Source organism: Amborella trichopoda, chromosome 2 (genome assembly GCF_054954075.1).
Source record: "Amborella trichopoda isolate Santa Cruz 75 chromosome 2, AtrichopodaSantaCruz75HAP2 v2.0, whole genome shotgun sequence".
Taxonomy (NCBI): domain Eukaryota; kingdom Viridiplantae; phylum Streptophyta; class Magnoliopsida; order Amborellales; family Amborellaceae; genus Amborella; species Amborella trichopoda.
The window spans coordinates 68,287,653-68,359,741 of NC_142337.1; the positions used below are offsets into that span (position 1 = coordinate 68,287,653).

The 72,089-nt window shown below is 36.1% G+C and overlaps 4 protein-coding genes, 1 long non-coding RNA gene and 2 pseudogenes across 15 annotated transcripts; 3 read left to right on the forward strand and 4 right to left on the reverse strand.

Annotated features, from left to right (window-relative positions):
- Positions 1-10,256: 10,256 nt before the first annotated feature.
- On the reverse strand, positions 10,257-18,556 carry LOC110006910 (uncharacterized). 5 transcript variants are annotated; one of them, XR_016050321.1, is made up of 4 exons: positions 18,420-18,522; positions 18,189-18,266; positions 11,209-11,344; positions 10,257-10,673 (listed from the first exon to the last, which is right to left on the reverse strand). It is a non-coding gene; the product is annotated as an uncharacterized LOC110006910 (long non-coding RNA). The 5 variants fall into 5 exon arrangements; XR_016050323.1 differs by lacking the exon at positions 11,209-11,344 and having other exon boundaries at positions 10,257-10,560; XR_016050322.1 differs by lacking the exon at positions 11,209-11,344.
- Positions 18,557-19,676: 1,120 nt separating this feature from the next.
- On the forward strand, positions 19,677-22,990 carry LOC18430080 (putative receptor-like protein kinase At4g39110). The gene has a single exon (XM_006840243.4). It carries the CDS (start codon positions 20,051-20,053, stop codon positions 22,622-22,624), a length of 2,574 nt encoding a protein of 857 aa, XP_006840306.3. The 5' UTR covers positions 19,677-20,050; the 3' UTR covers positions 22,625-22,990.
- Positions 22,991-24,374: 1,384 nt separating this feature from the next.
- Positions 24,375-25,331, reverse strand: LOC18430079 (chlorophyll a-b binding protein of LHCII type 1). The gene has a single exon (XM_006840242.4). It carries the CDS (start codon positions 24,938-24,940, stop codon positions 24,458-24,460), a length of 483 nt encoding a protein of 160 aa, XP_006840305.2. The 5' UTR covers positions 24,941-25,331; the 3' UTR covers positions 24,375-24,457.
- A 6,926-nt stretch (positions 25,332-32,257) lies between these two features.
- LOC18430078 (chlorophyll a-b binding protein 21, chloroplastic) lies at positions 32,258-33,298 on the reverse strand. The gene has a single exon (XM_006840241.4). The coding sequence runs from the start codon at positions 33,239-33,241 to the stop codon at positions 32,441-32,443; it is 801 nt and encodes a 266-aa protein (XP_006840304.2). The 5' UTR covers positions 33,242-33,298; the 3' UTR covers positions 32,258-32,440.
- Positions 33,299-37,556: 4,258 nt separating this feature from the next.
- Positions 37,557-38,537, forward strand: LOC18430077 (chlorophyll a-b binding protein of LHCII type I, chloroplastic-like; annotated as a pseudogene).
- A 2,720-nt stretch (positions 38,538-41,257) lies between these two features.
- LOC18430076 (chlorophyll a-b binding protein 40, chloroplastic-like) lies at positions 41,258-42,267 on the forward strand (annotated as a pseudogene).
- Positions 42,268-43,477: 1,210 nt separating this feature from the next.
- LOC18430075 (Transducin family protein / WD-40 repeat family protein) lies at positions 43,478-57,891 on the reverse strand. 7 transcript variants are annotated; one of them, XR_016050324.1, is made up of 22 exons: positions 57,720-57,891; positions 56,589-56,893; positions 56,325-56,466; positions 56,078-56,160; positions 55,145-55,365; positions 54,842-54,977; positions 53,785-53,867; positions 53,381-53,599; positions 50,945-51,304; positions 50,663-50,855; positions 50,085-50,276; positions 49,499-49,720; positions 49,300-49,392; positions 47,718-47,914; positions 46,246-46,797; positions 46,062-46,142; positions 45,728-45,924; positions 44,706-45,341; positions 44,506-44,610; positions 44,204-44,357; positions 44,015-44,105; positions 43,478-43,845 (listed from the first exon to the last, which is right to left on the reverse strand). XR_016050324.1 is itself a non-coding variant. In XM_020664850.2 (22 exons), exons 1-21 carry the CDS (start codon positions 57,823-57,825, stop codon positions 44,018-44,020), a joined length of 4,254 nt encoding a protein of 1,417 aa, XP_020520509.1. In that variant the 5' UTR covers positions 57,826-57,890; the 3' UTR covers positions 43,478-43,845; positions 44,015-44,017. The 7 variants fall into 7 exon arrangements, 5 of the variants coding, with proteins under 5 accessions (XP_020520509.1, XP_020520510.1, XP_088715878.1 ...); XM_020664850.2 differs by having other exon boundaries at positions 45,839-45,924; positions 57,720-57,890; XM_020664851.2 differs by having other exon boundaries at positions 43,478-43,866; positions 45,839-45,924; positions 57,720-57,890.
- Positions 57,892-72,089: the final 14,198 nt, after the last annotated feature.

The window sequence follows — 72,089 nt, forward strand, 5'->3', positions numbered from 1 at the left end:
GTATGATTATTTAAATAATATTTAATATAAGAATTTTAATAATACTTAATTAATATTTAAATAAATATAGCTATATATTTTTAATTATAATATTTAAATAATACATATACATATTTAACATAATACTTATATATATATATATATATATATATATATATATATATATATATATATATATATATATATATATATATATATATATATATGGTTTAGGTTTAATTAGGTCCGGGTTGGGGTCTGGTTAGACCTGGACCAGCCCGACCTGACCCTTTGCCACCCCTAATTGTAATTGTTAATACATTAACCAATCAAGCCCAAGCCCGAATCCCCTTGCTGTAACAATTGTAGCCACTTAACTTTCACAATTTCCTCACTTTAGGGCAGTGCCACCCAGACACTATATTTTCTTTGGTACTTCCTGTCGACACATATTGACATTTGGATATGTGTCAACAAGCTTAGACGTGTGATTGACACATTGTCTATATGTATTGCCTAGTTATCATTACGTGTCATTGTTTTAGATACGCAGTGTCCTATAGGACAAATGTGAGACGAGCTTTGCTTTATGGGGTAGAATATTAGGCCCTCAAGAAGCATCATACCCATAGAATGATTGTAGCTGAGATAAGAATGTTGAGATGAATGAGTGGCAGGCTAAGAAGGAATATAATTTGAAATACATTCGGGAGAATTTAGATATAGCACCAATAGACAATAAGATGAAAGAAAGTAGACTTAAGTGGACTCACTATATGCATCGTAGATCCAATTTAACACTTGTAAAGAGGTACGAGTTAGTTTAAGTGGAAGGCTTAAAAAGGACAAGGAGTAGGCCCAAAAGGAAATGGTTAGAAGTAGTGAGACCGATATAAGGACTTATGACTTCACTATGGTATGGCCATTAGTAGAGTAGAATGACGGACCAGGATTTATGTAGCTGACCCTAATTTATTGAAAAAAGGTTGTGATGATGATGATTGAAAGTACATTTGTGGGACTTGAACCCCCGACCATTTAAGATGGCATTAAAACTAATAACTACTTGTCATCATGTAGAAATGATGCACCTCTTAAAAATCTAATTTTGAGATAGATTTTTGGACTTAATTTTAAAGGACATGTAATCTCTAACATGAAGATCATGAATATGACAAAATACATAAATTTTGAAAACTAGAAATAATAATTTTATTAAGAAAACATTTGGATCGTTAGTTTCAATTGTCCGTTAGTTTCAATTGTTTTGAGATGGATCACCCATTTACATCCATCTTCAAGATGTGGATGCTTTATATCTCCAGATTGCATATTAGAAATGCGGTCAAGCCCACATGAAATAATGTTTTTGTAAAGTATATATGATTATAGAATATTTATTATGGGAAAGGTTTCTATGCTTCCCCTATAGCATAGAAGTTCTATCCTCCTCTTGCCATCCAGCCGTCCAATTTTGATCAAGAGAGGCACTGACAGTTTGATCTTAGATCCGACGTTTCAAAGTATGTTATTTTTAGTTTTTTTTATACAAATTGTATGAATATGAAATTTGGTATGTGTCATATTCTCATTGAGGCACACCGATAAAAAAATATTTAAAATAATTTTTCGATAAAATATAGTATTTTGGTTATTTTATTTCATTGAAATATTTTTTATATATTTTTTGCTAGTGCGAGTTTAATAAAGGAATGAACATACAAAATTTTGTATCAACATAGTTTATAGAAAAAATATTAAAAATAAAATAGTGTAGAGACATGACATTATGATTGGGGCAATCTTAGCCCTCCATTCAGAATGGACGGTTGGATAAGGGGGAGGATAGAACTTCCATATTATAGGGGAAGCATAAAAAGCTTGTCCATATATTATTTATAGGGTTATGTTAGGGTGCTCACGCCATGGAGTTATTTATCATTATACTCAACAAATTTTGGGCACTTCTATACTATTGTTTTGTATGTTGATCTTTTTTTAATAAGGGTATTTTTGGTCATTAGAAGTGGTGTGACGTCATCCACATCGGGTGTGACATCACCCACATGAGTACATTATCATATACATATCCTTATGAATATTTTTTTAATATATTACTATAATTATCATATATATATCCTTATGAATACAATTTATTGCCATAGTTTATATAAGTTCATATGGATTAATTTATTAATTAAAAATGTGATTTATAATCCAAAATATAAATTACTCTATATGCAATTTGAACTCGCAAACTTCTCATTTGAAATTAAATATTCATTCAAAAAAATTGGAATTATTTGATGGGGAATGATTTCATGCAACGGTTGTATAGTAATGTAATGCAACCACACTTCTAAAGAATCATGTTTGTAGCATTTATATCACCCCATAAATTGCACATACCCTCTCTTCATCCCAATAGTCAATTTCTCAAAAGCAAAATTGAACTTGCATCATAGATATGGTAAAAATGAGTCCCCACCAACAATGAATCTAGACCATCTACTCGGTCAATTTTAAGATTTAGGTCTGTACGAACTCAAAACCATTTTTTTTCTTTTTCAATATTGTTTATCAAATGATAACAAAGCTTTTTAAAAATTTTGAAAAGAGAAAAATCCTTCTAAATCGTAGATCTATGCACATTAACAAAATGGACGGTTTATATTGATTGGGCTAAAATAACACTTTTTAGGATATATTTTCAAATTTGGTTTTTTGTGATTGTTAACAAAATAAAAATAATTTATATTTAAAAATTAGGATCGAACAAATGACACTAACATGAATTTTGAAAACTATCGCATTATATTACTATACAGCCGTTGCATCCTTCCTCTTATTTGATGTACTTACGAGAGCCTAAAAGATGCTGTATGTGCGCATACGAGGGCGTGTGTAACAAAATGTACGGGCATATGGATGCCGTACTGTGTTTTTCGGCTGGTGAACAATAACTTTATATACTCGTATAGATACAACACGACTGCTTTAGGATTAAGGTATGTTTGATAAAATGGTATTTGAAAATTTAAATTTTTAAAAATTTGAATAAAAGCATTGCCTTCCTTTCTTTATAGGATGGGGATTCAATGAGTCAGCTGACTCATAATACGCGACCCCCACTTAAAACTATCTTAAAAATAGATTTTTAGTCCAAAATTTTAGGAATTTATGACTTAGGTTAATACAAACATAAATATAAAAATAAAATAAAAATTTCAATATTTTAAATTTCATTTTTTTGAGAAAAAATTCTACACTATCTAAATTCATTTTAGCCTTATGGGTTTTATTTTCAACGTCTATCTTGTATGCAGGCTCTTGTACCTACAGACTCACTCGCGAATGACTTTTCCTTATGCATATTTAGGTTTTATATGGGGATTGTTTATAAAGACACCATTGATCTTTTGTACATGGAGGTCACAATCATTTCAATTCCTTAGATATTAAATTGAATGGTAAGGTGAGCCATGAAGTCCGAAAATTATCTTTTGGAACTTTACATCTATTTAATGATACTATTACAACTACCTATTTTGAAATTTAAATGAACACGATTGATTGTTTCTATATACAAAAGATAAATAATCTCTTTGTAGACAATCCTCACAAGGAAAAGGTTTATATAGAGCCGAGGCTCTAACAATCAAATTAGAGTCCATCTCAAAAATTTCACTAAAAAATGTTATTTTGATGCTCAAATATCGTCAAATTAATCATCCTAACATCAAGATGCATGGACTCAGAAAAACATAAATTTCAAGTTTTGAAAATAGTGCATCTTGTAATGCATTTTTGGACCATCAATTTTTAAGATTTTCATAGATTTGCTCGATCTACACTAGCTTTAAATTTATAATTAAAGATAAAATATATTTTAAGGCTATCATAAAAAAATTTCAATATTGAAACCACATTTATGGATGCTACGCGTTTTGCTTTGACCTGGGCTCTATATAAACTACACCCACCCCTTTATATCATTATGCTATATGTCTTCCTGTCCACTGCATACGGGATGTCATGACTTGCGACCATCTCATAGTGCTACAAGCTCATACCCAATTGGTCATTATTAGCATAGCATGTGATCAGCAAATTCTATGAGGATTCATTTCTCATGGGCATGGCATCGACGAGTGAGAACGCCTCTTCGACATGGCCATGATTTATGTATGTATGTTGACAACATATTCGCATGCGATTGACGAGGCGACCAACATCATAGGGTTTGCCATTGTTAGAGTATACAAATGTCATATAATTTCATGTAAATGTGTTTTTATTGGTCATTTTTCCAAGGGAGAAGTTTATATAGAGCCTAGGCTAGGCTCTAAACAATCCAATTGGAGCCTACCTCAAAACTTTTACTAGGTTGTTTTGATGCTCCAATATCTTCAAATTGATCATCTTGAAATCAATATACATGGACTTGAGAATAAAATGGATTTCAAGTTTTAGGAACAGTGCATCTTGTAGTGCATTTTTAGACTGTCAATTTTTAAGTTATTCAAGTTTTTATAGATTTGCTCGATCTACAATATTTTTTAAGGTTTAAATTTTATAATTAAAAATAAAAATATATTTTAAGACTAATCAAAGATTTCCGGTATTGAAATCGTATTTCTCGATACTATTTGAAAGTAGGCTGTTTAGAGCATCGGCTCTATACAAAATGCACCATTTTTTCAAAATATGACCTAAAAGAAACCCTTGTACAAAATTTGCAACAAAATAAACCCAAACAGAGCAAAAACCTCTGATTGAACCCAAATTATTAATGGAGAAAAGTCCTAAATCAATAACAATGTGAAGCCTTAAAATCAACATACAAGAATAAATCTATAACACAGAAAGCCCTAAATCAACATACAAGAAGACCCTAAATCTATAACACAGAAAGCCCTTAATCAACAACACCCTAAATCTATAACACAGAGAGCCCTAAATCAACAACTAAGAGAGCAGGTATACACTGAGAAAGAACGAGACTGAGCTTTTAGATTGAGAGAGAGAGTGAGGACTAAGCTTTGAGATTGAAAGAGGGCGGCATGAGAGAGAGATATCGAGCGAGTGTGATTGCACGATACAGGATACTATTTTTAGTCTCCCAAAACCTTCAAGAGAAACTAACCTTTACCCCTCCCCAAAACTTCTGTCAGTTCACCAAAATCCCTTGTCCCCCTTCAAATTTAAAATTATAAGATATTTAACCCCCCTTCAAATTCAAAATTATGAGATAGTTAACTTCATAATTGTGTGTTTTTTTTTTTTGTTCATTTTACCAATTGGATCTTTTTATTTTACAAAATGCTCCATTCGCTTTCTCTTTCATTACCTAAAACCAATCTTACCTCCATAGATCCCACTCCATAAATTTCAATACGAAAAGAAAATGAATTTTTTTTTAATATTATGACTTATTTTACAATTACATCAATATTTTTTGAACATGAAAGATGATTAATCAAGATATTTGTTACTATTGTTAATAGATTATTATTATTTATTTATTATTTTATTAAATTTTTTATCAAAATACTTGTAAGAGATGAAATATTTAACAATTCATATATTATTGTTATTATTATAATTAATAATAATAATTATAATAATAATAATAATAATAATAATAATTATTATTATTATTATCACCAATAAACTATGCATATTAAATCGCAAAAAAAATATGGATGACTAAATGATTGTAACATCCATGTACAAAATAAATGTTCTTTTAGTAAACAATCCATAAAGAAATACAAGTTCATCCCATAAATAAATACAAGTTATCATGAAATTATTACACTTTGAATCAATATCATAATAAAAAAAGACAAAAATGATTATGATCTATGTATAAAATAAATAGCCTCTTCATAGACAATCTCATAAATAAATACAAGTTCATCTCATAAATAAATACAACTTATCATGAAATTATTACACTTTGAATCAATATCTCAGTAAAAAATTAATAATAGGAAATAACAAACAATATTGACTTGAAGTCAATATGGTCTATAACTAAAATGATTTTATTTATAATGTTAAGCCTGGATTGTAATAAAAATGATGGATATTAAAAAAAGATTAACACCCTCATAATTTAATAACAACATTATAATTTAATAACAACATTTAAAGATTATAGAATAGAAAATGTAGTTTTTGTGATGGACATCAAAAAAAGTTTTAACACTTTTATAATTTCATACAAAACAAATGGCAAGGTTGTAGAATAGAAAATGTAGTTTTTGGGTTAAAATTCATGCAACTTATTTTGGTTTATAATTTACTCATTTCCAATGCCACTTTAGATTCTAAAGTTTTTAAGTTTTTCCAATTAAGTCTATCTCCCCAATCCACATCATGGATTCTCCATCTTTTTAATCAAGTCTCTTTACTCCATTCTCATCGATAAAGTAATAAATAGACTTTATATCATGTTACCCAATAGACTCTATGTCATGTTACCCATTAGACTCTATATGATGAGTAATGATGAATATCAACTTAAAATGATCGATTCTATATCATTTTACCCACTGATCCCACTAAGATGAGTGATGATGAATATCAACCTAAAATATACACAAATATAATTTTAAAATCCGATGCACACCAATAATACGAGTTACTCGTTGATCCCTCTACCAAAATTTTAGAGGTCGATATACGAGTTATACATATTATATCCAAATAATTACACTTAATTTGCAGAACTATTAAGGTTATGAGAAATAAGTCCCTTAAATAGTTTTGCTTAGGTCTATAAAGGCCTCGCACACCTGGCTATTTTAGAGATAAAGATAAATGAGTATGCGCATAAATTTCAATAAAAAAGTACGAGTTTACTCCCTTGGATGAAACCTTCCAAGTATTTTTAGGACTCAAAATTTCGAGAATGTGACCTTCTCAACCTAGCTACTAACAACCTAAACAAAAATTCACAAGTATTCTAACTCTCTTAAAAAAATGTTCTTCGAAATGGAATGAGATAATCCAACTTTAGAACAACAGATCTAAGTATTTCTTATATTTATTTATTTATTTATTTAACACTCATATGATAAAATAGTTCCAAAACTTTAGATAAAATAAAAAGAAATCCTGTTAAATAAATCTTTTACCATAGGGAGCAAGTGTATAGTGTGCTCTTGCAAGAGTATGCTACATCTGGACTTCCAAATATGTCAAAACTGTAAGCATGTTATTCCTACCAAAATTCACAGTAAATGCAATTTGAAATGGTAGAAATTGAAGGTAGTGTAGACTGTATTATATGTGATATCCACCGCTCATTCAAAGAAATAAGGAACCCTAGAAAAAAATCCCCACTAAATTGTAAAACTAAAAAAAAAAATGTACCAACAAATGAAGAAAAACACCCAAAGGAGGACGAAGAAACCGAAAATAAGACAATAAAATGAAACCCATCGTTTAAAAAAAAAAGTAAATGAAACCTAAAGTACATTGTAGAGATGAAACAACTAGAACTCCAAGAATCGTCTTTTAGGAGAACCAGGAATTAAGAGAAAAATATCTCCTTTGAGAATGTAAGATAAAGAGAGAGAAACATCATAAAAATACAAGAATGACAATAAAAACAAACTCTGGGATTACAGTAAATGCTTTAACAGAGTTCAACAAAACCTCATATGAAAAAGACGATATTGCAACATACCTTTGGCACAAAAAGCTGGTTTTGAATCATTGAAACAATGTCACGATTTCTTAATCTCTTGCTCTCAATTATGGGGCACCATGGAGCCATTGCAAAAAGCAAACACATGTTAAAATGTCTAAGAAACTTGAGATCGAACCTCTTGCCATCAGAACCGAACCATTTGGAGAAAAAGGGAAAACAGAAAAAAGGAAATACAATTGGAGAGAGTATGGAAGGAGAAAGAAGGGAAAGATGAGGGAGACCGAAAAGTAGAGAATAAGGGAGCAGAGAGAAATGAAGGTGAAGAGAGACAGAGAGGTTTGGACAGGGAAGGGAGATGCAAAATGGAGAGAGTATGGTACGTGAGAGAAAAGGACACGGGACAGGAAGAGAGTAGGGAAGGAGGGAGAAGGAGATGGGGGTGGGGCGAAAGAGGAGAAAGCATGGTGACCGAGGACAACTGGGTCTTCCAGTCCCTGGTTGTCCTTGGTCTTCATGGACGGCGCAGATCAAAGGGAACTCAATGCTACAAGTGCGTCCCCTGACGCACCAAAATCGGATCGATACAAGAAAGTCCATAACATCCAACCAGACCTTTCGAAACAAAGGCAACCTCCCACCAGCACTGCAACAATCTGGCTAGATTGTTTTTTCACGGTTACTGATAAAACAGAGCATGAATATTCTGAACTCTAAAGCAATTTTAAAGTTAAAAAAAATAAAAAAATCTGAGGTAATTTCCAAAACTTATCTGTTTTTATGGGAAAACTTAAATCTGAGTAATTTTCCGAAACTTATCTGCTTTTTATGGGAAATTTGGTAAGCACTTCACATTCCAAAACTTTGTGAAACTTCTAAGTTATTTGCAGTAATTTGGTGACAACGAACCAAGTTAGATTCCTAGAAATAACAAAAAAAAAGATAGCAATTGGGAGGATCTTCAACTAATTTGGTGAGTGACATTGAATCAAATTAGAAAGAAGAGTACGTATATTACTCAAACATAGAATCATCCACAACTGTATAAACACATCATAAGTAAAACACACAAACACAAAATCCAACAGTTATGAACCAATACAAATTCAGATAGAAAGCTATATAAGGGTTGATTATTCAGAAGAATACCAACTTCCTATCATCCATCCAATTGAGATAAACAAAAGGAAGACGTGAGGACATATATAGCTAGAGTGAAAGACCATGGCAGGTGGTAACACACTAGCCCAGGACTCGCAACTAAATAGAAAGAAAAAAGAACGGCTAAAATGAGCTTAAAGAAAACTTTCATTCAAAGATAAAAGATGGGGCACACAAAAGCATTATAATCTTGACACCCAAGATTAGCCTTAATACATGTGATCCAATTTTTCCCATAATCCACATCTCTTTAAATAGAGGACCTTACAACCATATTTATTACAATAATTCCCCACTCATAACAATAACTACTAACTTACATCACTCATAATAAAATAAAATAAAATAAAGACTAACATATTTTATAGAAAATACACTTTAACAATCTAAACACCTCATCTTAAAGTGATTTTCTAGATAGGAGATCATGACTGGCTCTTAAGTGTGATGTGATCATTTCTATTACTACCTGAAATAAAAAATCAGGCCATTTGACGAGTCATCAAGGACATTCTCAAATTCCACCAAAGATGGGCTGCATAACCCACCCTTGAATATAGGTAATATTGAGAATATACTCTCTCTTTAACCAACGACTGATGCACCGCTTCATTTGTGCTGCTGAAATAGGTTCTTTAAGAACAACATGAGATCTCCAAATAGAGATTCTTGATCTTTGAGAAGAATATGCAAATAGAAATATTGCCTTGAGTTGAGTTCCTTGCTCAACGCTAAAACTATTCGACCTTCCACTCGGATCCATCTTAAAAAAAGACAATGGATCTTCTTCACCAAGGGAATCAAGACACATCACCACCACCTCTTGTGGCTCTGAGACCATGTAGAAAAAGAAGGATGCCAAAAACCGGAACAATCCGCTTCTCAATTAATATAACAATGTCACAATAGCCTATGACTCGCAACCAAATAGAAAGAAGAAAAACAACCAAGATGAGATGGAAGAAAAACATTTACTGAAAAAAAACATGGGGTATACAAAGGCATTACAATCTTGACACCCAAGGTTAACCTTAATACATGAGACCAAATTTTTCCCACAATACACTTCTCTTTAAATAGAGGACTTTACAACCATATTTACTACAATAACTCCCCACTCACAACAATAGCTACTAACTTACAACAATAAATACTAACCACCTAGTAGTTCCATAATTTCTTTTTACATAAAATTACAAATTACAACATCACTACATCACTCATAATAAAACAAAATAAAAACTATCATAATTTCTAGAAAATATGCTTTAGCAATCTTAACACATAAGGCATGTGAGCTTAAAAAAGTAAACACAGGGAAAACACTTTGAAGTTTCAAACAGGAAGATATGGACCTTAAGCATGCAAAGGAAGCATGTGAAATTTGAAGTTCTAGACAGGTAAACATAGAACAAAAGGAACGCACAGGCACTCTGTAAATCACCTCACTCTTAAATTTTTTTAAGAAATTTAACTTGTATTGATTTTAATGAATTACAAAACTGTGCCCCCCAAGGGGGGTGCATTGTATAACAAATCAAAGTAGCCCACCAAACAAAAAATATGGGCTGGTGACATTGACGGCCATGTGTGTACACAAAAATTTACAAAAAGAGTACTGCATCCAAATTACTATAGTGGAGGAGATTCGCCAGACTAGGGGGGCTCTTTATGGGTTTAGAGCAGCTCCTGATCTTGCAAGATTGTTGGCTTCGGAGTTGGCTTCCCTCCATATGTGATTCCAAGAGACATTGGGATTGCTGCAGAGATGGCGGATTTAAACAATGATGTGGAGGAGCCTCCACGAACATGCTGAAGAGTTTGTCGCCCATGAAATAACATTTTTCGAGTCTCCTTTTGTAACAATCCAAAACTTAAAAAAAAATTTAAAAAAAAAAAAAAAATTAGACAATTTTTTATAGTGTGATGGTCCCTAAGGATGTCACACCACAAGTGTTAAAATACTAGAATCCTTGAGATGTGATAGTCGATTCTTAACAAAACAAATTCGTAAACTTCACCACTTATTGCACTAAAACAATTTTCCATTTTTAAGAGTCTGTACCAAGTCTACTCATAACTAATATTAACATGAAGGTTATTGTCACACCACAAGTTTTAAAATACTAGAATTCTTAAGATGTAACAATCGATTCATAACTAAACAAATTCTTAAACTTCAGCACTTATGGCGTTAAAATAATTTTCCATTTCAATGAGTCTGTACCAATGTTCTGCTTCACCTTTTAAAATAACCACTGCCAAGGTGACCTTCTTATTATCAGGACATTCTATTACTTCAAATATTTTCTCCAATTGCATAATCTATCCCTCGGCTTCTAGTGGGTCTGCATCACCTTTAAAAGAAGGTGGGTTTAATTTCTGAAATTGTTCGATATTACACCAACCATTTCTCGTAGCTGACTGCATAGGTGGATTGTTGTTCTCCATCTAATGTTGCATAAGGGCAACCATATTTTTTAAGGCTGTATGAATTCCCTCCATATTAGCTTCAGCCATTTGGGATCTTGACCTCGTACTAGTCTGTACATACAATAAATACGACTTAGAGTACATTCTTTTCAAATTTTCTAAAAATCCTAAACATATTGCTCTGTTACCATATAGATAATGCCTCCAAATTTTTATAGCAAATATTATTGCAATCAGCTCCAAGTCATGAATTGGATATTTCTTCTCATTTTCTTTCAACAGTCTAGATGTATATGCTATTACCTTCCCATGTTGCATAAATACACAACCCAAGCCTTTATATGAAGCATCACTATAAATCACAAATCCTTCACCCCCCTCAGGAATAGCTAAAATAGGTGTTAAAGTCAATCGAGCTTTTAGTTCTTGAAAATTTTTCTCACACAATGCTCTCAGACGGGCTTCCCCCGACTCTTAGGATCGACTAACCCATGCGCAACAAGGACATTCATTTGGTCCGTGTATTGTGATAGTACCATTCGAGAGAAAAGTCGACTTGGGAACGAGAAGACGAAATCAAAGAAAAATACTCCTAGCTTTTTCAGCAATCAGGTACACAAATTTAGAGGACTAAATTTTTTTAAGGGGGGGAAATTGTAACAATCCTATTTTTTTTTTTTAAAGAAAAAAAAAAATAAACAATTGTTTAAAGTGTGATGGTCCATATGAGCATTATGGTCCTTAGGGACCATCACCACTTTTGTTCCTTTTAATAATAAGGAAATGGAAAGACATTACGCAAGATTACGTGAGATTTCCCAAAAATCACGAAATTCATTACGCACAGTGAAGGGTGAAAAATCTATTACGAGGTTGACGGGTAATCTTTGGAAATATTTCACGTACATCTCTCTGCCCTATCCCTGCTTAAAAAAACATTTTCCTCTCTCAAGTATCGCTCTATTGTACAATTATTAAGGTACGTAGAAAGTGAAAGTAGGTGATATGAAAAGGAGAATCTAAATTGATTTGAACAGATATAAGGACCATTTTCTACTCCAATCCTAATAAAAAATTTATACAACCCTCTCTACCCAATTTAGTTGTAGCTCTCATCTAACTCTCTTATAAAAACAAAATTTTTTAATAATTGGTAGGTGAAATTAAGGAGAAATCTAAATTGATTTGAACAGTTGTAGAACTTGATGAGAGACAATTTTCTACTGTAATCATAATAAAAAAAAAATTCTACATCTCTCTCTCCCCAATTTGGGTTGTAGCCAGCCATCAGCTGTTGTATAAAAACAAAAATAATAAAAATAATAACTGGTAATCGATGAGAAATTATACAACACAATTATAATAAAAAATTTCACACAACATAATCCTCATAAGATATTAGTAAAAGCTCAATTGAAATAAGATACCTCTTTAGTCTCCTCCAATGCTTCAAAATTATCATAATAAATTCATATTATTGCAATCATATTATTCTAATGACTTATCATGGTTAAACCAAAGTCTAATTATATTAACCAAATATAGCCATATTTTTCATATGTGGATGGTAATGCATTTCTCATATTTTTTCCATACATAGCCAAACAGTAGCAATGTATTTCCCAAGTTGCACCTAAATACTACCCAAACAGTGACAATCCATTTGCAAGTAATGTATTATGCCCATAATATATTTCATAGACAATATAGTTCCAGGTATCCAAACGGCCCCTTAGTTGACATGGGCCTTAAATATTTCATGTATAATAATATTATTTCACCTCATGTATGAGGTGGAGGTTAATAAAATAGTATAATAATGTGTCTTAAGAATTTAAATAGGAGAGGTGAGGAATCTCACCCTACATAACTTTTGTATAAGCTCTCCCTCTGACCAGCACAGTGAGTCCTTTCTCTCTCTAGTCGAAACATAGTAAGCCCTTTCTCTCTCTAGCCGAATTTTATTGAAAGTTCCCTCTCAAATATTATCGGTAAGTGACCTCATTGTCTTGAAAAATAATCTTTTTAGTAAAATTGTGATATTTTATCTGTTGTTGGGAATTTTAAATGGTGTAAATTCTTAGAAATAAATTTATTTTTCCTGTCTAGTGTTGAGAATTTTAGATACTGTAAATTATTAGAATAAATGTGATATTTCCGCTTTTAGTAAAATTGTGAGATATCCTTATACTATTTTGAATATTTAGACATTGTAAAATTTATGTGCAAATGATTGCTTCATTATTTGAAAAACTGATATTTATGCACTTGATTGTAGTATTGCATATGAAATGATTATTTGCTAATTGGCAATTCTATAAAGTGTGATAATTCTATATTTAATTTTGGATTCTCATAAGGCTATTGATACTAGATTATTATCATGTTAGATTTAAAGAATGTCCTTTAGAACTGCTACCTTTAAGAAATTATTGTCAAAATGTTTGACTGGTTACTTACAGTTATTTCAATGAAAGTGATTCCTTAAATTGCTTCAAGTGAACTCCTGTTAATGATTTCAATGATCTTTTGCGTACATAATGTTGATGCTTTCTGATGTTAAAAGAGTTTCATAGATAATTTAGGTAAAAGTGGACCTATCCGGTTATACCGGTAGGGATTATTTCGACGCATCTGGTACGCTGGTGAGTTATGATCGGACCTACAGGGATTGTTAGGACCTATCCGGTTATGTCGGTAGGGATTATTTAGACTTATCCGGGATGTCGATGAGGTACGATCGAACCTACAAGGATTGTTATGACCTATCCGGTTATGCCTGTAGGGACTATTTGGACTCATCCGGGACGCCGGTGAGGTATGTTTGGACCTGCAGAGATTGTTTAGACCTATCTGGTTAGACCGGTAGGGACTATTTGGACTCATATGGTATGCCGGTGAGGTATGTTTGGATCCGTATGGATTGTTTGGACCCATCTAGGACACTAGTGGGGTATATAGGTGACCTACTTGGGATGCCAGTAAGGTAGTTTATGAAATCCTTTTAGTTATATATTTCTGTTAAAATGTTTATATGCATTTCAATAATTTGGATTATGTTTAATTGTGCATTTCTGAAAGTGAAATTGTTATCCATAAATATTTTTGCTCGCTTTGTTTTTAATAAACCTCCATTTTGATAGTTTTTATATCTTGCAACCATGATTATTTTTGAAGACGATGATGATCACTTACTGAGTAGCCAAACTCACCAAATTATAGTAATTTTTCAGGGTAATTGCAGTCTCATAGTTTGAAAGCAGTAGGACCATACTTGAAGAAATTGTAGTCATGATTAAATTCCCTTCGTAACTTTTGGCTCAAATTCGCCATTGTAATTTTTGTTCTTTATTGTGAGTAGTCTTTGCATAGATTAAAAAAAATGAAAAAATTTGTTTTGATGCAATATACAAGTAGGAATTTGCATTTGTCCTATATATATATATATATATATATATATATATATATATATATATATATATATATATATATATATATATAGTTTGTCGCATTTCAAAAGTGTTAGTGAACTTGGGGCGTGACACCTTTGATGACCAAATTTGGTCCCCAGTCGATGTTAAACAGCTTGGGGCCCTCTAGGAGAGCAAGAGATTCAGCTGTGGTGGAGTTGGCTAAGCCGATCGGGGAAGAATAGGAGGGCACCTAAATAATTCCTAAAGAATAGGAGGACAGAGGTACGCTAATTGGGGAAGAATAGGAGACCAAGAGATTCAGTCTGACAAATTTTCAAACTAAAACCTAACCACATTTAAGAACACGGTTCACTGTATGTTTAATGGCATTCTCTTTTGGAAGATGAACTTCTGATCATTTAAAGAATTCGGTGATTGTAACGTAGGCTGTGGCACGGTGGTAGAAAAGTAGATCTTGAGGAAGGCCTAGGGTTCAAAACCCTGTTTATGCAAAATCAAACCATGCAAACTTACCCCATTTTTGTATCTTTTAGTGATTTGCTTCACATGGGTTTAGAAAATGTAATCAAATGCAAAAGGAAGAAGTCAAACATTAGTGTTATTTCCATTCCTAGCAATTTAATGTGAACAACACTTGATTATAATAGTTGAAGTCAAATGAATAACACTTGATTAGACATACCACTAATGTCTGTCATCTTCCATTTGCATTTGATTACATTAATCAACTATTCTAATCAAGTGTTGTTCATATTAAATTCTTCCATTGACTTCAACCGTTGCTAGGAATGCAGAAACCAATAATGCTGATACTAACGAATAACTGTCATTGAAATTCTGAATACTGTCTTAAAAACATCTTAAATCACTTCCCATTTTCTTCCCGTATTTCAGCCATGGGTTGTAAGTCGGGACCATCAATAAATCGGCTCACCATAAAATCAGAAACAAATTGTTTTTTTTTTTTTTTTTTAAATCAGATGAAAAAATCAGATAAAAAATACGGATCAGCAAACATACTTCACATAAAGATATCACTAATATATCGGATTAAGCTTAAAAAAGCGTAATTAAAATAACGGAAAAATTTATAATATTATAAATTTTGGAATTCTAAAAAATAAAAATTATGTCCAAGCCATCAATTACTAATTCATCTATAAAAACTTTACTAGTCTAATATAATTAAGTCAATTAATTTAGATGTCTCGTAACTCTTATCTAATCATCCAATATTAAATATATAATTAATTAGTATATACCAAAAAAAGTACCATATAAATCTACCCATTAAATACTTTAAGAAAGATCACATCTACTTATTACATACAAAAACAAATATACTATATAAATGTATCCATTAAAATACTTTAAATATGGTATGGTGACAAATAGACTATAAATTTATTCATTAAATACTTAAACATAACTCCTACTAAGCAGGTACCAAAAAGTAAATACACGATTTTTTTTTTCTCATTAAAATTATTTAATTATAGTATGGTGACTATGGTCACTCCATAATTATGTTTAAAATTTTATAAATTTCTTTAGTTGAAAAGAAATTCCTAAAAATTTGGGTTTTACATCTGCCTTTACTATGTAGAGAGAGAAGAAGGAAGAATGACTAAGGAAGAAGAGAAGAAGGGAGAAGAGAGAAGAGAGAAGAGAGAAGAGAGAAGACCGAAGAGAAGAAAATAGGCTCGGCTCATAGCCATTAGGGTTTATAGAGAGAAGAAGGAAGAAGAAAATGGTTTTCACAAAGGGGCCTAACTGATTTTTAGAGAGAGAGAAAGAAGAACCCTAATGGAATAGGCCCTAACTGATTTTTAGAGAGAGAAAAAGAAGATGGGATGCTGATTTGGGATAGTTTGAAGAGGTTTTTTCTCTCTGATTTGGTACAGTTTGAAGAGAGCTTTTCATTTTCTTGAGGAAACAGAGCTGAAGGATTAAGTTTGGGGAACTAATCCTATTTGTACAATTACTGGCTGCTGTAAGTTTACAATTTACACAATCAAAAATAAAATATTGATTACTTGGTCCTGTAGTCACACTCACTGCTTCTCATTCATAAGTAAAAAATTATGCTTTGAGCTTTAATTTGTGCCATTAGCCGTTTTTTCATAAAAACAATTATCACAAATAATCATAGCAATTTGCTTGTGTATGATTTCTTTACACAATGATTTACTTTACAAAATGATTTGCTATAAATATTATTTCATTTACAAAATGATTTTTCAGAAGGACAATTGAAATTTGCATCTATTTGATTAAGTTTTTTTAAAAATTCATACCATCAATCTGCAACTTTGGCTAGAAGAACTTAGTGGGAATAAAAGTTTCTATTTTAGTTTTATTTTTTTTAAGTAAATTTTTTTTTTAAAGTATGAAAGTAGCAGTGGTTGCAATAGACAAAACAGGAAAAAAAAAAAAAATTCAAAAAAAAAAAGGTAAAAAAAGATACGGTTTTTTCCCCTGATTTAAATCGTATTATGAAAAAAACCGGTTTTAAACGGGTTTATCAAATTACGTGATTTTTGCCGACCTTTTCAAATAGTCGCCGTTTAAAACTGTTTCCATAAAAACGCAATTTTTTTTAAAAATCGCTGATTAAATGGCGATTTACCGACTATGGTTTCAGTAGAGTGATTCGTCCACGTGGGCACCATATATACTCAGTTAAAAATGTAATATCCCATCCTTTTCCACTTAGAAGTAGCTCTAAACAAAAAAACAAATCAATGAAAAGATAAGCTCGTCACCTTTTAATTTGAACATAATCATCACCATATGCTCCTTGCACTATGACTGATGACCGAAAGACTGAGAGGAAAATAGATAGAATTTCAACCTTATAGTTTAAGCTATTTGAATGTATTTATTTTCCTTGTAATAACTAATCATCAGTGCCTCTATCTTCCCTCTACAATGCACATCAACTGGTTTAGCTATCTCAAGCAAAGAGCAACGAACAACAACCAATTGGGTATTGACATGTTTCAGTACCTCCAGAGCCCTAGGGCTTTTGTGCATTAAAAGATAATGCTCGAAGTAAAACTCTATGATAAGTGTTCGTATTGTTGAATACGCTTCAGCTTTTTTAGTGTGCTCTGGTCATCTGTAACAGGTGAGGGACTTCGGGTTTTTACTCTTTGTTCCTCGTTATTTTCTTGCTTTCCATACATCTGGGTGGACATTGTTAATTTTTTGCATGTTTCCTTTGGGAGTTGCATATTGCCTAATCTCTTATGTGACTTCGAATCTTTCATTTCTGGAGTTTGAAATTCAGATAACTGGATTTTGTCTTTGAATGGGTCATTCTCATGAAACTTTAACCTAATTCTTGAATTTCTGTGAATTAGTTTGCCTCATTCAGAAGCTGATTCTCGGTGGGAGGACAAAGTGCCTGCAAAAACGAGGCCTCTTGAAATGACAGAAAAGAACTCATAGAAGAAAAACACATAATGAGCAATGCCATCAATCAAGAGAGAGAATGAGATATTGGAGAGATAGAGAACCTGTATTCGTAGGTATCATCAAAATGTTTATCTGAGTATTGGATCAGACCCATGTTCTTCTCAGGTTGACTCTAAGATCTGTAAAAGAATAAAAGTAAAAGGAAAATAGGAGAAGGAATTAAACAGAGAATTAAAATGAGGAAGCTCACAGAAAATGCAGAGAAAAGAAGAAATGTCCAACGGTGAGAGAGAGAGAGAGAGAGAGTGAAGTGGTAACAAAGAGGAGCTCACCTGGAAACAGGAAGAACCCTCCAAGGGTCAGGTCAGATGAGAGAGAAAGTGTTAACCTGCTTGCACGACACAGGTTGGTGGTGGCGCCACAATCACATTTCCCTCTCGCTATAAAATATGACTTCCTCCTAACAAACAAACAATTGCCCTAAAAATGAGGCCATAGGGAGGTTTGTTTCGTTTCCGTTTGGTTTTTTTTTTTTTTAAAAAGTTTTCTAGTCCCACACGACTATGCTGTCTATTAATCCCAAAATCCATCAGGACTAACATTTTGAGACCAATCGGTAAGAGATAGTAACCACACCTTCATTAATTAGCAGTTGAGTATGTTGGGATACCGCCTTGTTGTGTTAAGTATCAAGCTTTCCACAAACCAACTAGGGTGAGGTTTGTATACGGTGTCACTCTTAAACAGTTAAGGTGCATCTTATAAGATATTTTTTTAGTATAGAAAATCTTATTTTAAAAGTCTATTTTTGACTTCTATTATGGAATTGAAAGCTTCAAATATAGTGTATATCTATGAACATTTGAAGATCTTAAAAACAGATGGTCCAGATAATGTGTTATAAGATGTACTATTTCTAAAGCTTAAAATTCATGTTTTTCTTTCATATCCATACATATCGAGGTCAAAATGATCAACTGAAAAAAATTTTGATGACTAAATAATATTCTTCAATGGGTTTGTGAGGTTTATCTACCATATAAGGTTGACACCCTATTGAGCAATTGCTTGTAGCAAAGCTGTTATATTGGATAGAGGGTTTTGTGTAGCTACATTGTCTTCTTCATTAGCTACACCTAAGCAAAGCTGCGAAATGATTAGAAACTTGAACCTGGGCACTCACTAGATATGGAAGAGTGCTTTATAGATATGGAAGAGTGCTTTATTTCAGCTAGCTAACCCAAAAAAAAGAAAATTATAAATTGCTCTTTGTACGCCTTTGAAAACCTGATGTCTCGAGATTGAACAGGGATTTGTCCAATATTTTAGAGGATAAGATTTAAGTTTTCTAAAAGTCAAAATTTTAAAAAAAATTCTTTTAAAATAACCTTCTAGTGAATTTTATGTGATTCTAAATTTGTTTTTTTTTAAAATCTCCTACATAGGTCTTAGACCCAGGAAGTATATATACAATATGGTCCCGAGGATGATGAGTCTTCCTTTTTTTAGGGAGGGAGGGAGGCCAGGTCAGGAGCACAACTCAAGTAAGAGGAGACCGCTTCCCACGTCTTTAATATTTAATTGTTTAAAAACAGAAAAAATATGTGAGATTACAGGGAACCAACAAAGAGCCGCACATGAAAATCATCCCTTTCTCCTCCGAGAAAGGCGCCCCATCTCTCTCATTTCATTGGTTGAGTTGATTCGGTCATCTCAGTCCCTCCAGGGAGGAAAAGCAGGGCTCTGATTTGCAAGAGAGAAAACCAAGTCCTTTGTTTTCTTTCTTCTTTCTCTTTGAATTGTGGCCTCTCCCTGGAGAAAAATAGCAGTGGAATGAATAATGGGTGGTTGTAGGTGATATTTGCCCTCTCCTCTCCACCACCCAGCGAGGGAGAGGGGCTGCTGCATAAGCCATAGCTAGCAGGAAAAGAAAGAGCCTCTTTTTTTCCCTCATCCTCCTATCATGGACACGCAGATTAGGATGGTGATGGTGGTGGTGGTGGTGGTGGTGGCTGTGGTGGCGGGCACGATGGAAGCAGCTCTTGGGTCGGTGGCGAGGTTCGAGCCGGCGGACAGCTACCTTCTTGACTGCGGGGCACAAGGAGGGAGCACCAAGGCGGACGATGGCAGGATATTTAAGTCCGACACTCAGTCTACTTCCTTCCTCTCCACCCCTGAGGACATCCAAGCCTCTGCCAATGGCAACGCCTCCTCCCCCCTCTACCAAAGCGCCCGCATCTTCACAGAGCAGTCGACCTACACATTCTTTGTTTCACAGCCCGGAAGGCACTGGGTCCGCCTATACTTCCTCCCCATCCACCACCCTTACTACAACCTCTCTGATGCCGTCTTCTCCGTCACAACTGACCGCATCGTCCTCCTCCACAACTTTGCCGCTCGCAATGTCGCTACCCCCGTGTTCAAGGAGTACCTCGTCAACCTCACCTCAGAGAGCGTCTCCCTTACCTTCACTCCCACCACCACCTCCATTGCCTTCATCAATGCCATAGAGATTGTGTCTGCCCCTGACGCCCTCATCTTGGACGACGCTTCAGCCCTCACGCCCGTGGGGGCCGATTTTGGGGGCCTCTCGCAGTATGCCCTCGAGGTGGTGCACCGCCTCAATGTCGGGGGCCCTCTCATCACCCCAAAGAACGACACCCTCTCCAGGACCTGGGCCCCTGATAGCCCCTTCCTCGCCATTCCCTCTGCCGCTCGTAACGTCTCCGTCTCCCCCGGCATAATTACCTACCCAGAGGGTGTCTCCCCTCTGCTCGCCCCCAACTGGGTCTACGCCTCCGCCCAGGAGATGGCTGAGTCTGGAGTCGCAGCCCCCAACTTCAACATCACATGGGAACTCCCTGTTGACACCTCCTTCTCCTATCTCCTTCGGCTCCACTTCTGTGACATCGTCAGCAAGTCCCTCAACGACCTCTACTTCAACGTCTATGTCAACGGTAGGATGGCCACCTCCGGCCTCGATCTCTCCACCCTCACCTCCGCGCTCGCTGTCCCCTACTACAAGGACCTTGTCGTCAATGCTTCCGCACTCACCAGGCCCGGCAACATGCTTAGGGTCCAAGTTGGTCCCATGGGGGAGGGGAGCACCGGAGGCACCCCCAACGCCATCCTCAACGGCCTCGAAGTTATGAAGATGAGCAACTCCGCCGGCAGCCTCGATGGCTGGTTCTCGGTGGAGGGGTCCAGGATCATCTCCTCCCAAGGGAAGGGGAGTGGCAGCAAGCTGGCTGCGGGTGTCGGCTTGGCCATGGCCCTTGGGGCCATTGCCGGCGTGGGTGCCATGGTGTTCCGCTGGTACCGCCGCCCCCAGGATTGGGAGAAGAGGAACAGCTTCTCGTCATGGCTGCTCCCCCTTCACGCCGGTGGCCACTCGAGCTTCATGACCACCAGCCAGTTGGGGTCCCACAAGAGCGGTTACTCCAACTTCTACTCCTCCACCTTGGGGCTGGGCCGCTACTTCACCTTTGCAGAGCTGCAGGAGGCCACCCACGGCTTCGATGACAAGGTGGTTCTCGGGGTGGGTGGCTTCGGCAAGGTGTACCTGGGGGACCTGGATGACGGTACCAAGGTGGCGGTGAAGAGGGGGAACCCGAGGTCCGAGCAAGGGATCAACGAGTTCCAGACCGAGATCCAGATGCTCTCGAAGCTGCGGCACCGCCACCTGGTGTCGCTCATCGGCTATTGCGACGAGCAGTCAGAGATGATCCTGGTATACGAGTACATGGCGAATGGTCCCTTGCGCGACCATTTGTACGGCTCCGGCCTCGGCCCGCTTTCCTGGAAGCAGCGGCTAGAGGTGTGCATAGGCGCCGCCCGCGGGCTACACTACCTCCACACTGGGGCTGCGCAGGGCATCATCCATCGTGATGTGAAGACCACCAACATCCTCCTCGATGAGAACCTGGTGGCGAAGGTCTCCGACTTTGGCCTCTCAAAGACCGCCCCTACCCTCGAGCAGACCCATGTGAGCACAGCCGTGAAGGGCAGCTTCGGCTACCTGGACCCCGAGTACTTCCGGCGGCAGCAGCTGACGGACAAGTCGGACGTCTACTCTTTCGGGGTGGTTCTCTTTGAGGTGTTGTGCGCCCGGCCAGCCATCAACCCGGCCCTCCCCAGGGAGCAGGTAAACCTTGCAGAGTGGGCGCTCCAGTGGCACAGGAAGGGGCTGCTTCAGAAGATCATTGACCCCCACGTCATTGGAAGCATCAATGCCGCCTCCCTGAAGAAGTACGTGGAGGCCGCCGAGAAGTGCCTGGCGGACTACGGCGTGGACAGGCCATCCATGGGTGACGTCCTCTGGAACCTTGAGTATGCCCTCCAGTTGCAGGAGGCCGCTTCCTCCGCTGTAGGGGAGGATGATCCCAGTGCCAACCACATATTACACCAACAGCGCCCCCCCACAGTGTTGGACACCACCGCCAAGGGCAGCCACAGCCGCAGCAGCAGCGATGACGAATCCGGTCCCACCCTCAGCAGCCCCATGTTCGCTCAAATGGCTGGCTGTCAAGGAAGGTAACTAGAGCTAAATGCGAATCCACACGAGGGAACCAAAATCATCATCATCACTTGATTACTGTTGGTAATGGCTCTGGTTCAAAAGAAAGGAAGATCTCTTCCTCTCTTACTCTCTAAGTTGTATTCTATCATCCATCTCTCTGTCTCTCTCTCAAAAACACAAGGCGAAGCAAAGAAGTTCTTTCTGATTTCATTTGTGTATGTGTAATCAAAACCACTTCACGATCATCATCACCCCCCAGAGGCATTGTTGTTGTTCAAGAATAGTTCTCACTGCCTGCTGCACCTCAATAATAAGTATGTATCCATTGAGTGTGTGTGTGTTTGTTTGTTGCTTATGAAATGAAGGTATGAAACTACTTTTGTAGTCGGAGAGTGCAGTTATTATTATTCATTAAGGATAACTGAACTACTACTACCATGCTTTTTGTTTGATGTATTATGTACATTGTCATCCTCTGTGGCCATTTGTACGCCATACTCTTTCCTTGCTACAAATTACATGAGTGGGTTTTATGATTCCTCTTCATTGTGCTTATCAGCACATATGCAATGGAATCTAGTTGTATTCAGGCAAGTTGTTTGGAACACACTTTGTGCAAGTCGTGCATGTTGCAAGACATTAGTTCTTCATTGTCTTTCTATTTCACTATCAATCCAATGTTAGAAAAACAGACCGGTATCCGCCCGGTTAGACCGAAACTGGCCCTCAGAAATAGTGAATGGAAAATGGTTTTCGATGAGAGTGGTGAGATCTGGGACCCAAAGAAAGGTTGCATTGACGGCGTTTGGAGGACTGTGGGATCCTTGTTCCATGTCGGGTGCAATGGTCGACTGTTTGATCTGTTTAATGGGTAACTCATTTCGCATATCAAGACCGGCTGTTGATTGAACGGTAGATAGTTAGGGTCCCATGATACCTGATGTGTTATGTACTCATAGCATCATTACTCATTAAAGATTTCCTTCATGTTTGTGTAGCGCAATTATCCTATTACAAGGATGTAAAATAGTAAGATGTAAAATTTTTTATCTTTTATTAATGAAAACCGGATAGGTAACTTCTCCTCCACTGATTTTACCTAGAAAAAAAAAAATCACTCTAGAAAAAAAAAATCACTCTAGATGTGAAATCAAGGGGTCTATTGAGAAACAAAGTTTGAAATTGATTTTGTGAAATTTAGGCCCAGTCAATGGCTATATGATGTTATATTTAAGGGTTAGAGGTGGTCGTGATTTTTTTGTAAAAAAAAAAAAAATTATTGTATACTTTCTCTCGTAGACTCGGTCGAGGTAACTCGACTCGGTTGAAAAACTCGGTGGTGAGTTTTCGGTGATTACTTATATATTATATTTTATAATTTAATTATATTAATACGTCAAAACTAAATCAGATATGTGTTGCTTTGATTATCATTAACACATAAAGTTGAACCCAGTCAGGGTTCGAATCCCCGTTGTACATACCCTTTTTGACATTATTTTTCAAACGTTCTTTTTAACTTGGACTCACCCAAGTAAATCGCCGCCCGCCTGAGACTACTTTTCAAACTTCGTTTTTTAACTTTGACTCGCCCAAGTAAATCGTGGCCCCAGTACCAGCCGAACGTCTGAACATTGCTTTCTCTTAATGCAAACATGGTAGATGGGGTTGCCGCAAATGTTTTTCCTACGAGATTACATTACTAACTTAAATTTGTGCTGTATCGTTTTTTGTTTACTCCCAAGCAGTGATGGAGGAGCAATGAATATGATGAAGAATTTAATATAGAATTAAAAACTCCACACTCTACACATAAATCAGGTTACATTCGAACATGCATTCACTCGTGGTTCACTTTCCGGGCACAAAGTTGGTGGCATAGGCCCAAGCGTTGTTGTTCACTGGGTCAGCAAGGTGGTCAGCCAAGTTCTCCAATGGACCCTTCCCTGTAACAATGGCCTGAACAAAGAACCCAAACATCGAGAACATGGCGAGCCGTCCGTTCTTGATCTCCTTCACCTTCAGCTCTGCAAAGGCCTCAGGGTCCTCGGCCAGGCCCAAGGGGTCGAAGCTGCCACCGGGGTAGAGTGGGTCGGTCACCTCACCCAATGGGCCACCAGCAACACGGTAGCCCTCGACAGCACCCATGAGGATCACCTGAGCGGCCCAGATAGCCAAGATGCTCTGAGCATGCACGAGGCTTGGGTTGCCCAAGTAGTCAAGGCCACCCTCACTAAAGATTTGAGCACCAGCCTTGAACCACACGGCCTCGCCGAACTTGACGCCATTGCGAGAGAGGAGCTCTGGGAAGACACACCCCAGAGCACCGAGCATGGCCCACCTACAGTGGATTACCTCGAGCTCTCTGTTCTTGGCAAAGGTCTCGGGGTCGGCAGAGAGGCCGGCGGTGTCCCACCCGTAGTCACCGGGGAACTCTCCGGTGAGGTAGGATGGGGACTCCCCAGAGAACGGCCGAGGTACTTGACTCTATCGGGACCATACCACGGGCTCCCTGAGGACACTGAGGGCTTTCTCGCGCTCTTCCTCATGCTCACTCTACCGTTCCCATGGACAGCGCCTCCGAACTGGGATTGAGTGCTTACCGGCACAGCTTTGCCGGCGAATGAGGGGGAAGAGAGGGACATCGTTGCCATGGAATTGCTAAGCTAGGGTTGTAGAGATGAGCAACGGTTGTGGGGATTGAAGTGAAGTGAAGAGTTGGTGCTTTGAGGTGGTGTCTCATCCACCTTTTTATATGTGTTTGTAGTGGCATCAGTTTATCCCCCAGGATTTGAATCTCGTATTTGATTGGCTGGTTGATTGCTGATTTGGCAACTAGTGTGGGGCCTATGTTGTGTTCCACTCAAGATATGCTATCCTTTTCTATCTTGGAGAACTTGAATCCTATTGCTTCTGGGGATTTTTGGAGTTGGATGATGGACCCTCATCCAAGCCAAACAGGTTGTCACATAGAAAGAAAAGTGTATATAATAACAAATATTAAATAAAAAATGAGAAAAGGTACAGAATAAAACTGTTTATCTTCTAGAAAAATTTACTCGTATATTCCCTATAATTTATGATATTTAAAGTTTATTTAAATATTTTTATTATTATGTTCATATATATATAAATAAAGAGACAGAGAGAGAAAGATGCTAGGGTGAGCCCACTAGCTAACATAATAGTATAAGTCCAATGGTCCAGATTGAATCTGGGTTGATTTGACGGCCATGAGTGTTTGAATTTTATTTTTTTTTTTCTTCTACAAATCAAAATCACTTGAAATTTTAAGTGAATGTTCTTCTCATCAAGCCGCACCCAATAAAAATATAAAAAAAATAATTCAAAAAATTAAAAATGATCAAAATATCCTCGGAAATTTATAGGGGTATTTTGATCATTTTTCATATAAAATATTTTTTAATATTTTTCAAATATTCACCTTTTTTTTTTTTTTTTATCAATACACATCTAAAATTTTAAGTGATTTGGATTTGTAGAAAAAAAAATTAAAATTCAAACACTATCGGGCATCCGCGATTGTTAGATCGGCCCAGATTCAATTTGGGCCGTTGGACTTATTTTTTCTTTTGAGTCCATTAGCTCACAGAAGCCTTTTCCATATATATATATATATATATATATACCCTTTTTAAAAATGACTAAATTGCCTAATTTTGGGAACTTCATGATCTAAAACTATCACTTTTGGGAATAATTCATTTTTTACTTTCAAATATTCAAAATTTCAAATCCAAAATTAAGTTCTTTTCTAGTTTTTCATATATTTGAAAATCCATAATTAAGAATTAATTTTAGTTTCACATTTTCAATATTTGCAAAATTTCAAAAAGAACAACCTTGATCTTTCTAAGATGTAAAAATATATGAGCAAACTTTCTATGCTTCCCCTACAGCATAGAAGTTCTATCCTCCCTTTTATCCAACTGTCCGTTCTGAATAGAGGGCTAAGATTGCCCCAATTACAATGTCATGTCTCTACACTACTTTATTTTTAATTTTTTTTCTATAAACTATTTTGACACCAAATTTTAGATGTCCATTCCTCTATTAAACTCACACTAGAAAAAAATATAAAAAAACATATTTTCAATAAAATAAAATGATCAAAATGCCCTTGAAAGTTTCAAGGGGTATTTTGGTCATTATATTTTATCAAAAAATTATTTTTAATATTTTTTATAGGTGCACCCCAATGAGAAGATGACACATACTAAATTTCATATTCATACAATTTGTATTAAAAAAAACTAAAAATAAAATACTTTGAGACGTCGGATCTAAGATCAAACGGTGAGTGGCTCTCTTGATCAAAATTAGATGGCTGGATGGTAGGGGGAGGATAGAACTTCTATATTGTACCAAATTTTATATTCATACAATTTGTATTAAAAAAAACTAAAAATAAAATACTTTGAGACGTCGGATCTAAGATCGATCAAAGGGTGAGTGGCTCTCATGATCAAAATTAGATGGCTGGATGGTAGGGGGAGGATAGAAGTTCTATGTTGAAAGAGAAGCATAGAAACCTTTCCCAAAATATATTTGCAGTGTGATATTTTTACAGTTGTTCGAAAGTACCAGTATTAGAGTTGCATTTTTAAAACCATAAGCATTGATCTTGTAAACATTTAACTCCCTATACTGTACAATTTGTTGTTTGAAAGAGCAAAAGCATATATTTTATGTTTGACAATGGGAAAATTGGACCAAAATCCATTATTTTGAGCCTTACTACAATTGCACCTAAAATTTTCCCTATTACTACTTTGCCGATTTACATCCATTGTTACAAAATTTTGTCAACATTTCTTAAAGATGACCAAATTGCCCTTTTTGAGATTTTCAAGATCCAAAATTTATTTTTGCATGAGCTATGGTTGATTTTTTTGGATTTTCAAAATCCAAAAATTACAAAATAAAAAATCTACAATTTCGAAGCCTGAAATTTTTTTCCGAAATAAAAAATTGACAAATGAAACTCCACCAATAAAATGTGTAAAATCACTCCACAAATAATTTATATTAATTACCCAAAATAATAATTTGAATTCTTAGCCAATAAAAAAAAAAAAGGGTTAGCACAAACTTTTTTTAATGTTTTCTCTTTTCAAAAATCTGCAATTTACTCCCGTCAAAAATATGAAAACTCAATGCTCAAAATTGTCTATACATAATTTTGGACCTTTAAGGTCCGAAATAGTTTACAGATATTGAAGGTCCGAAATGTTTTATATTTATGTTCTCAAAGATCCAAAAATAGGCAAATTTCGGACTTGGAGGTTCGGATTTGTTTTTCTCAAAAATAGGGCAATTTTGGAAAAAAAAAAACATTCGGGCTCCTAAGAATGGGTATACATGAAAATATCCAAAATTACGAATGTCATAAGTGAAAATTTTAAGGTAAAATTGTAATAGCACTTAAAATAATGGATATATGTATAATTTTTCCTTTGTCAAAAAAAAGTAATAGTCTTTTGAAACACCAATATCTAGTACTTACAGTTGTTTTGGAATGACAATATCATACAAATGTTTTGGAGCACCAATATCTCGCTAAACAAAATTGATGCTCTCAGGAACCACTCTTGGTGTTTTTGATCAATGGAAGGAACCACTCTTGTTTTGACGTGTTGTTCTTATGAAAAGGCCCAATAGGAAGTTGTGCCTCCCACAATTTATGAAACCAAGTGCTTTCAAACACTTTAACAAAATTTATGAAAACGAGTGCTTTCATACATCTCAATGTTGAGATGCTTTTTTCAATATCAAAATAACTTTTTATTGTGGATTTTTCATGTGCACCGTAATTCTACATTTTAAAGTTGCAACCTCAGGTAAACTTTTTCCGAGTATAAGAAGGGCTTTGTAATCACTTCATATTTTGTAAAACTGTCATATGAAATCTGACTATACTTTGGGGGTTCAATTTGATTATTAGTTTAAACTTTAAATGATAATAGTAATCTGAACTCTAAACGTAGTTGAATCGAAACCAACTTAAACTTGTTGTCATGTATTTTTAATCTTGGTCATGATAAGTGGAAGTAAGATCCTTGCAACTCATTTGAGGAAGTCAGATAGTTCACTAAGGATTTAATTCCTAAAAAATGAGCATTTCTAATGGAGAACATTGGCCTGCTACTTGGAAGCACTTGTTTTATGGAAGTTACAGAGATATAAATTCATCAAACTTTTTTATAGGGATTTTGGGCGCTCCGCTATAGATATCAGATGGATGGGATGGCACGGAGATTCCAACAAAACCTTCACACTCAGTGAACACACTTTCCTTTGCTAGACATTGATTATTCAGGGTACAAATAGCATTATACCCAAGTTCGAACAGGAACAAATGGCTCCAGCAAAAAACTCCTTCATTTATTTTCCAAATGCACCAAAGACAACCATGAAAAATGGTGTATTGAAATGGGGGATTGTTTTTCCTTTCAGATAAAAAATTGCCCCCACATTCATATGAGAGCAGTTTTAATCTTCCAAGTCAATACCACGAAAACTAAATTTCCCATGTGCTTTGGCTCAACCCAAATCTACTGCGCTCTCTCAATCCATCCCTGCTTAAGATAAAATTATTTATATTTTCAAACATAATCCTAGTGAAATTTTTGATGAATTTGTGGCAAATTCAGCCAAAAGAAAACTTTTTATTATTCATAAATCAAAATAAAACATTCAAGTTGTAGAATTACCGCTATCATTTTCCATTATTTCCTAAACAAATGAAGGGTGGTAATTCATCTAGGATACATTTGGTTGGGGTGTAAATATTTTCCCAGTAAAAATATTTACATATGTAAATACTTTGCTGGAAAAACTTTTCCAAACTTTCTTTTCTTTATTTTTGTTAACACGTTTAAAAAGCATTGTGTAGTGAATTTCACATGTGAATAGTGAAGAGTGAATAGTGGGCGAGCGTGTAATAATAAAACCCGAAAAATGCTTTCCAATGAGTAAAGGAGTGTTTTTGTTTTCATACAAAGTGGACGAAAAATGCTTTCCAATGAGTAAAGGAGTGTTTTTGCTTTCATACAAAGTGGACGTTTTACCGTAGGTTTTGGTTTCACATGCTTTCTTCCCATACCAGACATATGTAAGGCGATTTTACCATCAAAATATTTCTCCTGGTATACTTTCAGACCAACGAAATGTGCCCCTATGTTGATATCTGCATATCTTATTCCATGCGTGAGGGACAGAGGTTGTTTCTCCTGGCTTGGTGTGAATCATGAGCCAGCCTAATCACATTGTTTAGGTTGGACTCAATAAAATGCCAGACTAATAACTATTTCCTCAAAGTAAAAAAAACGCAATTAATTAAGAAATAAATGATTAATTCTAGTACCATAATAAAAGTTTTTTTGTCAGGTTAAAATAATGGGCTCCTATGGTCATAAAAACTCCGATTCGATATCACTGTCTTCTCAATGGTTTGATTCGGTTGGGGAAAGTGGGCCTCACTGTCAAATTTTTAATCAATGAATTATATATCCTTATTTTCTCTCTTTTACCGTCTAACCAATTGATTGCATGGTGATATGCCATAGTACATGGTTATCACCGCCACCATGTTAATTACGTTACTTTTTCAAGAATAATAAAAATAATAAGTTTTTCTTTCTTACAGCAGATAAGTGGAATGGGATTAGAACCCTTGACATCTTGGTGTAGTTTCACCGAGCCGGAACTAAAATTCTTGGTTCGTTCCAAGCTGCTTCCTAATATAAAAAATTAGAGCAGATTTCTAATATCAGATGGAAATCAACCAAATTACCCTCATATCCTCATCCAAATTTATTGATTCTCAATCCGGTTCGGCAATTTTAAAAGAATGGTACATGTGAATCGGAAACGGATAAAGATAGTGGACCATTTTGCATTAAGTTTTAAGTAGATGTTGAAATCGATAATTAAAAACCGTATTTGTGTTCCCAAATATTTATTAGGGAAGATAAGAGATTTTTTACGGGGATAACTACTTTCCCATGTTTGTTGAGGAAAATCCCGGTTTAGGAGAATCGAAGGCTCACGCCACTTTACAAAACAGCGGTGTTTCATGAGAATGTTGCTTCAAACCTCGAAAGGTATGAAGCCAATAATCTATCTTGTGGAAAATATCTCTCTTGGAAAAAGATTTCCCATCAACCAACCCATCCAAACACATTAACTTTTCCTTTGCCAGGCTATTAAAAAGCCCTCAAGGCATGAGTTTCAATACCACCAGGGGCAATTTGTAATTTTGCCCCACTTTCCTATTTCTTTGTTTTTTTTTTTTTGGTATAAACTATGATGTAAAAATTTATTTACAATGAGATATTTTTACAATTAGATATTGGTGTTCGAAAATACCAGTATTTAAGATGCACTTTTAAAAGCATAAACATTGACCATGTAAACATTTAACTCCTCTATACAATACAATTTCCAGTCAAGAAGCAAATCATATATTTGCCAAAAAAAAAAAAAAAAGGTACTGCTTGTTTGAAACACCAATATTTAGTACTTGCTGATGTTTTGGAATAAAAAATATCATATGAACGTTTTGGAGCATCAATATCTCACTAAACAAAAAATAGGAAGTCGTCTCTCCCACAATTTATGAACACAAGTGCTTCAAGAGACAACAAAATTTATCAAAAGAAAAGGGGGAAGTGTTAAATTATGGATCTCAATATTTTAGGGATGATTCTTTAAAATCCCCATTCATTATTGAAATAGAAAGCGAAGCATAAAAAGAACTCTATAATCCCTTTATCTTTTGTAATATTGTTCATATGAAATCTGACTACACTTTGGGGGTTCAATTTGATTATTAGTTTAAAACTTTAAATGATAATAGTGGGAGTCTAAACTAGTCTGAAGTCTGAACCTAGTTGATTGGAAACCAACTTAACTTGTTGTAATGTATTTTGTATATTGGTCATGATAAGTGGGAGTAAGATCCCTGCAACTCATTTGAGGAAGTCTTAAGTATTTACTTCCTAAAAAATGAGCATTTCGAATGGTGAGAATTGGCCTGCTACTTAGAAGCACTTGTTCTCTTGGAAGTTCCAGGGATAAAAATTCATCAAATGTTGGAAAATCCATCAAAATTTTTGATAGGGATTTTGAGCAGAGGAACTGGCACACCCCTGTGGTCCGCTATTGACATCAGATGGATGGGATGACATGAAGATTCCGACAAAACCTTCACACTCAGTGAAGACACTTTCCTTTGCTAGACATGGATTATTCAGGTTGCAAGTAGTATTGTACCCGAGTTCGAACCAGAACAAATGGCTCCAACCAAAAAAACTCCTTTACTGATAAATTTTGTTTCCGAATGCACCAAAGACAACTATGAGATAAGGTGTATCCAAATGGAGGATTTTTTTTTTACTTTCAGATAAAAACTTGCCCCTACATTCATATGGGAGCAGTTTTAATCTTCCAAGTCACTACCATGAAAAAAAACTTTCCCATGTGCTTTGTCTCAACCGAAATCTACTGTGCTCTCTCAATTCATCCCTTCATAAATTAGAATTACTTATCTTTTAAAATATAATCGTGGTGAAGTTTTCAATGAATTTGCAACAAATTCAGCCAGCCAAAAGAAGACTAAGAAAAATATGGGAAAAAAAGGAAAATATTTGATTAATCAAAATCCAGATTAAACATCAGAAGCTCCCAAGAATCCTCCAAATTTACGTAATTACGTGGAATGATGCAAGACCATCACGACACGACCCACAACGCCATCACCCTTACAAACCCTTTTCACCGAAGAAAAAAAAAGAGAAAAGAAAAGAAGAATCACTTTCCGGGCACAAAGTTGGTGGCATAGGCCCAAGCGTTGTTGTTCACTGGGTCTGCAAGGTGGTCAGCCAGGTTCTCCAATGGACCCTTTCCAGTGACAATGGCCTGAACAAAGAACCCGAACATCGAGAACATGGCAAGCCGGCCGTTCTTGATCTCCTTGACCTTCAGCTCGGCAAAGGCCTCAGGGTCCTCAGCCAGGCCCAAGGGATCGAAGCTGCCACCGGGGTAGAGTGGGTCAGTCACCTCACCCAGGGGACCACCGGCCACACGGTAGCCCTCGACCGCGCCCATGAGGACCACTTGACAGGCCCAGATAGCCAAGATGCTCTGAGCGTGCACCAGGCTCGGGTTCCCCAAGTAGTCGAGTCCACCCTCACTGAAGATTTGAGCACCGGCCTTGAACCACACAGCCTCACCAAACTTGACGCCATTGCGAGAGAGTAGCTCTGGGAACACGCATCCCAAAGCACCGAGCATGGCCCACCTGCAGTGGATGACCTCGAGCTCTCTGTTCTTGGCGAAGGTCTCGGGGTCGGCCGAGAGGCCCGCAGTATCCCACCCGTAGTCACCGGGGAACTCCCCAGTAAGGTATGACGGGGGCTCCCCGGAGAACGGGCCGAGGTACTTGACTCTGTCGCGGCCGTACCATGGGCTTCCAGACACCGGGGCCCTGCTAGTACTCTTCCTCATGCTCACTCTTCCGTCGCCACGAACACCGATTCCGAATTCAGATTGGGTGCTGGCAGGCACCGCCTTGCCGGCGAATGCTGGGGAGGAGAGAGCCATCGTTGCCATGTCGTAGCCTTAACGTTGCTTAGAGAAAGGGGTTGGGTTGGGCTGTGCTGTGCTGTGTATAGAATGAGTGGTGCTGTGCCTTTGCTTAAATAGTTGAAGGCTGGAGTGGCTCCTTATCCTAGGAAATCTTAATCTCGCATCTCATTGGGTTAAGATTTTCCTGATCTCTCCAATACCATCCACGTGTCTACCCGATTTATCAGCTCACCACCGCCACCACTAAGAGATATTTCACTCTTGACGTGTTGGGACTGGCCGCTGGAACCAGTGGATGAATGGTTGAGATTTTTGCATACGAGGTTAAATATCTCAAGCTAATGGTCCTAACACCACAAAAATGAACTTTCGTATTATTTGACAAAGGCGATATATGCCGATTCATCTTACATTCCACCCCATTTACTCTCTCAACTAAAATCCCCAGTATTATTAATTTAAGGAGATCGAGAAAGATATTGTACGTAGAGTTAGAGCTCGGTGGACAAGTTGAATATGTGCAACTCGTTTTTATGTGATTGACGTACATCAATGTAGATGATGGACAAGTTTTATAAGACAGCTATGAGACCGGTTTTAGTTTATAAGGCACAATATTAGTGGAAAGATCAAAAAAGGTAAAGAATATGGCGAAAATGGCATAGCTGAAAGTAGTGAGAAAAGATAAGGGGATTTACGGTCTCACTGAGGGTATTCGTTCTTAATAGAGCATAATGGTGGACTAGGATGTAACCGACCCCAATTAGTTAAGAACCTCTTCACCCCATGGATTAACTTAAAAAAATATAATCCTAATTCGACCATATATGCACATAAAGTAATAACGTCTCAAGATTGAACAATTTTCAATGAGTAAAATTTAAGAAAACTATAGATTTTATTTATTTTTGTCTTTTGAGAATAATCGTATAGTAGTTCTTTGGTAGTTTCCAAAATTCAATTTGATAAAATCTCCCAAGTAGGTCTTCAGACCAAGGGAGTAGATACACACTATGCTCCATGCAAGCACAATATACGTGCTCATAGTATACTATGTATCGCCATTCAATGTATTTGGTCTCTCATTTCATGATGGAAAATAGTACAATGAAACCATTTACCTTTGGTACAAGGTGGTGACAATTAATCTTGACCACATGATGTGAAATTGGGTGGCTGCATTTATTTTATTGATCAAGCTCAAACTTTAAAAGAAATTTTTTTTAACGTTATGCACACTAAAGCTATCAAATTTCACATCGGATCGTTGTACATAATTGTGACCGCCTTTGTATCAAAAGTAAAATATGATAGCTTGGGTGTTTTATAAAGTTAAAAAAATTTATTTTGAAGTTTAAGCTTGGTTAATGAAATAAATGCCGCCACACAATTTCACATCCAATGGTCAAGATTAATTGTGACCATCTTGTACCAAATTATATACTTTCTTATTTTTATAGGTAGAAACAACCTTTGTTGCATTCCATTTCATGGATGGACGTTTGGTCTTGCACAGTTATTACTGTGCCCCTTAATACGTCTAAGTACTTTTCCATAAAAAAAAAAAGGAAAATTACATAAGTATTTGTCTTAGTTTCTATTATTACTAAATATTTTTCGTAATTATTGATATATCTGTTTTTTAGACTTCATAACAATTTTTTTAAAAAATACAAAACTGCCTATTTTTTAGTTTCAAAAACGTAAATAAGACCAATTTCAATTTTTGAAAAACCAAAAATTTTAAATTTTCGGTTCTTCAATAACTGAAAAATGTTTTATCTCTCTTGTGGCATATTCTCTCTCTACCTCTCTTGTGGCATTTTCTCTCTCTTGTGGCATATTCTCTCTCTACGTCTCTAAAGTCATGGTTATTGACAAAATCAAGGAGGAACAGCTGGTTTGAGCCCCTAAATTTAAGAAAAATATCAGGGATTATGAGATTAGAATATTAGAATAAATCTTGTGGCGTATTCTCTCTTTACCCTGTTTGTGGCATTTTCCTTCTCTTGTAGTGTATTCTCTCTATACCTCTATGAAGTCATGGTTATTTGATAAAATCAAGAGAACAACAAGTTTGGGCCCTACATCATAAGAGAATGGAAAGCTGATGATTCAGCATATGATGTCCTACCTTCAAGAAGAGATCTCTTGCTAATTCAAACTCTTCAAGCTATGAGAATATCCAAACCAAGCTAAATTCCTCTCTCAATACGTTGGGTGAAACTTACCCAAAAAAGAAGACGATGGGTGAAAGAGAGAAAGAGTTAAAAAAAAATCATTTTTACCCATGTAATATAAAAAGAGAATACACAGAGGACCTACAAAAGAGAAAAAATTTAGGTTCTTGAAGAATAAAATTTTCAATTCTAAAAACAACCGAAATTGGTTTGATTTTGGTTTTTGAAAAACTTAAAATTTGTAGTTTTGTCTTTTTTAAAAAAAAAATTTTGTTATGAAGTCCAAAAAATAAACATATCACTAACAACAGAAAGTATTTGACATTTTGATAATAACAAAAACTAAAGCAAACATTTACGTAAATTTCCCTAAAAAAATTTGGTACCAAGTACTAGCCAGCATTGAGGTCTTTGTTGAGCCTTATTCATTAGCTCTGCTTACGAGTTTCTCTCTTTACAAGAATATTTAATATCTCTATGCAAATTGGCTATTTCGTCCTAGAATTATGCCTGCCTTAATATTTTTAGCTAATAGAAAAGGTGAATTACAAAAAAAAACTGTTTCCAACCTGGATTCCTCTTAAAGAGAATGAATTACCACCTTTCATTTGTTCATGAAAGGATGGAAAATGATACTTTCCAGTACAATTTGAATGTATCATTTTGATTTATGAATAATAAAAATTGAGCACATATGCTCACTCAGGAGCATAGTTAACTTCTACTCCTTTAGTCAGACGACTTATTTGGGAGATTTTTTTTCATTATGAAAATTTGGCAATAACCTTAGAATTGCTAAATGACTATTTTAAAAATAAAAAAGTTTGTAATTTGATTTTTCTAACGTTTAAATCTCACCCTCTAAAGATGGATAGATTTTAAAATTAATCCTAGGTCAAGTTTTACCCCAGGGAGTAAATATACAGTATATTTATGAGCGAGTAGAATATCTTTTCGGCTAAAATTTTTTCAAAAGTTTTCGTCACCGACTCTCTCCCCTGGTTTTCATGAGTTTAAGGACCCTGTAGACCCCAAATCACATATATATTCATGTCAAACCCTTGAGTTCAGAGCTGTAGATAAAATATAGATCTGACCCTTGAAAACTTGAAACAGAGGGTCTGTTAGAAGGGTACGCAATGGACCTTTGAAGGTTCGAATTCATTGTTTCCATATGCATCATGATCGCCAATTCATTTTTTCCATATTCATCATTATTGCCAATCCAAAATCCGTCTCCAGAATGGATTTTGGAAGCGTGGACTCACTGCAATAAGTGCATCCTCAGACACACGCAAAGGCCTTCCATAAAATTTTGGCCCTTACCTTCATATAGTTTCTATTTTAAGTATGGAAAATATTTTTATAGGCTGCAGCCCTATCAAAATAAATAAGGCCTCACCTCAAAACTCATGGAAAATTTCAGTTATGGCATTGGAGGACCTTCAAATCTAACATCTCGACCTTGAACATTATAGTTGTGAAAAAAAAATTAGGATGTCAAACCCTAAAAATGTTGTATGTTAACCCATTATCTTGAGTGTAGACCACCACTATTCAAGTATTCATGGATCCGCAAGATCTGTAACATTTTTTTAGCTATAAACTTTACAATCGGTAGTAAAAATTGATATTAGAGCCGAGATTTCTATGGCCAAAGCGTTTTACGGACAAGGTTTCAAGGTAAGGCTTTACTCTTTTTTTCATTAGTCCTAACCCTAAGAATTGAGCCTAGGATGTAGCGTTGTAAATCATCAAGCACTAACCAGCCCGGGCTCTTTTCCTACACAAGGATTCAAATATTCATTCGAAATAAACCACTCATTTTCACTAAAGTTATCTGTTAAAAAGGGTTTGGCTAACCAATTAAGCGGGGGCTCTTTTCCCAAACGAGGATTCAAATATTCATTAGATATAAACCACTCATTTTCACTAATGTAATTTGTTAAAAAGGTTTTGGCCCATGGGCACACAAATGGACTTCAAAACATATGGTTCAATCTTGTTCTCTTGATGCACGCTCCAATCACGATACTTGAAGTTCACATGGAGCCACGATAAAAGAAGAAACAACAAAGAGAGATATGAATTTCAGTTCGAGCCACAGAAAATAAAAACAGAGAGAGAAGAAAAGAAAAATATAAGTTAGTTTTCAAGAACTGTACAACTCATCACTCCATGAAACACCATTTGCAATGGATAGAAGGGCATAGAGAGCCTCTCCTCCACCACCACCACCTATAGAAACACACCACCCACAACACCAACTCTTCACTTCACTTCACTTCCCAACTTTGCCGACCCTCTACATCCTTTTGTTCAGGCAACGCCATGGCAACGATGTCAAGGCGGTGCCAGTGAGCACCCAATCCGAGTTCGGAGTCGGTGTCCGTGGCGGCGATGGAAGAGTGAGCATGAGGAAGACTGCTAGCAAGGCCCCAGTATCTGGAAGTCCATGGTACGGCCCCGACAGAATCAAGTATCTCGGCCCGTTATCTGGGGAGGCCCCATCCTACCTCACAGGGGAGTTCCCCGGTGACTACGGGTGGGACACTGCCGGCCGACCCCGAGACCTTTGCCAAGAACAGAAAGCTTGAGGTTATCCACGGCAGGTGGGCCATGCCCGGTGCTTTGGGATGCATGTTCCCAAAGCACTCTCTTGCAATGGTGTCAAGTTCGGTGAGGCCGTGTGGTTCAAGGCCGGTGCTCAAATCTTCAGCTAGGGTGGACTTGACTACTTGAGGAACCCGAGCCTGGTGCATGCTCAGAGCATCTTGGCTATCTGGGCCACTCAAGTGATCCTCATGGGTGCGGTCGAGGGCTAACGTGTGGCCGGCGGTCCCTTAGGTGAGGTGACCGACCCACTCTACCCTGGTGGCAGCTTCGATCCCTTGGGCCTGGCCGAGGACCCTGAGGGCTTTGCCGAGCTGAAGGTGAAGGAGATCAAGAATGGCCGGCTTGCCATGTTCTCCATGTTCGGGTTCTTTGCTCAGGCCAGTGTCACTGGGAAGGTTCCATTGGAGAACCTGGCTGACCACCTTGCAGACCCAGTGAACAACAACGCTTGGGCCTATGCCACCAACTTTGTGCCCGGAAAGTGATTCGGGTTGTGTAGTGATGGTCTTGCATTTTTTTTCTTTCCTTTTTTGACCTTCCAATGAATTATGTAAATTTGGAGGATTCTTGAGAGCTTCTAACGTTTAACTTGGATTTTGGTTAGTAAGATATTTTATTTTTTACCATATTTTTTATATAGTCTTCTTTTGGCTGAAATTGTCACCAATTCATTGAAAATTTCACTAGGATTATGTTTGAAAGGATGAACAACTCTGGCTTAATAACGGATGAATTGAGAGGGCACAGTATTTTGGGCCAAAGCACATTGGAAAGTTATTTTTCATGGTATTGATCGGGAAAATTAAAACTGCTCCCATATGAATGTAGGGGCACTTTTCCTCTGCTCAAAATCCCTATAAAAAATTTTGATGGATTTCTATCTCTCGAACTTCCAAGAAAACAAGTGCTTCCAAGTAGCCCTCCATTCACCTCCCACTATTATCATTTAAAATCTTAAACTAATAATCAAATTGTATGGTCAGATTTCATACGACTGTTTTACAACAGATAAAAGGAATTACAAAGTTCTTCTTTTACTTTGCTTTCCATTTTAATAATGAATGGGGGATTTTAAAGAAGGCAAAAGCTTATATAGAGCCGATGCTCTAAACAATCAAATTAGCACCAACCTCAAAAAATTCACGAGAATAGGTTGTTTTGATTCCCAAATATCTTCAAATTGATCATCTCTACATCAAGATGCATATACATGAGAAAAAAATGAACTTCAAGTTTTGGAAATAATGCATCTTGTAATGCATTTTTGGACCGTCGATTTTCAAGATTTTCAAATTTTCATAAATCAACTCAATCTACACTATTTTTTAAGCTTTAAATTATATAATTAGAAATAAAATATACTTTAAGACTATCACAAAGATTTTCAGTATTGAAACCACATTTCTTGACACTATTTGTTTGTGCACTTTACTTTGATTGTTTAGAGTCGCCATTTGGCCCTTTAAAGAATCACCCCTAAAATATTGAGATTCATAATTTAACACTTTCACATTTTCTTTTGATAAATTTTGTTAAGTCATGTAAACCACTTCTGTTCATAAATTGAGGGAGGGACAACTTCCTATTTGCTTCTTCGTAAGAATAACACATCAAAACAAGAGTAGTACGTGAGAACATTAATTTTGCTTAGTAAGGTATTGGTGCTCCAAAATATTCATATGATAATATTATTCAAAAACCCCAACAAGTATCAGATATTGGCATTTCAAACGACCAGTACCCTTTCTTTCTTTTTTTTGATAAAAGGGAAAATTACAAATATATCTATTATTTTAAGTGTTATTATAAATTTTCCTCTAAAATTTTAACCTTTTTTTTTTTTTACAATATTCAAAACTTTTATTGATAAATTGCTGCAATAACATGAAATTAGAATGCTGAAATTAGGGGAACATAAATAGAAAGAGAGAAAAGAGAAACGCAAACGTCGGTCAACAGATAAAATTTTAACTTATTCACAATTTTCGATATTACATGTATTCCCTTCTTAGGACCAACGAATGTTTTTTTGCAAAATTGCCTTTTTGGATCTGACATAAAAAAAATTTCGGAACTTCAAGAACCTAAAATTGTGTATAGAAAATTTTGAACGTTAGTTTTCAAAATTTTGACGAGGACTTTTTAAAAGAGAAAATATTTGAAAAAAGTTTATGCTAACTTTTATTATTATTATTATTATTGGCTGAGAATATAAAATATTTGTGGAGTTGTTTTACACATCCTATTGGTTGAGTTTCATTTGTCGATTTTTTATTTTGGAAAAAGAAAATTTGGACTCGAAATTATAGAGATTTTATTTTGTAATTTTAAGATTTTTAAAATTCAAAATATAAAAAAATATGAAAAATTCAATCTTAGTTAGTTCATGCAAAAATAAATTTCGGATCTTGAAAATCGGAAAAGAGCAATTTAATCATTTTTAAAAATATTGTTATAATAACATGTATGAAATGGGTAAGGTAGTAATAACAGAAAATTTTAGGTGAAATTGTAATAACGCTTAAAATAATGAATTTATGTGCATTTTTCCCTTTAACAAATAAAAAATATATCATTGCCTCTTTCAAACAACAAATTGTATTGTACAGGGATTAAATGTTTAAAGGGGCATCCCAAATAGTGGTATTTGCGAACAACTGTGAAAACCAATCTCAAATGCAAATAAATTTTTACATCATAGTTTTTACATTCAAAATGCAGAAATCTAAAATCAAGGTTGTCCTTTTTGAAAGTTTGCAAATATTGAAAATATGAAACTAAAATTAATTCTTAATTTTGATTTTTCAAATATATGAAAAGACCTTAATTTTGGATTTGAGATTTTGAATATTTGAAATTTCAGAGCAAATAAATTACAAAACTATTAGTTTTAGATCCTACAGATCCCAAATTTACGCAATTTTTTTATTTTAAAACATGATAAAAAATAAAAAATAAAAGAAAGAATATGAAGATAATAACTGAAAATTTTAATACAAATTTTAAATATCAGGGAATATACGAGTAAATATCTCTAAAAGATGAACAGTTTTATTCAATCTCCCCAAGATAGAAGAGGATAGCATATCTTTTTAAGGAGCCCTACCTAGGGTCCCACACTAGTTGCCAAATCAGCAATCAAATGCGAGATTCAAATCCTGGGGGATAAACGGAAACCACTTCAGACACAGGCACATGAGATGAGATGAGATGACGCACCAACTCTACACTTCACTCCCTTTCGTTGCCTATCTCTACAACCCTCCTCCCTCTCCTCCCCCCCATTCACTCGTTGCCTATCTCTACGACCCTTGCTCAGCAACGATCTCCCTCTCCTCCCCCTCATTCACCGGCAAAGCCGTGCCGTGCCGGTAAGCATGCAATCTGAGTTCGGAGGTGCCGTCAGTTGGGACGGTAGAGTGAGCATGAGGAAGACCGCCAGCAAGCCCTCAGTGTCCTCAGGGAGCCCCGTGGTTTGGTCCCGACAGAGTCAAATACCTTGGCCCGTTCTCTGGGGAGGGAGTCCCCCCCACCCCCAATCCTACCTCACAGGAGAGTTCCCTGGGTGGGACACCGCCAGCCTCTCCGCCGACCCCGAGACCTTTGCCAAGAACAGAGAGCTCGAGGTCATCCACTGTAGGTGGGCCATGCTCGGTGCTCTGGGGTGTGCCTTCCCAGAGCTCCTCTCGCGCAATGGCGTCAAGTTCGGCGAGGCCTTGTGGTTCAAGGCTGGTGCTCAATTCTTTAGTGAGGGTGGGCTCGATTACTTGGGAAACCCAAGCCTCGTGCATGCTCAGAGCATCTTGGCTATCTGGGCCACTCAGGTGATCCTCATGGGCGCAGTCGAGGGCTACCGTGTGGCCCCTTGGGTGAGGTGACCCATCCACTCTACCCCGGTGGCAGCTTTGACCCCTTGGGCCTGGCCGAGGACCCTGAGGCCTTTGCCGAGCTGAATGTGAAGGAGATCAAGAATGGCCAACTAGCCATGTTCTCGATGTTCGGGTTCTTTGTTCAGGCCATTGTCACTAAGAACAACAGCGCTTGGGCCTATGCCACCAACTTTGGGCCTGGAAAGTGATTCTTCTTTTCTTTTCTTTTTTTCGGTGAAAAGGGTTTGTAAGAGTGATGGCGTTGTGGGTCGTGTCGTGATGGTCTTGCATCATTCCACGTAATTACGTAAATTTGGAGGATTCTTGAGAGCTTCTGATGTTTAATCTGGATTTTGATTAATCAAATATTTTCCTTTTTTTCCCATATTTTTCTTAAGTCTTCTTTTGGCTGGCTGAATTTGTTGCAAATTCATTGAAAACTTCACCACGATTATATTTTAAAAGATAAGGAATTCTAATTTAAGAAGGGATGAATTGAGAGAGCACAGTAGATTTCGGTTGAGACAAAGCGCATGGGAAAGTGGGTGATTTGGTAAGCTGGCCTCCATCATTGATCGGTTTCTTTTTCTACCCTTTCGGTCTTGAATTTTTTTGGACTTCCTTATGAATGATAGAAGCCGCATATTACTGGGTGTGGTGTATGTATAAGGCTGACGCCCCCAAACAACCTAAGCAAGACGCACCTTTAAATAGCGTCGGACTGTATTTTTCAGTACAGTAAGTCTTTGTGAGGGCTTGAAACTTTATCTTGATATCTAATTATAAAATTTAAAGCTTGAAAAAAAATATAAATCAAACTGATCTATAAACACTTAAAAATCTTGAAAATTGAAGGTCAACAAATACAAATCAACTATTTCCAAGACTTTAAATCTATTTTTTTCTCATGCCCATATATCTTGAGGCCAAGATAGTCGATTTAAGGATTTTTGGGTATCTAAATAATCTTCTCTAATAGATTTTTGAAGTGAGCCTTAATTTAATTGTTTAGGGCCTCACCGTTATATAAACTTTCTCCTTAACTCAAAAAAGTGATCTACAGAATTTTTCTTAATTTTAGAAAAAATTAACTATTTTCCTGAATCTCGAATCCGTGAGCTGCTACTGCTGCTACAAGAGCAAAGGCATATACTATTCCACTAATTCACCTATCACCCTTGAGGCGTACAAATCTCTCCCAAAATAAACTAAAGAAATCATAGAATCGATCACATGTCAAAGCCTTATATTTGTTCAACAGATGGGTCATATGTGGGGGAAAAGGGAAATTTATTAAATTACACGAGAGATGAACAATTTAATATTTTATTCATATTTTTTATTTAATTTCAAACTACCCATAAAAAACACATGATAATGAGGTGGAATTGTTGCAAATGTGCAGAATGTTAAATAGGTCATGGGCATTTTGATCATACTTTCCTATGTAAAATTTTAAAATCCCTGCAGCTCTGGAAATCTTGAAAATGTATTCAACCTAAAAAATTACTTGATAGGTTCGATTCAACTTCATAATCCCTAAAAGATGAATAATCATGATGTATGGCATAATATAAATGAAATCTAACAATAAATTTGCAAACCATAAATCCCGTCTCTGCCTCGACTTATATCAGTGGTCAAGCCTGACCTAATGGTACAAATCATGAATCTGCCATGTCACTTAATTATTCTAAATCTCAGAGCTCATGTAAACCATGTGATGAGCTCTTTGCTTGCTCAGAGACAAGAATAATAATACAATAGATTACCAGGCAAAAAATTTCTTTACATTTTCTCTTTTACCTCTTTCTGGGGAATAAAATCCACCAGGTTAATGAACAAAAAGTTATAAGAATGAATAATCCTACTCTTATACCTCCCACGTGGAGGTTGATTACTTCTCAATCTTCAAATATAGGCCTGAATTTCAATGATGAGCTTGTCGCTGATAGCACAAGTCCTGCTCAAAAAGCACATGACACTATAAAATTAACTCAGTACAAATTATAGAAAGAAAATTAACACTCAAATTTAAAGGATTCACATGTAATTAGGTCATTTCTTCTTCTTCTGTTTGTTTATATATATATATATATATGGGAAAGTATAAGTTGGTCAGGAGATTGTACATTTCAGTCAGTGTAGTGCTCATGTGAAGTGGGGCAGAAAAACTCAACCATTTGCATCCCCCTTCCCGCTACTGCAATTTGATATCGGTCTCTGCAACCCAACACAAATCAAGGTTTTTTTGGAACAAACAGACCCTAAAATCAATTGTATAAGATTCCAAGAAGAAGCACCATGGATATTAAGCTCACCTTGCAATACGCCATGCGTCCAATGTTTCTGGCTCAGGCACATTGACGACCAAATTGAAATGCTCAACCAGTTTTCCAGAATGCCTACGGTGCCAGCACCGAACCCTTTGGTCCAGACCAGTTGTGAAAACCCAGATTCCATCAGTCCAAATACCTTCACAAATAATGCAACTGGTGAGAACCTGAACAATGGTTATAAACCAAGTTGATTTTTTCTTGAAAGAGAGAAAAGCATGGCAATTCCCATGTCAAAAGATTAGCAAACTCATCAAATAGAAGGTCATATAATGACACTACATTACCTTTAACTGCCGAACTGTGAGCTGAGGCCAAGGTTTCTTGATGTAACAACCTCAACCTGTAAGTTACACTACTGGTACTTAAGGAATCCATCACTCCGCTCCTGCCTGCAAGATATCATGGTCTCTTTAGACACGGCTCCACCAGACTTAGGAATAAACAAATTGTAATATTTAAATTGGAATCAAGAAAGCAAGTTTACCCAAACATTCTGTGGTCATGGGTCCAGTATCATGGTCCTCTGGGGAAAACACCAGATCAAAGCTAAGGCATTGAAGAGCTTGGTCATCGCCACCACTTGCAACAAAATAAACCGCAGTGAAATCTGCATCCTTGCAGTTTGTTTTCAGATTGGTGGTTGAAATACAAAGGCAATTAACCCCAGATTGGTGAGCAGAGGGGAGAACATAGAGGGCTTGAATTTGAGGAACTTGGATGCTACTGTTATCCACCATCTCAGCTCCTATTACAGAGTGGCTACCAGTAGTCGTATTTTGAGGAGATCCCATTGAACTATTAACAGGGTTAGTTGATTTTGTAGCTGTCTTCTTTTCAGTTTGATTTGTGGGATGCTTAATCTTATCCCTTTCAAGACTTATGCGAGATACCTCCAAGTCCATTGCATTTGATGACAGATTAGTAATTGATTTCCACCATCGCCCACCCTGGCTTCCTCTACCTGTCCGGGGTCGTCTGTTGCAGTCAATATACTTTTCAGGCTGAAATGCCAGTACTTGTCGCATAAAGGATTCTATTGTTTCCGTCAGATCCCAAAAAGTGATCCTTCCATCAGTAGAGCCACCGATCACAATATACACATTTCGGATGTGCACCTTGTCTGCAAAGAAGATTAACTATAACTAAATAACTGGAAAAATATTTATTTTATTTTTTATTCGAATTGTTTGACTGGACAAAGAGTAAACTAAATCAAGTCAGCTGGCAGGCAAATGGAAGTATATTTTTACTACAGGTGAAAGACAGCAAATAATTGAATGTTCCACATCCTTTTTCCCTTTAACTTCCGATATATCAGGCACTGCTTCCAATAACAACAAAAAGCTCCAGTTTAAGTGTTATCCTTGACCGTGTAACTCATCAGAATACTAAAGTTGACTCCATAAAGTAAACTCCAAAGTTTATTCAGAAAAAAAGAGAGGAAAAAGAAAAATATCAATAGGAAAAGATAAATAAACTACAAAAGTTCAGTGTTTAATCAATCACATCTTAAAATCCTCCCAATTCCTGAACTTATGGGTGTACTTGTTTCAGTGCTTAGTATACACACTTGTACGAGGATGCAAATGAATCCCAATGTTCACTGCAAGCTCTCACCCTTATGAGCCAAACGGAGAGGAATGACCACATGTTGCAATGCAAGAATAGGAGCAGTTTCTGGAACAAGAAGAGCAACATCAAACCTGCAAAAAAGGAAGGGAAACATGTGCTTAAGATATCAGTGGAGTTGACAACAAAATCATAATTCCAAAATGCTGCAAAAATCTACCAAGTAGATAAAGATCAAGTAAATTTTTATTCAGGATTGTCTAATACATACCAAAGTCGGGATGGCAACACGAGCACACGCAGAGTAAGTGAGACATCTGAACAGGCAGCCACAATGAAACAAGCAGTTGATCTGAAGCCAATAAATAAGTCATACAAGTAAAACTTATAAACCCACAAAAAACAGCTTTTGTATAACACAATAGCTCCAAAACAAAAGTACTCTTCATATTCACCTGCATTCAGCAGTTTTTACAAAGAATGAAGTAACAGCCAGGTATCGCCAATCATTTTCGTTTGATTCAAGGGGTTTTGCTTTAGCATCATTTTCTGAATCCTCACAAAACTCTGATCCGGATGATGAAGCTCTGAGATGTCCATGATTTTTCTTTATACTGTCTACTCGTCTACTTGTACTGGAAAACTTTGGTGGCATATGAGTGGACAACCATTGAAAAGACACTTGTGAAGCCTCCAGAACGTTCCTTCCATGAATTCCAGCTTTCGTTTGATATCCGTCTGTTTCTTCCTTGTTATCACATTTCAAATCCTTGAGAAGCCAACAAGTCAAGACTTGCTTGGCTCCAACAGAAATAAGTATAAAGTTATCACTCATCCTAATAGAGGAAGCATCAAGTTCCCAGTACTTATCGTGAGACATTTGAGTACAATCTTCTACGCATGTATACATATCTGACACAAGGCAGATTGACCTAACAGCTGATCCTCCAACATGTTCGCCAAGCAACTTTGATGCAGGCCAACTCTCAACAGAATCATGACTGTAGCTGCATCATGTAAGACCATCTCAAGATAAACTAATGTAAAGAACAACAACATGCATTCTTCATTCAAAAACAGGATAATTAAATAGATTTTTCACATGAAAATTGAGGGAACAAATTCCACCGATATGACTGAGGAATAATTTTACGTTGAAAGTACAAGGAACATATGACTAATCTTTCACAAGAAATTGAGGATATAATTATGCTGTAGGAGGGCATTTGATACCATCCAATTTGCAGCTCCTCCACATAGAGCAAAACAAAGAACATAACATAAAATGGCTGCGTAACGAATATATATATGATCATCAAGATTATGAATAATAACAAACTGAAACGGACCATTAACAAACTAGAAAGGGACTAGTGCCAGGAGTTTAATATCTAACCAAATGAATGATTCAAGCAATATCAATGAGTGCCATTACTTAAAACATCTCAATACGGCAAAGCAAGCACATCTGAAGAAGTGGTCACATTTCCTTTTGTCAACAGTCTCCTCAGAAAGCAAAATGATAACAATATTTGGTCAAGTCATGCAACCAGGACAGCCTTCCCCAGAGAAAAAACAGAACGATTTAACAAAATGTGATAAAATGAAAGGATGAATTTTATTATATTTTTGATAAAGCATATAAAAAATGCACTCAGTTAAGTTGTTCATGTAAGAAAATTTAAACTCACATGCCATATCAAGATTTTAGATTCCCAGTACATGAATTTCACAAAAAGCAACAACGATATGCTCATTAAACATTCAATGAAGTCATGGAAAATTGAGCTATAAAGACAATTACTCACGTATATCATGAAGGAAAACATTGAAAAAATGGTTAAGAGTGACAGACATCCGGTACTGACAGTGAGAAGAGCATCATTCATGGACAAAACATTTTTAACACTAACACATGAGGTCATACCTTGTCAATCTTACAGTTCCATCCTCGCTCCCAGTTGCAATCCAGCTAATATTAACAGTGCCACTTGAATTTAAGGGAAGAGCTATAAAACACAAAGAATGTATCTCTCTTCCATGGAACTGCAAGTGTAAAACCTGAGGATATGTCCTTGTCTCACTAGTTGGCACCCAAAGCCTATATACATGAATAGTGTGGTCCTGCACAATAATAAACAGCTGTTACATGAAATCCTACACAGAAGAAAGAGCAATACAATAAGAGCAGTGATGAGAATCATATGGCTGCTTCTTATTGATAGTTCTTGCAGAACTATATCTGATATACATGATCATAATAAAACAACAAATTAAGTTCAATTTAACTGCAAACAGAAGTTCAAATAAGTTCATTTCAATAACTGCAAATAATTTATAATCATGGAATGTATATGGAGAACTGAAGGCACCGGCTACCCATTTGAAACCATCATCTTGAGAAAGTCTACGGTCATCATGATGGACCACTCAGTAGGCCAGTCGTATAAGTGAGCATATGCCTATATATATATATATAGATATATATATATATATATATATATATATATATATATATATATATATATATAGGGTGTGGTTTATATAAGGTTGCAACCTTAAACAATCCAATTAAGGCACACCTCCAAATTTTATCATAAGATAATTTTGTTTTAAAATATTCTTAGGATTATCTCAAAATCTATTGTCATATCTATTTACAAAATTTTAAACTTCAAAAAAGATTAAACTCAAGTAAATCTATGAACATATGAAAATTTTGAGAATGGATGGTCTAGATAATGTGTTGCAAGATGCACTATTTTTAGGACTCAATTTTTATTTTTTTCAGTCATACATCTCAATGTCAAGATGATTAATTAGAGAGTTTTTCAACATTTAAACAACCTTCTCCGATAGATTTTTGAGGTGCATCCTTAATTCTACATTTTAAGGATGCAACTTTATATATATATATATATATACACACACACAGACACACACACACACACACACACACACACACAGACACACACACACACACACACACACACACAAGATCATGTACACCCATAGAAACATACGAATACACATAAAGCATGGTATAAAGAGTCATATGAAGAATGAAGAATGAATCTTGTCAAATATTTGAAATGCAGAAGCCCCATAAAAGTTATTCCAGAAAACAGAAAGTTATATTTCTATTGATGATTCCACAATGCCTGCTCTCCACATACACTTCTTTACAAACTGTAACAACAAGAAACCATGATTTCGGATGACTCTTACAAGAGAAGGTCTATCTGTTCTCCTTGGCCCTCAATTGGGCTGGTTTCATAAGCAATGACATCTCCATAATCCAAAGGAGAAAAGGCTTTTGAGAAATTCTCTCTCATCCAACCATATCAGAAAGAGATTCAGAATGAGTGAGGTTCTTGACAAGCTGCCATAAGAGTACTATAGAGTAACAAACTCAGAGAGAACTACCGCAACACTCCATAAATTACATTAATCCTGATCCATCATGTGCAAATAATTCCATTCTGCTTAAAATACACAACATTACAGACCTTTAGAAAACCAAAGCAGTTCTGAATTTCTGGTATATTGCCCAATATATAAGAATGAGGTCGTCGCCATCCACCACAAGTTAGCCGTAAAATCTACAACACAATGCACTACTTGTCGATGAATGGATCATAAGATAGTTGTGGACAACCAAATACCACTTTTCGTGGAAAACATTACAATAATAAAGCACAAGAATACCTTCAATTCATTAATCAAGTCCCATATAATAAAATCTGCAGATGCAAAACCCACTGCATATCTACCCTGGGTGAGATCTTCTGCAAGCCCAGATTTGGCACACACAGATTCAATCACACTAATTTCCTTCACCTGTTTCATTCCCCTGAACTCCAAAAATGGCAGCTCCCCTTGAACTTCATTTCTATATGTAAAGTAGCATATGCATCCATCCCTTCCTGTCTGTGTCAGCAAATATAGGACTTTGTAAGACAAATTGAGACTCAAGCCTTTCGAACATTATTTAAATACTTGGCTAGTCCAACGGTAGAACTTGGACTCGCATGAGTCACTTGGAACCAGCGCGGTGCTGGTTTCCCCTGCCGGTTCCAGATGACCCCACCTAGAGTAACCTGAGTCTTGGCCAAGTATGCTCGAGTCCTAACTCAGTCTATCTAGTCTTTAAAAATGCGAATTATTCTGGTCCAAGTCTTGACCGGTCAGACTCAGACTGAGCAAGTCAACTAAGACCCGCTCCCTGCCCAATTCTGTGTTTTCTAAATACTGCTTTCATAATACATAACTGGAACAAAAAATATACTCATACCGAACGTATCTGAACTTCGTTGCAGCTTGATGTGGAAATGGAAATACTAGCCACACAAGATATACCATGAGCGCCTTTAAAATGAGTTAACACTGGGATTGTTGCTTCCAACTCAATACTTTCAGCAACTGAAAGGCTCTTTGGAATTGGGAATATGATAAGATTACCACGCTGATCACCACAAACAAGCACCTATAGAGAAGCTGCATTATAAGCAAAACAAGCTGCTCACAAAATCTATGGTCAAAGCATTCATCTCCACACTATTATAACCTTCCCCCATGCTAAAAGGCTCATCTTTTTGCAAGCTGATAAAATCATTCAAATCTCTATACAATGCAAACTGTATCAAACCGAAAACATTTTGAAATACAGAATTTACAATTAAACTGAATTGAGAAGAACATATATTACAGTAAGATCTTAATTAGGTACCGACCTGAAACATCTTGCCTTCAGAGATATTATATACATACACATAATAGATAAGTAGTCGAGTATAATAAACAAAGCAGCCACGACTATCTAATTGCTCCCAAAATTTCACAAATAAAATCAATAAAGAAATAAGAAATTACCTCTTCTTCAATGGAGGCATCGAGGCACATGATTCGTCTTCCAAAACATGATGCAAAATTGGAAACTAAGAGCACCTTGTGGTCCAAAAAGTAGTTGCCATAAAGAGAGTGCGATGCATCACAAGTGCCAGGAGAGGTGCTCCCCAACTTCCATAGTTTTAATCTTCCTCTAGGGTCTGCAGTGAACAGGTGGCTGTGAAAATGGAGAAACCAGTTAATGACTAAAAAATTGATTTCCTTAGAACCCTACTGAAGCATTAAGGTCATCAAAATTCATCTTACCTATATCCTAATGACTTGCACCAATAAACTCCGAGGAGTTGTCTCTCTTGTTCTGCTTGCCAAGAAAAGAAGAGAGCTACTTCAACAGGAAATGAACCAGAAGTGATCTGGACAACTGTCACATTTCCTTTACCATCACCAAGAGCAACCCAATCTTCAATAGGTTTTGAGGGATTCGAGGAATTCAAAGGAAGCAGATCCAGACAAACAATGGACGCCACTACATTGACTTTAACAACTTCTGTCCACTTTTCCTCTCCAGGAATGGATAATTGAACATGATATAAAGAGCCCTGATTAGTGGCAACATAAAGAATATCTTCGCGGGCAAAATGCAAACATCGTACATATTCACTATTGCTGTTGAAAACAGTGCTTCAATCAATAAATACCAGAAAACAAACAATTTTCACCTGCTAATATACAGAAAAATATGAATCGTACCAAAATATTTGTACTTAGTACAATGTAAAGTGCCGGATAAGGTAAATAAAAAAATTCAACACATTTAAATGCAGCAAAATTAAGTTGTGCCGTGGCAAACTAGAAATTCCTTATAAGGGACTGATATTGCATGAAGTATACATTTTCCCATGCAAAACCCTAAAGATTATACAACCCTACCAAAAGCTCTATTTATTATCACAATCCTTAAAAAACACAAGATACAGAAATGATCAAACCAAAAAGGTTTCAGTGTGAGTACAATACTTTCAATATGAAGGCGGACTAGGGCTCAGTAACAATGCAACCCATTCACAGTGCAATGTATCTTCTACCAATTTACAGATTAAACCTCAAAAGGCATGTCAGCAGCTCCTGGGGCACAAATCAGGAGGTAGTTCAGGGGTTCCAGAGGGCATAAGACCTGGTCAGGAACTAAAGAATGATCATTGACAGTAGCATAGCAAACCCCAGAACTATAATGAGTAGGAAGCCTCCACAGTTAGGAGAACTTAAGAGTTCACTTCGGCAGAAGTTTGCTAGGTTTCTGTTGTGTGTGTGTGTGTGTGTGTGTGTGTGTGTGTGCGCTCATTTGTATTTCCTCCTGAAGCTTCTCAAGTGACTTCCAGATCATTGCAGAAAGGAAAATCAATTCAAAGAACTCCAATTTCAAGTCATGTATTTGTTGTCAGTAGTTAATGAGGGAAGATGCAATATAAATGTCCAAAACACTATAAATGTTGCATGTAATACCAAATCCAAAAAATACAATATACAAATGAGGTAAAGTCCCCCAAGAGGAAATTGCACACACATCATCAGATCCTTTTTCCAACTATTTGCGGTCGACTACACGAATCTTGGTCTGCCATCCTCCTCTATCAAGGGCCATACCCTCAGTGAGGCTATAAGTCACCGTATCTTTTCTCACTACTTCCAACCATGTTCTTTTGGGCCTACCCCTTGCCTTTTTTGAGCCTTGCACTTGAACTAACTCGCACCTCCTAACAGGTGTTGTACTAGGTCTGCACTGCACATGGCCAGCCACCTAAGTATACTTTCTTTTATCTTATCACCTATTGGAGCCACGCCTAAGTTCTCCCAAATGTATTTATTTTGAATTATAACCCTTCTTGTCTTGCCACTCATCCATCTCAATATCCTCATCTCAGCTACACTTATGCTATGAGTATATAGTTTGCCCAACATTCGCCGTAGAAAGCAAAGCTGGTTTCATAATTGCCTTATAGAACTCCCTCTTCAGCTTCATTGGCATGTAGCGATCACATAAAACTCCGGTTGCACATCTCCACCTTGCTCATCCAGATCTAATTCTATGTGTGACATCTTCCTCAATATTTCTATTTTCTTGGATTATCGACTCAAGATATCGAATGTATGCTCTTTTTTATATTTCTTGGCCGTCAATCTTAACTACTTCCTCATCTCTACTCCTATTATTATTTAACTTGCATTCCATATACTCTGTCATTGTCCAGCTAATTTTAAAATCTTGAGATTCTAGAGCATAAATTGCACACACATAGAGACACATAACTCTAGCAGCTCCTAAGCTGCAGCACACTTCTATCATTATAAGCCCCCATATGGAGAGATTTTTAACCTTTTTGAATTAGATTAACCTAGAAAACTTACAGAAAAATCCTACCCAATCCTCCGACCACTACCCCAAGCTAACAGCAGTTCCCCCATGCTCGGTCACATACCAACATTAGGCTCCTATGGCATCCTCTTCGTTAGATCCCTCTTGCAACACCTGCATTCTCCTAACAACCACCTTCAACACGGAGCTCCAAGCTCCAACCTCTTATTTTACACTCCTTAGCATAGTCAAAGGTACATGAACTTCCAAACTTTTTCTTCAAGCAATATTGAACAAATGCTTTTGTCATGATAACAAACAGAACATTCCGAAGACCAAAACTGAAGGCATGACTTGTAAACAATACTAAAAGTTTTACATAATTATACCTGTCCATGAGTTTATGGTCAGTTTTTGAGATAACGTTTTCAGTGCAAATGCTGAAGATCTCTTTCCTACTGTCCAAGTCTTTTACAATGCCATTTGGATGCAAATTGTCGCTCAAATCCAATGCATTTAAGTAATGCACCTTGATTGCAGAATCAAACCCAGCAGTGATTAGAAGGAAAGATGTTGGATCATACACACAACGCCAAATGCCTCTCCCACTGCATTAGTATAAAAATATTTCAGATGTGATAAACTAGTACAGGAAATCACTAACAAACTAGTAAGAACTATCAGCTAGCCCATATATTGAGGTTACAGGGGCCCCGCAGGAAATAAATACATTTTATTTAAAGCTACTCCAGTACTGCATGGCTAAAACTATTGCGTAATAATTACAACTCACACATGCTCCTCAAACATTAAAAGCTGGTTCCCATCTATTCCCCAGACACGACATGTGCAGTCTTCACCACAAGTGATAATTATCTACAAGAAAGCCTCATCAAAGAAAAACTGAATCAGTCGAGAACTGAATGCTAACTCATCGCTCCAATAAAATACGTAACAAAAATAAAAAGTTGAATCACAATTAAAGATAAAAAAATGAAACTCTATGTATTACTACTTAGAGAGAAGAAAATGTGTAAGACTAGGCATGTCTCCTATTTCCAAAAGTCCCTTTATTTACCAAAGAAAGGATTGTATAGAGAAGATGGATAGCGCTGTAAAATAACAATAAAGAGTACAAAATGATAGTTCAAAAGTTGTAATAGTAATGGATGTATTTTAGGAAAGTGAAATAGCCACAGGGTAGGCCAGACCAGGTCAACAGGAACTGCTCAAGATTAACAAATAGATTGGATTGGTTGAACTCCGATTCCAGCTATTTTGTTTATATAAGGGATCAGGCCAATAATTACACAAGTTTCAATCCAGTCAGGCCAAACGATGCAGATCAGTCCAGCCCTTACAACAATGGTTTGTACACAGATCTTCTATAAATGCATAACAATAACCATTTTATCCAACAGACTTAAAACAGAGGTCTGCACATTAAATGGACAATACAATAGGTGAGAGAGGGTAGAGTCTGTTGATGGAACCACCAGTAATGGTCAGGGCATCCTCAACTAGAATCAAATACCTCAAGATTGATTGATAAAATCTACTTATTTCTTGAAAAAAGTAAAGCAAAGATTGAGTGCTTTACCCTACCTGCTAAACTATTGGCTCAGGGTGCTTTGATGTGAGGCAAAGCAGAGAAACTTGAGAAGCTTTCTCATTAAAGGGAAACAGAAAAAAGACCACTTCTAGTCAAAGAAAAAATGCTCAAGTAAACTTTCACATACTCACATAAAATGATCCAAGCATCCATGTGATAACTGGTGCATCCAAATACCATCAATTGAAAAACTTAAAGCTTCTTTTTTTTTCTTAATGAAAGCGAACTTAGAGCTTACCGATTCAGATATATAACAATCCCAAACTCGAGCATTGTGACCAAACAGTATGGGCCCAACTGACACATCAGAAATAGGAACATCCCATGGGTCACTGAACTCATCCTTTTGAGCTTTAACTGTCCAGATACGAGCACTGTCACAATATAATTAATCTCAGATGAATCTCAAAAATAACTACAAGCTAGATCCTATAACCAAAAAAGTTGAACAACTCATTTAATATCTAATAGCATCAGCGATGCAGTAAACATTCCCAGACAAAGAGAAGATAGTGGAGAATAACGCAAGCTACATACTGACCTACGATCATCAGAAACAGAGATTAGTTTCAATCCATCAGAAGACCATGCTAAGCGAAATATTGATCCTGCATGCCCAGTAAGCCGATTCAAATGTATAGCAGCATATGGCTGATCATGGAATGCACTATTTTTGGCTAGCGTGGCCACGCCATCATAACAGTCTTCCTCAATATAAGTTAAGGGCTCAGCCCCTTGAGAAGCAATCTTCCATATAAGAATCTGCAACAGGCCACTTTTAATTATAAAGAAAGAAAAGATAACTACAAAGAGTCAAAACTCTCTCTCTCACAACAAGAAAATATCAAAGTCAGAGGTAATTGACTTAATTCATAAAACAAAATTCCTTGATAGCTTAAGTAAAAAAAAAAAAGAAAATTAAGATATGAGACAAGAACAAGAGGACAATAGGAAGTCCATTTGGCATTATTAAAGAATAAATATATATATCTTTGGGTTATGGAAGTATATTGGCCCCAATACTGTGTCCTTCAAACATGATAGATAGTAACAGGCAATCCTACAGCCTTCCTTCCAAAGAATATTACTTTAGAAATCATGAAAGTCCATTTATCAGATAGACTATCCTAATACGTGACCTGAACCAACAAAAGTTCAAAACGATTAAATGGGACTATCCAGAGGGCAAGGTGGCCCCTGACAAAAAGTGGAGATTCCAGTCCAAGCCAATCCAGCCAGAAAATGTAGTCAAGCCCATATTGAAGTATGCCACTAGAAAATAGTTCACAATCAAGAGAATTATATCCAAGCAATGATCCACGAGAATTTCCCATTCATGAGATATGAAGGATTGTCCAAAGCACAAACTGTGTATTAGAGGTCACAGTTATCACTAATTTTCTTCTTCTTTTTTTCCATTGTTATTGGTTTTTTTTATTAAAATGGAACCTTCACTTCAAGACTATATGCTCACCTCATTGTAAATAGTACCAGATGCCACATGAAGAGATGGAATATCGTCACCCCATATTCGCATAGCATACAAAAGGCACCTCTCTACATACAATAAATGTACCAAAGAAGTTAAATACAGTAATGAAAGTCATACAAACTACCAGCAATGGTGAAGTTAAATATATTTGTAAGAGATGCAAAACCAGTTCAACACAATCATACATATATATGCAATTATGTCAAATTTGTATGTGCAGAAAATTCACCTGGAGACTTCAAATCAAACAATAATTTTGATCTCGAGATATGCCATAGACACAAAGAATTGTCGCTAAGTCCTATTACAAGATGATTGCTTTTATCATGATCACCAAGTGTAAGTACCTGCCCAGTTCCTTCATTGATTCCCTGTCAATCCCCAGCCAGTCCATGCCAGTGCATAAGACAGCCAATAAACCACAAAAATAAAAGAAAAACCCAATAAATGAATGGTGGACAAGCAGGAATGAGACAAATTTTCACTTAAGTACCTTCAAGAAGCAAATATCCATGACCCAGTGATTAAACCTTGGCAATGAGTGGACAAGGATCAAATCAATACATGCTTTTGTATCACTTTCAGGGTGAAACTTTCCACTAATACACAAGCTGAAAACCTTCACCTTTCTCTCACCATACACAGCAATTTTCACAGGATTCTTTGAAGATGATTTCTCATGATCTAGGTCAAGTAAACTAGCCGATATGCCATGCACTCGGATTCCATCAAAGACAAAGAAAGAGTTCAAAAGCTCCCCATTTTCCACGTCATAAAGCAGGATCTGAGGCCCAGTTCCTGAACAATCAACGACAAACCAATAGGAAGAAATAAGCGATTACAATACCAACAGTGACACTGCTAGTCCGAAAGGGGCAGGGTCGTGGTAGTAGCACCCCCATACCTAGTTACCACATTTTCCAATCCTGCTGACACCACCCACTGACACCTTAAAAAAGCTAACTTCCTAATCTATATGGAAAAGCATGTAGGGGCCTGTCTTCCCCACTGAATTACCCAAAAAAAAAAAAAAGTGACCCTACTCAGCAGAAGAAATATTCAGAATAACAAACAAACAACATTCACTATAACTGAAGCCTATATACATTATCAAAATACAAAACCTTAAAATGATTTGAAAGACACAATTTTCCTGTAAACCGTTGATGACTCTCTCCGGCAATCTAACATTATTTGAGTAATAGCACGAGTTCTAATATTCATGTAACAATCAACCAGACATTGGAATGAAAGGAAACTATCAGAGACTACAATACAGGTACTGGAACCAGTCAGCAAAAGAATTATTCAAGAATCAATCACAAGGAACCAAAATTTGCTGATTTGCCTAAACTAAACCTCTGAACCCAATATCAATAACAAGGAACCCTAATAAGTATCAGAGAATCCATTATTCTTTGAGCTATGATTCAACCGTCATTGGAGAAAGATAAACTGTATTCAGCAGCAAGGATAGTGCGATAAATCCCTGGGCTATTCATGAACCAGTCATCGAATACAACGCAAAATTAAGAAAAATTTATGCAGTTAAAGAATGAGTGATTTTTATCAGTAGAACGTGAGATAAAGAAGATATTATCAGAGACTGAAGGGAAAATGGTACCAGCCAAGAGTAGGGGAAAAGAAGAATTCAGAAGGCATAACGCCGAGATTTCGCCGAAATATTCACGGCTTCTGAGACGCCATGGACGACTGTGGCCCTCCTCCATGGCTTCACTGAGCTCAGACGCGGGAAAAACCTCACTCCCTAAAGCTTTGTGGAATCACGGTTTGGCCCGCCTTATATTTGAAGTTTTGTATCTAAAATCAGTTAGGTTTGGATTTTCAGGAAAAAGGAAATAAAAAATAAAAAATAAAGTGCATTAAAAATTGGAAAAAGTTTATATAAGGTTGCAACTAGAATTAAAGATGTTGAACAAAAATCCATTGAAAATGGTTGTTTTAATGTTGAAAAGCCCTCTAATTAATCATTGTATCCAGATGTATAGTACAAATATGAAAGAAAAAAAAAGATTTTGAGTCTCAAAAACAATACACCACAACACATTATCTAAGTAGTCCATTTTCATAAGTTTATAGATCTACTTGATTTTAAGTATTTTTGTAATTTAAAATTTTATAAATAGCTTTTGAGATAATCTTAAGAATTTTTACCCCAAAATTATATATTATAATAAAATTTGGAAGTGCTTGTTTAATGTTGCAACTATATGAAAACCACTTTATATAGAGCCGAGGATCTATACAATCAAACTAGAGCCTACCTCAAAAATTTCACTAGAAGAGGTTGTTTTGATGTCGAAATATCTTCAAATTGATCATCTCAACATCAAGATGCATGGACATGAAAAAAAATGGATTTCAAGTTTTGGAAATAGTGTATTTCGTCAATTTTCAAGAATTTCAAGTTTTCATAGATCCGTCGATCTCCATAATTTTTGAAGCTTGAAACTTTATTTATAAAGATGAACATACATTTAAGGCTATCACAAAGATTTCTAGTATTGAAACCACATTTCTTGACACTATTTGAAGGTAGGCTCTAATTTGATTGTTTAGAGCCTAGGCTCTATACAAACCGCACCCTAAAAGTATTAACATTGTTTAACCGGTTTGATTGCTCAAAATCAATTGATCTTATGTGCCAAAACTAGTAAAACATTAGTTGATTTTTTAACAAACTCAACAATCAATTTTTATTTTGGAGCGAACTAGGCAAAGTACAAATCAGTAGTTCAAGCGGTCGAAATGGGCAGTCCAAAATCTGCTCTAACTATGTGGGAGGCCTAGTAGAGAAGCAAATGCATAGCCGGTTACTTCACTTCCCTATGCTCTTTTTGATCCAAATATAATTTTAAATAGATTCTATCATCACCATCTTCTTTAAAACCTTTTTCCAACTAAATGAGGTCGGCTAAACGAATCATAGTATGAAATTTTGCTCTATTAAGGGTCATACTCTCAGTGAAGCCATAAGTTCATTTACATTTTCTCACTACTTCCAACTATATCGTTTTGGATTTACCTTTTACCTTTTTTTAGCCTTCCATTTGAACTAACTCGCACCTCCCAACTAGAGGTGGCAACGGGTAAGGTATGGATCAAGTCCAACTGGACTCGGACCCAGACCCAAACCTAAATAGATTTGGTTTGAGGTTTTAGACCCGGAACCGAACCGTTGGGTCAAAAATTAGACTCATACCCGTACCTGTCAGGTCTCGAGTCTACCCCATCAGGTCTCGGGTCCATTTTCACCCTCACTATAAGCTTCTTTTTTTTTCTTTTTTGCCCTTTTTTTTTACCATCATATACTTATATTATTGACAACAAGGTAAGCATCACCCAATATTAGAGTTCAAGGCGTGTGATTTGTCATTTAATAGATGACTACTAGTTCTAATTATATACAATCCTTAATACATCCAAATGAACAGGGTTTAAAGTTAACTATTTTATCTTTAACAGTTTATGAGTATTGGTCGGGTCCAGTTTGACCCAGACCCCGACCCGTATAGTATTCGGACCCATGTTTTGGACTCAGATCCAACCCGTCGGGTTCAAATACTAAACTCATATCCAAACTGTGTCGGGTATAGCCGACGAGGCTCGTGTTGGGTCCAGGTCCATTCTCACCCCTACTTTTAACAAGTGGCCAACCCACTTATGTCTATTATCTCTCATCTTATCACCTATTGGTACCACATGTAATTTTTTCGAATATATTCATTTTAAATTCTATCCCTTATTGTCTTGTCACTCATCCATCTCATCATCATCATCTCCATTACACTCATTCTATGGATATATTATTTTTTGACTACTCAACATTCAGCCCCATAGAGCATAGTTGGACAATTGTGGGACCAACTTTAAATAGATTTTATAACATCACAATTTCTACTTGTTTATAGAATGTTTTTTAACCATCATATGTGAAATAAAGGTGCCTAGAGTATTTTTATTTTATTTTTTGGTTGGAAATCTGACAAAAAAAATTCAGAAATTTGATGCATTATGTGGCACACCCCAGGCCGTTGGATTTTACATGTGCTAGACAAATGGTGATTGTAGCCATATTGCACCAAAAGTAAATGGTTTTATTGTATATTTTTTTTTAGTTTTAAAAAGGATATACCTAGTTTAAAATTTAGAAATATATTATCCTTATCGGAAAACATTTATTATAGCCGAGGGTCTAAATAATTCAATTAGAGCCCACATAAAAAAATTCAATAGAAGAGGTTGTTTTGATGCCCAAATATTATTAAATTGATCACCTCGACATCAAGATGCATAAACATGAGAAAAAAATAGATTCAAGTTTTAGAAATAGTGTATCTTTTAGCACATTTTTTAACCGTCAATTTTTAAGATTTTCAAGTTTTCATAGATCTGCTCAATTTACACTATTTTTTTAATCTTTAAATTTTATAATTAAAGATAAAAATAATTATAAAGATATCTCAAAGATTTACAATATTGAAACCTTATTTCTCGACGTTATTTGAATGTACGCTTTACTTTGATTGTTTAGAGCCTCGGCTCTATACAAACCACACCCATCTTATTTCTTCCTATGCTCTTGGTAACACTGATCTTCTTAAAAGAAGCTCTCACTATAAAAAAGATCGCTTCAAGGAACAAAAATAAAAAGCTACATTTTCAAGGGCTATTTTCATGTCATACAGAAAGTTAGAAGAGATTGAAATTAAGTAAAGTTACAAGATGCGTTATTTCCAAAACTTGAAATCTAATTTTTTTCTCATGTTCATGCATGTTGATGTCGAGATGATTAATTTGAAGATATTTGGACATCAAAACAACATCTTCAGGTGAAATTTTGTAGGTGGAGTTTAATTTGATTGTTTAGAGCCTCAACTCTATATAAACTTTTTTTTTCTAAAAATCCTCTAATTAATCACTTCACGGTGTACAGATATGACAAAAATAAATAAATAATAGCATGTCTTAAAAATAATGCATCTTGTTACATACTCCTAGGACTGTCCATTTTCAAGCTTTTCAAGTGTTCATAAACTCCTCAATCTATACGTTTTTTTCAGTTTTAAATCTGATAATAAGAGGTGAAAATAGGTTTTAGTATAATTAAAGTTGTGAAAAACTAAAGTTAAACTGAGTATCATATCTCTCTTGCTTTAACCATTTCCTCTTGGTATGTAACCACATGAGGGAGTTCTGTTTTATTTTTCTCTTTTTTTTCTTTTTTTTTTTCAAGGCAGTATAGCATAAACATTTCAGACATTATTGTTCTAATTAATTGGAAAAATACTAAAACGACAATGATGATCGTCCAACCAATTAATTGGACAGTGATGGTTCAATGGACCATTGTTGTCATTGTGACCATGTGGATTTTCTATTTTAAACGAGATTTTGAATACCTTTTTCGTAGTTTAGATTAGGTTTCAAAAATCTTTGGCCATTCAAAAATCTTTGGCCATTGCACATGACGAAAGGAAATTACCAAAACATTCATGCAATTTTTGTTTCCAGGTGCAGGTAAGAAGTCTTCTCTTTGGTGTAGTTGATCACATGGAGAGTATAGTTTGGAGTGTCATGTTCTAATAAGTTGGATCTTATGTGTGCCGAAGCTCTAAAATCCGATGGGTTGATTTTGGAAATAAAGTGTGAAAAAAATTAAACCGGCATCAAACAGACAACAAGCCAAAAAGGTACATCAGAAAAAAAATAATATAAAAAGAACACCATAATTTATGTGGTTCGTCACAGATATGACTACATTCACAGGCATGACAAACTGAAATGCACTATATCAATGAGAGTTACACCATAGATTTTTTGATACATAAAGTATTATATTAACAATAGACAAAACTCTATCAAATAATATTTTAAACTACCATACCGATCGATACCACATGTTATTCTTCTTTATCTTTACTTCTGACCATCATTATCGATAACACCAGATAAAGATGCGAGAGCAACGAAAAGCCGTTTTTTTCTCTACAAAGGGAATACCACAAAAAATCTTTACGGGAACGACTTCTCTACAAGAAACAAACCCCTCTCTCTATAAGAGGTATGAGCAACTGTTTCTTTCACTAGAAGCTCACTTCTCTATTTATAGGCTCATCTCTCTGCCCAAGAGGCCACAATCAAGCTCACTTCTCTATTTAGAGGCTCCTCTTTCTCTGCCCAAGAAGCCACAATCTCTCTTTAAAAGAAAACCAAATTTCCCATAAGGTGACCTAAATAGGGGCACATTTTCTCTCTCTACAATAACTTATAAAAGAAGAGCAAAGCACATGCCCACAAAGTGTTATGTGAGAGGCTACTCCCATATTTTTTTTACTTTATGGAAAACTTTAATTCTAGTTATTTTTGGTGCTCAAGTTTATCCTAAACTATATGGAACTTATCCAAAAAATAACTTCCTACATAATTAAAATTATTTAATTCTATAAAAAACCCAATAAATATAGAAATTCATCAATATGAACACCAATCCTAATAGTATAGGATTTTTTTGAGGTGATTTTGAATATCACCAAATCTAACGGGATCATGTTATGTTTTCTATAGGAGTGTCGACAGGTTTGGCAAAGCTATCCTGGGCCAGTCTAGGACCCAGAGACTTGCCCTGGTCATCAAGCCGAGATTTCAAGCCCGAGCCACCCCTTAAGCCAAATTTAGTGGGCAACGCCCAAGATGTTGGGCCCAGTTGCACAACCCATTTCCATCCTCAATTTTCCAATACAAATAAAACAATGAACACATGGGGCATGTGATCATGACTATCCAATATGTGGGTGAAGGACACATACACCCCACCTAGATGGTCTCAATCCATGCAGGCTAAGGTGCACAAGTATTGGGTCTGATGGATCTTATTGCGAATATGGTTTCAAGACAGAGTTTATGGAATGATCGATTACTCAAAGGGGTGAACGACCTTGTCGCATTGGGTCTAGGTACGGCCCGAACAGACTGGTTTACACGCCTACAAGAGATCCATTTGTTTTGGTTTGCCTTATTAACTACATTTTCACCACAACCACGTCTAATATGAAACTGTTGGGTGAGTGAGGCCTTTAAAGGTCTTATAACAACCATGTCTAATATGAAACTGTTAGGTGAGTGTGGGCTTTAAAGGTTTTATGAGTGTTTGTAATAAAACACTTTGATATAGTGGAACATGAATTCAGTGGAATGTGGTCCCTCATAGACTATACTAAGCAAATAATTTTTGATGATACCGAACTGAGCTTGATGAGCTACACCAGATAGTTGAAAAAAACCTATGTTACATGGGCATAGAAAACTATCTGATAAGGGTTCTAATAGGTCATCCCTTGATGAGGTCGGAGTATGCCCTGATGAGTGAGCCGAGGGACTGTGTGACCCTTATATGTAATGATGGCCTTCAGAAACGGTATGTATAATGATAATCATTTCGGAAAAGCGAACCACATTTAAGGGTGAAGCTTATGCATGTGCGAGAGATACCTCTATGTACCATAGAAGTTGTGGTCACATCAGGTCTAGGTAACATTGAAATGTCTTTAAGGGAGAATCTATAATCCACAAACTGGGATTACGACCCCTTGGTTTGTCTGTCAGATTTTAGTGACCCACTAATGAGCCCCTGCATGAATTGTGGGTCATGGGAAATACTTGATTGATTTGATAAAGTAAGTGTGGTATGTAGTCCACAGTTGAAGGTGGAGTGCCCCATGTTTATTGATTCAATTCCTATACCATATGGATCATTTTTCCCATTTAATGAATTTAATTATCTTTGTTTTATGACATGTATTATTTTAGAATTATTATTTAAATTTTTATAAATCTCTGGATATTTTATTTATCGAATTTGGATTTATTGAAACAGAGATATTGATTTAAATATTCAAATAAATTCTAAAAATTATTTTATTAAATTTTAAAATATTTATAATTGCATGGGGGCCCATTGTGCACATTGGCCCGCCATAGTTTAGTTGTTGGGGTCCATGAGATCCCCTCATGGGTGGCATGCCCCACCCTTTTGAAAGCTTACTAAATTCCATTGTTTTATGATAAAGCAACTTTTGATACGAAGGGTAAGATCCTATGTGTTTTGGAAAGAAATTAGCTTGAGGAAGCTTTGAATGATTTTTTGGAAAACATGAGAAGGTTTGTGTGTTATATTGGAATGTACAATATTATATTTGAAATTATTTTATTTAATTTTTATTGATGGAAAAATTGTTTAGAAAAAAAAGATAATGGTTCTAGTACCTTCCATAATGTTAATGACCCCACAAATATTCAAGATCAATAGTTCATGTTCAATCTCACAAAAGAGGCAAGCAATGGAAAACCCAAAAAAACCCTAATCATATTCTTGCTCTATAAATAGAGGACATCTACCCATGAAATCTTTACACCAAAATTTCTCTTCTCTCTCTCTAAATTTTCTCTTTCTACCCTAAGAGACTCTCTCTCTAGTTTTAATGAGGGGACACACCTCACCTCTTGGGCTCTCTCTCTCTCTCTTGTCTTGTTTTAAACCTAAGGGTTGAATAGTGTTTAGAAGATGATATCGTAGACTAGATCTTGAGGGTTTGAACCTAAGTCTAAAGTCTCGTGATCAAAGAGGAGTTCATAGATCCATTGGAGGGATTGACCTAAACTTGCTTTTCCGATTGAGATTGAAGGTTGATTGTTGATCCTGCGCCATCGGATGGTGGTGACTCGGCATTGGTGCAATAAACCCAGTTGAGATAATCTCCGGCATATCTTTTGTTTATTGCATATTTAATTATATTATCTTTATATTCCTAAGCATAAGAAGTAGTGATTATTTTTCTTTGATTAAAAAACAATTGTTTTAGTAGCATCAAGATTTTAAAATTTTGGATTTGTTGATTTTATTTTTTTTGAAGAATGAGTTATCGTAATAAGACTACTTGTAAGTGATCTTTGCCAAAATGAAAAAGATGAATAATGAGAAAATAAATATATATATACCCCGGCAAGATCGCATTGGCCGTTCTTTCAGAAACATGATTCAATACAACTATTAGGACATGTTTTGAAATTCTTATTATCACTAATAATTTATTATTTCAATAAATTTATTTTGATAACAAATTATAGTGTCCATCAAATAGTTATCAAACATAAACTTGTAGGCAATTTTACATATAAGTTTTGTCTTTTTGAAAAGTTGCTTTACTTCATTCAAAATAATTTGAAAAACAATTTGATGAAAATCGCATGTTTAGCCAGAAACATCAAAAAAATTTGGAGATAATGGAAAATGTTAAATAATTAAATTATACTTAGGCAGTACAAGGTATGTACATACTAACTAACAATATAATATTACCTAAAGTGCATTAATTTTTTATATGATGATAATAGTATTAACTATCATCCCAAGCAGCCATTAGTGCCAATTAGTTATTGGGATATCACAAGCACGACTTTTATCGGTTATATATATATATATATATATATATATATATATATTTATTTATTTATTTATTGATAATGTTCTAAATTTATTAATAATAGAGCAATCAAGATATCACTTATCAGATATATATATATATATATATATTGATAATGTTCTTAATTTATTGATAATAGAGCAATCAAGATATCACCAACGGTTATAAGGACCTCCAAACTAACAGCCCTTTTGGCTAGGGAATCAACCACATCGTTGACCTCCCTATACACATGAGTCAGAGTTAGTCATTGAGATATCAGTTCAAAAATCTGAAGCCCAATGACTTTAAGTCGTCAAAAAAAAACGATGATCTTTCTTGCACCATTTAATGACATTCATCAAGTCCCCTTCTATGAAAACACCTTCCACAGTGTTCATTGCGACTATTAATTTCAAGCCCTGCAACAAGGCTTGGAGTTCCATATGGTTTGACGTCGCAACCCCACACGACCTAACATATGCAATTAAGACTCGTCATTGCCAATCCCAGATAACACCACCAGGCCTAGCTAGTCCTAGATTGCCCAATGAGCTTCCATCAAGGTTAGCTTTAACACTTCTTGATATGATGGCTTCCATCCGTTGCAATGTCTAAACTTTATCAGATATTATTAAGATTGTCCACTAAAATCAAATGGCTGGGGTGATCCTAAAGCACTCTAGAAAACTTCAAGCACATATTGTATATGAATCCGAATCTTAGTGGGCATTAAAATGGCCTTCTTGTTTTGAAAATTAGGAGCAAATAAAATTTCCTTCATCGTGAAAATGTGAGAGTTGTCTCTGCGTTTGCCAAGGATCATGTATAAGCTATATATTATGGGAAAGGTTTCTATACTTCCTTCACTGTATGAAAGATATATACTTATCTCATCCAGTCATTCACTTTTGATCAAGTGAGCTACTAACCGTTTGGTCTCGATCCGAAGCTTCAGGGAATTTTATTTTTAATTCTTTCTACACACTATATGAATATAAAATTTAGTGTGTGCCATCATCTCAATAGGGTGCACCTAAAAACAATATTAAAAAATATTTTTGGTAAAAAATGACTAAAATACCCCTAAAACTTTTAGGGGTATTGTGGTTATTTTATTTTTTGGAGAATATTTTTTATATTGTTTATAGGTACAAGATTAATAGAGGAGTGGATACCCAAATTTTGGTGTCAAAATATTTAAAAAAAAATTAAAATAAAATAGTGTAGAGGTGTGACATAGTGATTGGGGCCATCTTACTCTTCCATTCAAAATTGACGGTTGGATAGGTATACATTAGGGGAAGCATAGAAAGCTTGCCCATAAATTATTAAGTAGGGATTATATGCTATGACCCAGATGGGCACAATATGGTCATGGAATTATCACCATCCCCTCCATGGATTTCAAGCTGATGGGGGAGTGTTCACACAAGGTGGGACCCCTCGCCCACCATCATCATCCAACCTATTGATGTAACAGTAATGGTCCCCTGGCTGCACTTGTAAGTGCCTTGGATCTACATTTCACGCTTTGGACTAAGACTTGGGAAGAGTTGGTCATATGCAATGTTCAAAAAGGTGGAGGTGGCCGCCTAGGCGGCCAAGGGTTTGGATCGACATACACAAAGGTGGGCAATTTGTGTCACTAAGGGAAAGGGTTGCGGTGGGAACCATATGTTGTTTTTTTTTTTGGTGATTCAGTGGGGAAAACAAGCTCTACCTATTTCCAATAGATTGGGGAGTTATATTTTGAAGGTGTTAATTGAGGGTGTCAACGGTAGGAGTATATACCATGATATGGTAACTGGGTGTGCTGATGCTACCACCACAACCTCAACCTCAACCCCTTTCCTAGGGCCACATATGTTTTGTGTATATGTGTTTTGTAGATGTATCTATGTATGTATTTAGTGTGAGTGTGTATGAAGCCCCAGTATGAAATTATTTTGGATCTATATTTGTGAGAGAGAGAGGTGTCGAATACTTGGAGGATACGGAGAGAGAGAGACCTCGCAATGAACACTTGGAGGCCATCTTCTTCTTTTTCTTTTTCGTATACTGAAAGAGAGAGCATATGGGGTCCATGTGTATCTTTGTGTGTGAATGATTGAGAGAGAGAGAGAGGCCGCATATCGCACACTTAGAATCTATTATCTTCTTCTCATATGTAGAGAGAGCGCATGGACCCAAGAGAGAGTGATAGAATCCATCATTTTTATTTTTATTTTTTTGATGAGATGCGCGCCTTAGCTCCTCCGCTTGCTTTAAGCATGCGTGCGGAGACCCCACCGCCTAGGCTATGCCTGGGCGGTTTCTCAGGCAGGCCGCCTAGGTGGCAAGGCGGCCGCATTTTCGTTCATTGGTCATATGCAGCATGGTAAATTTTGCACACAAAGCATTATAATTACAGCAGCCGTGTTGTTCCCGCGACTCGAGGCTGGACCTAGTCTCAGGCTTGGGATAGGTTTCCCTATTACTTTGCTCAGAATGGAGGACGCATTCCTCGAGGGGGTGGGCTTTGGGGCCTTGGCTTGGATCAAGAAGATAAGGACCAGGCCACTCTGCCCTCCTTTTTGTTTTATTTATTTATTTATATTTTTTTATGGTATTGCTCTTTTTTTTGTATTTTCTCCCTCTTTTTTCTTTACCTTTGATGAAAAAATTATTACTTTATATGACCTCGTTCTCACCAAAAAGATAAGGGTCTAAATCCTCACTGTCTTACTACTTTACTTATCCAAAAAAAAAAAATTTTGATTACTTACCCAAAAAAAAAAAAATATTTGAAACAATCGTTAACCGTTCAAAAAACAAAAAAAACACGAAAAGGACTAGGCTGGGCTATGGATGCTCTTGGTAAGCTTGGTGCTGCCCGAACCTTACCTATTGGCAGCTCTAGAAGTACATGGCTGCCAATCGGGCGGAGCCAAGTTCAGGCCGCCCTACTAGAACCACTAGCCAGGTTTAGCCAGATTGGGTTTTGAAAAGTTTATGTGCCAGGCATAACGCAGTCGGTATTCAAACACACCCTGCCCGTGCCCCAAGCCTAGCCCTTTGGCAGCTCTGGAAAAATTCCACCAAATGCTCGATGTTGGAAATTCAATGTTGACGAGGCTTCATATGGGACATTTAAAAATGCCGGAATGGACACAATATTTTGAGATGAGATGACGTATAGGGGTCGCAATGGGTCGGGTCGCATCTTGGTCCAACCGGACTTGGACCCGAAAATATAGTGTGGGATTTGGACTTGGACTGGGCCCCGACCTAAAAATTAAAATATTTATGTATATAACTATAATTTAGTATATTTCATATATAGGGACTTAAAAATATTACTGGACCCGGACCCAGACCCAAACCCAAATCGATCAGACCCGGACTCAAATAATGTTCAAGTCCAAGATTTGGACTTGCACCTGACCTGCCAGGTCCAATTTTTGAAGCCATACAGGGACCCGGATTGGGTCTACCTCTCGGGTCTTGAGTTCATTGCCACCGCTAGATGGGTATTTCTTAGATGCAATTACTCAATAGATTATTTACCAAAATAAAAAAGGAAAGTATAGAATGAGACCATTTACCTTTGATACAAGGTGGTCACAATAATCTTGACCATTGGATGTGAAGTTGGGTGGCTGCAATTATTCCATTGAAAAAACTCAACCTTCAAAAGAAATTTTTTCGAATTCATGACACATCCAAGCTATCAAATTTCACATCAAATGATTGTAAAAAATTGTGACCACCTTGTACCAAAAGTAAATGGTCTCACTGTACACAATCTTAAATAAAAATATTCATTGGATTTATTCGCCTTATAATCATGGTGTAAATGGAATTGAATTAGGTATTGGTATTCTCAAAAAGCATGAGAAATAGTTTCTAGATGTCCTGCTTTGAAACAGCTCTCCTGTAATAAGTCAATACCTACCTGAAATCATGCATCCCTCCTGTGTTTTTCACTTTTCTTTTACAAGCACATCATAGAAAGTCAAGAACCAAAAGTTTCACATGATTCAAAGTTCAAAAGAAAGAAAGAAAAAAAAAAGGAGGTTTCACATGATTTCCACATAGGAAACCAGGAGACGGTTTCTGTTTTATGAACATTTCTTCCACAGACGATTCCAGGGATGAAATCCAGATGCTTAACTTTTGTTTGCTGACACCTTCCATTTTTCAAATTTTGGGATTTTTTTGTTTGGTAAGCTTGGAATGTAAGGTGGCCAATCTTTTAATTGTATTACGTAGTGTTTTAAAACCCAAATCAGGTGGCTGGATCAATTGTTGGCTGGACTGATCTGGATTGATGACCCTGGTTGCAGCCGGCTTATTCTCGGGTGTGGAAATCAATCTAAAATAAATCTTAAAAAAAATTTATATCAAACAAATAAAAATGCAAAAATATAAAATGATTGAGAGTTAGGTGACTCGGGCAATCCGGATCGCGAGCGTGGTTCCTAACAGAGCCCGACAGATACAGTTGGATTTCTGACAAAACCATGTGAGTATGCAAAACCAAATTAACTCTTTGTAACAGCAAGCAGGGAACATGGTCGGTCCCCATCCATTAACTGATTCAGGTTACAATTCATGATCCTCATCAATGATTTTTCCTTCAAAAGTAAATTGCTCCAATGATACACAAGTGATTGCCGTTTTCAACCCTATTCATGCATAAAAGAAATAGGGAAATTATCAAAAATAAAAGAAATAGGGAAATTATCAGAAAATTCATGCTTTTTTTTTTTTTTTTTTTTGACAAATGTTATGAATCTATTGAGAGCATAAAGTGTATATTAATTTTAGCTCATTTTCTATAAATCGGATTACTCCCAAAGGCATGTCTATATTTGTTCCATCGCATAACTATAAAAATACTTTAAAAATAATATAAAGTAAACAAATTACCAAAATACCCCTAAATATTATGGGTATTTTAATCATTTATTATGTAAACTAAAATGCCCTTCATGCTCTTAAAATGTGAAACTTTAGTGTAAAATCTAAAATAGAAAAATGTTTGGATAGGGCTGCGACCCAATCAAAATAAGTCATGCCTCACTTCAAAAACTCGCAAAAAATTGCAATTATGGTGTAGAAAAACCTTCAAATCGTTCATCTCGACCTCGGCCATTATGGTTGTAATAAGAAAATTAGGATTTCAAGTCCTCAAAATAATGTATATTGTAACAAATTATCTAGACCGTTCATTTTCAAGTGTTTAGGGATCCACAAGATCTGCACCATTATTCTAAGCTGCAAATTTTATAATCCGGTAGAAATTGATTTTAGGCCATTATAAAGATTTCCGATGTCCAAAATATTTTGCGACAAGATTTCGAGTCGAGGCTTTACCCTTTTTTCATTATAAGGCTATTTTTGTATTTCAAAAATAAAATAAGAGTTTTTTTATAAAATTCCCAAAGAAAGATAGTCGTCGTATCAAGGTTAAGAAACATGGTTGTTACACGAAAGTGGCAGCCTCTACATTGGCAACGAATCTCACCCATTTTTTCTTTTAAACTTTGTTTCCCCTTTTTTTCTCTGTTTTTTTTCTTTCAAAAATATATTTCCTCCATTTTTATGCATTTTTATCATTTGTTTTGGTTAAAGTTTGATTTTCACAATATATCATGCCTTATATCATATAAAACCGACGATACAGACCAATTATGTTCGGGTGTCATACATGAATATGAGATCTCATAACATGCATTAGTGTATATGCATGCATTAGTGTATATTAGGGCATGTTTGGATGGCAATTACTTTTAGGGATTGTATACAATGTGGCCATTTACCTTTAGTATAGGGAGGTCACAATTACATACAACCATTCGATGTGAAATCTGATAGCTTAGGTGTGTCAAAAAGATCAAAAAAATTTCTTATAAACTTGGAGTTTGGTCAATGAAATAAATGTAGCCACCCAATTTTACATCCAATGGTCAAAATTAATTGTGACCGCATTATACCAAAAGTAAATGGTATCATTATATACTTTCCTTTATTTTTATTTGGAATAGATTATCTATCTAAAATTAATATACTTTGGATAATATTATCTTGTCGGCTGTTTTGTATGCATCTTATCTTATATATAATATTATTAAATAGAAAAGTATACAATGAGACCATTTAACTTTGGTATAAGATAATTAATCTTGAGCATTGAATGTGAAATTGGATAGTTACATTTATTCAATTGACTAAGCTTAAAGTTTAAAAGAAATTTCCTTGAAGCATGTGATTATAAGTAATTGTGACTTTTTTGTATCAACTTAAATAATCTCATTTTATATAATAACTTATTTAACTACTTAACTTTTCGACAATTTGCAGCCATTTTAGCTCTTTCTAGAAAAACTATATGATTTTCCACAAATTATTTTGAATAAAGTAAAAAACAACTTTTCAAAAAGATAAATTTGTATGTAAAACTGCTTACAGGTTTATCGCAAATAATTTTATGATGGACATTATTAAACTAAATTTGTGTTGTCATG

Bases quoted from the DNA above. Each gene is read 5' to 3' on its own strand.
- LOC18430080 (XM_006840243.4), top strand. From the start codon at position 20,051: ATGGACACGCAGATTAGGATGGTGATGGTGGTGGTGGTGGTGGTGGTG.
- LOC18430079 (XM_006840242.4), bottom strand. From the start codon at position 24,940: ATGCTCGGTGCTCTGGGGTGTGTCTTCCCAGAGCTCCTCTCTCGCAAT.
- LOC18430078 (XM_006840241.4), bottom strand. From the start codon at position 33,241: ATGGCAACGATGGCTCTCTCCTCCCCAGCATTCGCCGGCAAGGCGGTG.
- LOC18430075 (XM_020664850.2), bottom strand. From the start codon at position 57,825: ATGGAGGAGGGCCACAGTCGTCCATGGCGTCTCAGAAGCCGTGAATAT. The intron at 55,366-56,077 runs GTGAGCATATAG...GGCCTGTTGCAG, and splicing joins CTGGTACTATTTACAATGAG to ATTCTTATATGGAAGATTGC. The intron at 46,143-46,245 runs GTGAATATGAAG...TATTGGCTTCAG, and splicing joins GTAAAAACTGCTGAATGCAG to ATCAACTGCTTGTTTCATTG.